This window comes from Castor canadensis, chromosome 3 (genome assembly GCF_047511655.1).
Source record: "Castor canadensis chromosome 3, mCasCan1.hap1v2, whole genome shotgun sequence".
In the NCBI taxonomy this organism is placed as follows: Eukaryota; Metazoa; Chordata; class Mammalia; order Rodentia; family Castoridae; genus Castor; species Castor canadensis.
Window position 1 is genome coordinate 142,162,003 of NC_133388.1, and position 72,089 is coordinate 142,234,091.

The following is a 72,089-nucleotide window of genomic DNA, read 5'->3' on the forward strand; positions in this document are numbered from 1 at the left end:
CTAATAAAGAGGGCATATGTGGCAAATTCAACCATTCAGACTGTTGCCTTCAAATTGATGACAATGGACAAGTGGTAACAAACATTGCCACTAACATTAGAAAAATCACCCATGTCCATGTATAAACTTGGGATGGGTAGAAATCTAACGATTAGCTTGGTGGCTGGTTCTCATGGTTTTTCCCTCTTCTGGGACCCACTGTTGTTATGAGAGCTGCCCTGTGCTTTGGTCCACGCCTCCTTAACCTTCTCATGCATTTCATTTCTTCTAAGCCTAGACTCCATCAAACTCCAAATGTTACTTCGCACCCACTTTTATTACTGTGGACCTTTGGACACCCCCTCATGTTTGGACCCCTGACTCCCCCGGAGCCCCTCTTTACTCCTTCTCAGCAGGAAGTAGCTAATGGATGGGATCTCCACATCCCATCTCCCTAACAGCAGTTACAGGCTCCAACCCATGGGGGGATTTGTAGCAGTCCCATAACATAAGTCAGCCCCATGACATCTTAGGAATGCAGAAGCCCCCGCAACCTGGAGAAGCTGAGGAATGAGCTTGGCCAGATGACCAGGAGGTACTAGAAGCCTACATGCACCAAGAATGGACTTATAGGATTCCACTATGAACTGTTCTTAGGTTAAGGTGAAAGCCATATATATATATATATATATAACCCCCACTCCAGCTCTCAGGGGGCACCTAGTTTTGGGACCCCACTATGTGTCTCTCTGCTCAGCCTTTCTCTATCAATAAAGTTTCTTTCCTGTCTGTAACTCTGGTGCTCCAGCCTCTCATTCCTGAGCGCAAGAACCCTTTAACACGTCTGTGGATTCCCCGTGACATCTTGTGCCTGTGACAAAACCAGAATCCACTGGTTCATAGGAATTACTGACCTCATGAAATCATCATGCAATCTCCTTCTTGAATAAAATGCTTATGAACAGGCTGGAAAGTAATTTCCTTAGTATTGAGCTCAGTATTCAATTGAGGAAATCAGTGGAACACCTTTGGTTTCCTTCCTTTTACAATTATATTATTTCAGAAAGTAACTATCTTATGCATTTTCCCTGTTCCATGTTAATTCTTATCATTGTCACATTTTCCAGAAAGTTTTCCCAACATCTTGGCACCCACAAGAATACTCTCAGGAGTAGGAAGAATTTTCTTTATTGTGACATTCTTATCATTTCTTAATAAAATTTTAGTTGAACTCTAAAAGAAATCATCTAACTGAACTTCAGCTAGACCCTGACTTTCTCTTTCCAGTTATATTGGCCAACTCTTACTTAAGTTCCTGCTATGTTATTTATAAAACAATGTACGTTTTATATGTTAGTGTGTATATTTTGTCTTCAAATGAATCTGAACTCTATGAAGACTTTTCAGGTATGTGGTGTTTCCTCTCAATTTCCTGTATGTTGTGTGAAATCTAGTCCCTGTAACAGAGGTTGCACATGTGCCCCTACACTAAACAGTTCTCAGATTTCTGTGTGGCTTATACATGTTTCAGAGAATAAATTCACTGCAGTGAGGCAAATACCTGGTAATGCATTCTATTTAACATTCTAAAAATACTTGGGGACATATTAAATGAAGTTCTATAGAGCAGCTCTTGTATATTGCCTATTAGAGTAGAGTTTAAAAGCTAATTACATATTCATCCATGCTTAGTTACTGAACCATAGAAACACCTAAATACGCAATTTGTAGTTATCCAGTGTGAAATGGTTATCCTATTAACACTTAATTTGAATCAGAGAAAAAAAAAAGCCTTTCTTCAAACCAAAGATAAAATAGAAGCCAATACTTTTTTGATGGCTAATGGAGCCCAGTGCAGTTACACTAACAAATGTTGCATGTTCTCTACTGAATCTTTTGTTTTCCTGTCCATCTGAAAATTAACCACCAAATTACAGAGGTAACTGTTAGTGATTCACATACCACCTATTTTTATTTTGAATACTACATGTATACATGTTTGTCCTTACGTGTATTTTTATATCTTCAATCTTCATATTGAAACATACATGTTTTCTACCTTTCAGAAACTTGAAATCAACACACTTAAGCATTTTAATTTTCTACCACCAGTTTTGCGGGGAGGACTTACCTGCACTGGGGAGCATTGTCATTTGTAAGACAAAGAATCTCTGTGCTTTCCTTGGATGCCTATTTCTTCAGGCATTTTTGTTCATGTATCAAGGTCTAAATGCAGAGCCCATTTCCTGGTCATTAACAGACCTACCTCACTTTAAATCAGAGATTGTGCAGTACCGCATGCCACACCCTGGCATCAAATGCTTAACTGACAGCCCTAAAACATTCCTCTGTTTTTTCCTAAGATTGGAAGAGAGTAACAAAACTTCCTTTGATGTAGTAGCTGTGAAAAAAAAGGAAAGGAAAACAAGCATAATGAGGTGAAGAACAGACTATTTGGATTAATGCCCAGTTTTGCCATTCATCAGTGTCACCACTAATGTTCCATGGTCTTTAGCAACACACAGCTTTTGAACTTCAGTGACTCATTTTCTCTTAAATGAATACTTTTGCTACATTTTAAAAAATTGAATAGATTTTTTTGTTTGAAAAGTATACTACTACCTTCTCTGTCATTGTTCCTTTGAGCTATCTAGTTTTCTTCATCTATCCCATAGCCTACAAGGCTGAAAAATCAGTGCCCAACTGAAGAAACAATGCTTTCATACAGACACATAGTCCCTCTTAATTGCACCATCTATAGATATTCTCAATTCTGTCAAGACAGGAGAGCTAGTCACTGGGAGAAGTCGTTGAGTGAACACTGAGTGAACAGAGTTTCTACTCCTAGTCCTGTCAAACTGGTATCTACTTCTGATCTATTTCATTCTGAGTATCAAACAGGCAGAATTGAGCAAAGTCAATAAAAATTAGCAAGGTAAAAAAGAAAGTGGCATTGTAACATAAATTTGCAAATAGATCTCTTTCATTCTATAAGGCTATTCTTATCTTCCTCAAAATTCCCCAAATCTTAGATAGTAGAATTAAAAGGCTACATTTTTCATGTCTGACCTGGAAATATGATCATTCCTCAGCATCTGTGGGGAGTTGGTGCCAAAACTCTCAGGATACCAAAAATCCAAGGATCCCCAAGTGCCTTATATAAAATGGCAGTGTTTATATATACATTTTCCTGTATGTTTTAAATCATCTCTAGATTACTTATAATATCCAATAAAATATAAATGCTATTTAAATAGTCATTATACTGTGTTACAAGGAATAATGACCAGGAAAAAAATCTACGCATATTTAGTACAGATGCAATTTTTTTCAAACATTTTCAATCTGGGTTGGTTGGTTTCATGGACAAAGAGCCCACATACATGGAGGGACAACTGTACTAGCCTGATGCAATAATTTAAATAGTGCTTTTGATAAAACATGCCATCTCTCAGATTTCACTTCTCCTTTTCTCCTATGAAGGTTTACTACTGCATAGAGAAAGAGTAAAGTAAATCCTGGAACCAAATATTGTCCTCTGAAATTTTAGTTTCCATAGTGATGTTCTTTGTTCTCCAGGTTGCTGCACACTCTGCTAGGATAATTCTAGCAGCCTTTATAACTCTTGGTCCATGTTTTCTCATCTGAGTTAGAGTCTGGTAATCTGATGCTACAAGCTTTACCTATCTGTACTCAAGACTGCAGGCTTTGTTTTATCCCCTATTCATTCCTGATCCCCAGAAATTCTGAGTAAATCAACATTTTTACATGATGGAAATCCATTCTCAGTCCACTAGTGAATATTTCAAGATACACAACTTCTCAGTCCACTAGTGAATATTTCAAGATACACAACTCTGTATTAATGAAATATAGAAGATCTTCGTATAAGGAAAAGCTTTCAAGTCAATTGTCATATTGCAAAATCTATTTTGAAAGCTTTTCAGCAACAGACATGATGGCACACTCTGGTAATCCCAGCACTCACAAGCTGAAGCAGGATGATCATAAATTTGAGACCAGTCTGAATTGCACAGTCATACCGTCTCTCAAAAAGCCAAAGACTGAGGATTTAGTTCAGTGGTACAGCATGTGCATGGTCCTGGGTTCGATTCCCTGTCTTGAAACAACAAAGAGTTACTTTTCCAATCTCATTAAAACAATTTATTCCTATCTCACCTCCTCAGAAAAATGGATGCCACCAATTGGCTAAAGCAAATGTCACATAAAGCAAATGTCAATTGGCTAAAGCAAATGTAAAAGATAAAATTATATTGATGCTTACTTAAAAATATTAAAACAACTGAGGGATCTAAAAGAAATGCAAACTATGTCATCTTTCTTTTCCAGTTCACTCACAAGTTCACTCAAGAAAGTAAACGGGTGAAGAGAAGGAACTGAATAGTCCCCTGATGCTGAATGAAAGAATATGATAAACAGCAACCATGGGGAGAAGCTCGTGAGTGATTAGGAAGCCATCTATCAAAGAGAATCAGTCATGCACAGCTCCATAATATTTCACTTTAAAAGCTATCTAACATTTCCCACATCCCTGAAGTTTTCTCAAACTATTTGTAAATTCGCTTATCTCTCAATCCGTAGAAACCTACTGCAGATCAAAGAGAATTCTGCCATCTTAGCTTTTAGGAGGTTGGAAGGAGAACTTGATGAGAACCACCTTAATGGGCCTCAAAGGTATTTCCTTTCTCTGTCTGCACCTTTGACCTTTACATTCCTTTAAATGCTATCTCATTTACTGCTTGCAGAGATCATAACTTGAAAAAATGTTATCAATATCATTTTCTTTATTTACTGAACATTTTATATGCTAAATTCTTTTCCTGACTGAATTGTGTCTGTGGCATTAAGGAGCACTGCTGTATTCTTTATCACTTTTATTGCCTTATTTCTTCTATTTCTCTTTCTCAGAAGGTCAAATAAGTGTGGGGTATTGTTTACAATACTTTTAAAAGATCCTGTCAATACATGTTTCAAGTAGAATAACTTTATTATTATGTATGTTGAAGCTACTTCTGTTTACTTCCTATACTAAGCATTAACTCCTGGGGGTAAGGTAATAAAAATACTAAATTGTTTCCCAATCTGTCCTAATCCCTTTGCATACAGCCATTCTTATGGAAATATCACCACAATATTTTTCAGGCAGTGACTTTTACAATAAAAAGTGAATCAGTGAGTATTTAGATTTCTTAACTGGGCATATGAGTTTGTCTTAGAGCCACAGTAGCAAAGTGCCAAAGAGTAGGTAGCTTATATAAGAGAACTTTATTTCCTCATATTTATGGAGTTTGGAAGTCCAAGATCAAAGTGCCACCAGATTCACCCCTTCTGAAGGCCTTGAGAAAAAAAATCTGTCCTCTTTCTCCCAGCTTCTGGTGGTTTGCTGGCAATCTTTGCCATTCTTTGGCTTGTATATCTCCTCCTACATTTTCACATAATGTTCTCCCTGTGTGCTACTTTTGCATCTAAATTTCCCTGTTTTTACAAAAACACAAGTCATGTTAGATTAGTGCTCACTCTAAAGACCTCAACTAGTTTCAACCACCCTGTTTACAAGTAAGTCACATTCTGTAGTGTATGGGTTAGAACTTCAATATATAAATTTGGGAAGAACACAATTCCATCTCCGGAAGATACACAGTAGGTTGATTTAAGCAGTCATTTCAAAGGTTACTTTCAGAAAGGGTTCTTTGCAGCAGATTCTCCCATATCTAAGTATTTTGTGGTATCACAATACTTAACCCAATTCATGAAAGTGAAGTTAAAATTTTATCTGCAAAATAATCAGACACATTACTACCCTCTTTTATTTATACCACTTCTGAGAAACAAAGGTCTGGATGTTTTGTACCTCCAAAATTTATATGCTGAAATCCTAACTACTAAAGTGACAGTATTAGGAGGTTGTACCTTTAGGAAATGATGAGGTCATGAGGGTGGATCTGTCATAATGGACCTGGCATCCTTATAAAAGAGCCTGCAGAGAGCCCCCTGAGTCTTCCCACTGTGTGAAAACACAGCAAGTAGGTAATTGTCTATGCACCAGGAAGTAGACTTTCACCAGACAGCAAATCTATCAGTGTTTTTATTTTTCAATTTGTATTTTTGAATACTATTACCTTAATAATACAAGAGGGGTTTACTATGATAATTCCACACATGCATACAGTGTACTTTGAAAAAGTTCACCCCTTCCATTACTTGGAACTCAATATGGAGGTTCCTCAAAAAACTACAAACAGACCTGTCTTATGACCCACATGCCACTCTTATGCTGATGTTTTGCTTGGGCTTCCCAGCCTGCAGACCCATGTGGAATATATTTCTGTTATCTGTAAGCTACTGGTTTATGATATTTTGTTATAACATCCCAAACAATGTAAGACACAAGCCAAATGCCTTCTTGAGCGATGTTTATTTCATTATTTGTAGACTTCAACTGTCCTCAGAGGTCTTTTTGTGACCAAAGTAATCGGTTACCATGGCCAAAGGGAAGATGATTGTTAGAAGAATATGCCTGAGCCAGCTGATGTGAGACCCACAAGAGCACCTTCCAGCACAAGGCCTGGGATCCAGTGGGTGCTCAATGTTTATTTAATGGTGGAGTTCATTGAATGATGAGTCTGAGCAGTCTGAGTGCACATAAAATGCATTCATGTAGCAGAAGAAAGAGAGATTGCCTCACAGAGAGCAGAGTTAGGAGTGATCTACTGGGAAACTTTGATTTCATCTTGCCCTGATGCAATGCTTGGGGAGCTATTCTATTGTCACTTTGGACTTCTTTAGATACTGTTAAGTCCTATCTCCACATTTTAAAAACAAAGAAAACTGAGAGAAAGAAAAAAACTAGTTGACTTACTATTAGTGTTAAAGCCAGTACTAAAATCTAAGTTTCCCCAAACCCAGTCTCTTGCTCCATTCAGCAAGAGTAGATTTTTTTTTTTTTTTACTCTTCCAGGTAGGTACAATTGTACCACCACAGTAGTATGGTTACCACTTTGGGCTATGCCACTAAACTTTACTGTCCTCCATGTCCTTATTATAAGGATGCCAAAAAATAACTTTTCCGCAAGTTAATTGCGGAAATCTCAGCCATGGAGTTAGTTGTTTTTCTCACAGGTCGTACAGACCTTTTTCCTTAGGTCACCTAGACCACCTACAATAAACCTAAGTACAAAGCATCTTACTAAATGCAACTGCTCAAACGTGTACTGCCAGCTACAGGATTGCGTAACACCTCTCTTCTAACACAGGTGGGGTCTTTGTTTATTGGTAAATTCAATAATATGAATATTATTCACCATTGTTATTAAATCCTCATACATACTAAGTCCTGAATTTAAATTACTTGAAAAGTTAATGAATTAATAGAGGATGGATGAATGGCTTTATTAATGAATGTGGCTGTTTTTGACTTCAATACCAATGTGCTAATTGAATTGTATTTATTGAACTTTTTATTCAATACTCACATTAATTTAGAGGAAATTTTATACCACAAAATGTATTTGAAGACAGTGAATTTTAGAAAAAAAAAGTCCATGTATATAGAGGAGATTAGTAGAGATGTGACAGTTAAGTAGCCAGGCTTTGGTTTTTTCCATATTTTCTGGATGCTTCCTAAACAATAACCTTCTTGTCTGTCTCTGTCTTCATTTAGCCCGGAGTTTGCTTTGCGCATATAAGAACTTCAGACTGATGATTGTGAGCAAGGTTTTGCATTCTGATTCATGTCATTTCTTTCTGCAGTCCTCAAGGATAATGGCATGGCCTCACTTCTTTTTGTTGTCTCCATGGTGACAAGAACTCTGTATCTCCTGTCTGTTTGAGACATGCTATTGACTGGATCTTAAATCTGACATTTTCTCCAGTGAGTAAAGCTTTGATCAATTAGCATGACCCATAACTGCACATTTTCTCTAGCAGATTTCAGCAAATATTTTAATTGATTTATTGATAACTGAGCTCTATTAATAATTCTACAATAATAAAGTTTAAAGGCTTTGACTTCATGCCTTTAAAAAACACAAAAATTCAATGTAATGACTACTAGAGGTTGTTGTAGATGTAATAAGCAATTGTTGGCATATTCTAATTTAGAAAATATTAACCTATCCCCACTCCCCCAATTCCCTGATTACTGGAAAATCCCTTCATTTGCTTTGAAATATGTCAGCTGAAAGCTCTCTGAGGGGGACTGTAAATGCACATTCAAAAAATAAGATACTGAATAGGTAAGATTCCATCTGAATGGAGAGGAGGAGACACGGGTTTAATGGGAAGTATTTGTAGGTGATTGCAGTAGGATTAGAAATGCAAAGACTACCAAAAAGAGACAATGGTACTTAAAAATGGAAAAAAGGAATGAAGGAAACACTGGTAAATGATTTGGAGGAAAGATAGTGAAAACATGAGCCAATTTTACACTTTCCTCAAACATAACCTAGAAACTAACATAGATTTCCCATATGCTACTGAATGATAGTCATTTTAACCTCTAAAACAGTTCTGCAAAGGTTTTTGAAAAATTCCCCTGCACCACTAATGTAGAGAGCAAGCAACTGTTTCACAAAATGTGTCAAAACACTGGCTAAATTTATATGATTTTCATATTCTTCTCTCAAAAGAAACAGAAAATACCAGTATCTATCTCAAATGGTCCTGTAAAACCATAACAATAAAATGAAATTAGTTTGTTATTGTTCCATTAGTCTTGCAGCCCTATTTCTAGCTGATGTACTTAATTATCCTCCCCCCACCCCCGTGTTCATGAATCAGGACGGAAGCAAAATAAGTCTACTCTGTAGTGTAGCAGCAACCACACTCTAATGGATCATGAACATTTCGAAATGTCATGCTTTTATGTGGGTAGAGGAAATGTAGCTTGTGAATAAGAACAGGACTAAATAAAAAATGAATTTTTCCCTTACCTTCAGTTACTAACTCACCTTGGAACTTTAATTAGTAACTAAGGTTAGGCTATTTCATTGACACTGCTTCCTCACCTTATTTTGACACCTAGCATTGCACCAAGGATATGCTTTTCTTATAGTTTTTTCATTCAGGAGACATGATTGAGGCCCTTCCTGATTTTGCTATTTCTTGATCATTACTCCCTCACTGTATAAAGCAAACATTTTGGAAGGACATAGCATCTCTAGAAGTACCACCTCCTTACCTGCAGACCTCTCAATTCTTCTTGTTCAAGGCATAATCTGATACTGACTTACAGATTTCACATCTCCTCCAAATTTTCCCATCATTCTGGGAGAATTCAGTGCAAAGGTAGAACAACCATCCAAGCCTCTGGCCCCTCAGTTACTCAACAGCTTTGTACCCAGTGTCCACTCCACTTCACATAGACACTTGCAGTTCCCTTACCTGTAACCATCCTAACTACAAAACATCTTACTTACTAATCATAAACTTTTAATGTCAGCTTTTAAAAAATTATTTTCCTTTGAAAGGAATATGAAGTCTCAGCGGGCCCCAACCCCCTTGTTGGAGAAACCAGTACCAAACATCCCATGTAGATAAGATAAGCAATGAGGCAGGGCTCAGTTAGGGCATATAGAATGTGAGGAATGCAAGATGTGAGATACGAGCAAGATGTGAGATACGAGCAAGCTGTGAGGTACGAGCAAGATGTGAAGTACGTGCAGGATGTGCTCTGCCTGCTTGTCTAATGTTGATAACAAAAATATGCACGCCACTGCAGTCTATATAAGATTTCCCCCTAAGAGGCTCAGGGTCTTGCTTTCCTAACCGGTCCTGCGTGTCCGTGTGGGAGCTCGACCCTGGCTAGCCAGTCCAATAAACTCTGCTTTGTTGATTGCATTCACGCCTGGCTCTCTGTCTCTCGGGGGAATAGGATTCCGGGTCCTAACATTTGGAGGTCCCACCGAGATTTCATTTTCTCGAGAGACAGAACCTGCCTGCGAGAAAGCAGGGGCGATCCCAAGTCCTAGGCGTTGGGAGGGGATCCCAGACCCTCATTTGGAGGAACTTGAGTGTTCCATTTGGGCCGCGGCGGGGATTCGGCCAATCCCCAGGGAGATTCATTCTGGGAATCTCGCAAGGAGGACCACAGGGTCCTATTGGGAGAGGCTTTCCTCTCATTTGGGCTCGAGCATTTTAGGAACCCTGGCGCCAGGTGAAGAACTAATTGAGCTAGTCGACCGACCACCCGTCAAGTGGACGCCTTTCGGCCTGATATCCCAGTTGGACGGTGAGGAGGTTGAATGGGGTGCGCACCAGTGTGAGAGAAGGACCGGTCCGAGCGAGTGCTGGAGAGTGTTGTGTGTGTGTGGAATTATTGTTGCCTTTACCCTTTTTGTTCTATCTCTCTTGGTGTTTGAGTCTCCTTCCACAATGGGACAGGGACAAACAACCCCAAAGTCTCTGATCCTTTCTCACTTTCCAGAAGTTAAAGAAAGGGCCTTAAATGCGGGTCTGGTCATCAAGAAAGGTAAGTTCGACACCTTTTGTTCTGCAGAGTGGCCCACCTTTGGAGTCGGGTGGCCCATTCAAGGTTCCCTCTCCCTAGACCTGATCACTAAGGTTAAAGCAGTCATTTTTCAGCCAGACAATCGAGGCCATCCAGACCAAGTTTCTTACATTTTGGTTTGGGAGGATCTGGTGAGGAACCCTCCCCCTTGGTTAACAGTTTTTCTGACCCACCCCTCCAGTTCGGCCCCCGGGGCTAAAACCCCAGTCACGCCCGCCTTGGTCATAAAGGAGGAGGAAAAACTTCCTCTTCCCACCTTGACCGGTCCTCAAATTAGGGCATCTCCTTCACCATCTCCGGTCTTACCAGAGAGTTCCCCCCTTTACCCATCCCTCGCAGGGGCAGAGGAAGATCGGCCGCCTCCATACGTGACTCCCCCTGGCCAAGCCAGTGCCCCGGAGGAGGAAATTTCCTCATCCTCCTCAACAGGACTGGCAGCAGGAGGAGGAATGGGTCGAAGACTTCGCCCCCGAGGGATCTGGGAAAGGGAGGGGGAAGACGGGCCCCCCTCATCAACACAGGGGGAGGAAACTGTCCCTACACTTCCAGTCCGGATGGTGGGCCAAGGGGGACCGGGAGGAGGGCAACAGTTTCAGTACTGGCCCTTCTCCTCCAGTGATCTATATAACTGGAGGACGCAGAACCCGCCCTTTTCTGAAGACCCCAAGTGTCTCATAGATCTCCTGGAGTCCATCATGCATACACACCGCCCCACTTGGGATGACTGTCATCAGCTGCTCAATACTCTTTTTACGACGGAGGAACGAGAGCGCATCCTCAACGAAGCGAGGAAGAATGTCTTGGGGGATAATGGGAGACCCACAACTCTCCAACCGGCCATAGACGAGGCTTTTCCCCTACGCCGGCCTGATTGGGATTTCGGGACCGCAGAAGGTAGGGAGCGTCTTCGGATCTACCGCCAGACTCTGATGGCCGGTCTCCGAGCGGCCGCTAGAAGGCCCACCAATTTTGCAAAAGTAAAAGCAGTCATTCAAGGGGAAAACGAAAGCCCAGCCGGTTTCTTAGAGCGCCTCTATGAGGCATACCGTCAGTACACCCCGATTGACCCTGAGGCGGACCTCCACCGGTCTGCTGTGGTACTCTCATTCATTAATCAGGCAGCCCCAGACATTAGGAGAAAACTCAATAAACAGGAAAACTTAGGGGAGATGACTATAAGGGAAATGCTACAGGTAGCAGAAAAGGTCTTTACCGCTAGGGAAACTCCAGAAGAAAGGGAGGAAAGACAGAGAAAGGAAGACAGGGAAGCCCAGGAGAAATTGAGAAAGGAGGACCGGGAGTTCCAGGCTAAGGAAAACCGAAAGCAACAGAGAGAAATGGCTCGTATTTTCCTAGCGGGTGTCCGGGACCAACCCAGAGGAGGGGGCCACGCCAGGACCCCGGATAAGGAACACTGTTTTTACTGTAAGGAAACGGGGCATTGGAAGAGAGAATGTCCTAAGTTAAAGGGAAGAAGAGGGTTTGGAAGGAGACCGGGGGAAAACAGGGAAAGGGAACGAGCAGTAGAGCAGGCCAGAGTCCTACTAGCCGGAGAAGAGGACTGAAGGAGACGGGGCTCAGACCCCCTCCCCGAGTCCTGGGTAACAATGCATGTGGAGGGGAAGCCGATGGGGTTCATGGTGGATACCGGCGCCCAATATTCGGTTTTAAACAAGGCACATGGACCTTTGAACAAGGCACGAACAAGTGTTGTTCAGGGGGCCACCGGTACGCAGTTATGTACATGGACTACCAAAAGAAAGGTGAACTTAGGAAAACACCAGGTCACACACTCCTTCTTGGTCGTCCCTGAGAGCCCCGCTCCCCTGCTCGGACGGGACCTACTCACCAAAATAGGGGCCCATATCCATTTTGAACCAGATGGAATAATTGTGACTGATCGAGAAGGGAGCCCGATTCATGTCTTGTCCCTATCATTGGCTGACGAGCATCGTCTGTTTGAGAGTCAACAGGAACCAGGAGGGGACATGACTCATTGGGTAAAAAGATTTCCCACGGCCTGGGCGGAGACTGCGGGAACCGGCCTCGCCAAACACCTCCCGCCCGTAGTTATACAATTGAAGGCTTCTGCTCTCCCCATTCGGGTGAAACAGTATCCTATGCCTGAGGAGGCCCGAAGAGGCATAGCCCCTCATATCCACAGGCTAATAAAGGAAGGAGTACTGCGACCTTGTCAGTCTGCCTGGAATACTCCTCTGCTCCCCGTCCGAAAGCCGGGAAGCGGGGACTATAGGCCTGTGCAAGACCTACGAAAGGTAAACGAGCGGACGGAGGACATTCATCCCACCGTTCCAAATCCCTATACCTTGCTCAGCCACCTACCCCCCTCGCAAGTATGGTATACAACCCTTGATTTGAAAGATGCTTTCTTCAGCATTCCATTGTCAGAAATTAGTCAGCCGCTATTTGCTTTCGAATGGCAAGAAGATGGGGGCCAATCCGGACAGCTCACTTGGACCAGACTGCCGCAAGGATTTAAAAACTCTCCCACCCTGTTTAATGAGGCCCTGAGCCAGGACCTGGAACCTTTTCGTCGGAGCCACCCACGAGTCACTCTATTACAGTATGTTGATGACTTACTGTTAGCGGCAGAAACCCGAGAGGAGTGCATCAAGGCTACTGAACACCTGCTAACGGAATTAGGTGAGCTGGGGTATCGGGCAAGTGCCAAGAAAACTCACATCTGTAAAAGGTCAGTGACGTATTTGGGTTATCGGATTGCAGATGGGGCAAGGTGGCTGACTGATGCCATGAAACAGACTATTCTGGCTATCCCATCCCCGACATCCACTAGGGGGGTGAGAGAATTCCTGGGCTCCGCGGGGTTCTGTAGACTCTGGATTCCAGGATTTGCGGAAATAGCCAGACCCCTATATGAGGCCACCAAAGAAGCTCCAGATTGGAGTTGGGGAGAGAGAGAACAACAGGCCTTTGATCAGCTAAAAGACGCTCTTTTGCAGGCCCCTGCCTTAGCCTTGCCAGATCCTACAAGACCATTCACTCTGTTTGTAGATGAGAAAAAGGGGGTAGCCAAAGGAGTCTTGACCCAACAGCTAGGTCCCTGGAAGAGACCAGTGGCATACTTTTCCAAGAAATTAGACGCAGTAGCGGCAGGATGGCCCCCCTGCCTCCGCATCATAGCGGCCATTGCCGTGCTGGTGAGAGAAGCCGATAAACTAACCTTTGGACAGGCCCTCTGGGTAACGGCCCCTCACCCGGTGGAGGGAATCCTTAAACAACCCCCTGGGAAATGGATGACGAATGCCAGGCTCACCCACTACCAGGGGCTCTTGTTGGATTCCCCTCGGATCACATTCACAGATCCCGTAATCCTGAACCCTGCCACCTTGTTGCCTAACCCGGAACTGCAGACACCTGTCCATAACTGCAAAGAATTCCTCTCCGAAGTTACACAGGTACGGGCTGACCTAAAGGATACCCCCCTGTCCGGCTGCAAATTAAACTGGTACACGGATGGAAGCAGTTTTTTCCAAGATGGAGCCCAAAGGGCAGGGGCAGCTGTAGTCGACCAAGAAGGAAGTACGGTATGGAGCAGCGCCCTCCCACCCGGAACATCAGCCCAAAAAGCGGAATTAATTGCCTTGGCAGAGGCCCTGGAGAGGGCAAAAGGAAAGCGAGTCAATATCTACACCGATAGCCGCTATGCTTTCGGTACCATCCATGTCCACGGGGCCATCTATCGCGAAAGAGGATTCCGCACAGCAGAAGGAAAACATCTAAAGAACCTAGCCGAAGTCCAGCGTCTATTAATGGCAGTGGAAAAACCGAAGGCAGTGGCAGTGATGTATGTCCCAGGCCACCAGTCTGCCAAGACGCCGGAAGCTGTCGGTAACAACAGAGCAGATCAAGAAGCAAAGAGAGTAGCAATGGTGAGTCCTCCCATGGAGACAGGGCAACCTTCCACGGTTGCGGCGATAGACGTGCCGGTCCCAGAGCTCCCTCCGCTACCCCCCCGACCAGAATACTCCACAGAGGATTTCACTTGGATGAGAGCCCACTCCCCCTTTAGAGAAGGGGAAGACGGATGGAAAAGCGACTTGGAAGGCAAGTTAATTCTGCCTGAAAAACTCGGACGATTCCTGTTGGCTAACTTACATAAGTCCACCCATTTGGGGCGGAGAAAATTACTAGACTTGTTGACATCTGCGCAGCTCCGATTTCCGAACCAGACCATAGCAGTCCGCCAAATTGTGGAAGATTGTGCCAGCTGCACAATCATGAAACCAGGACGAAGGGAGGGGCACCATACAGGTACTCGGGAACGGGGGAGGGCTCCGGGAAGAAGTTGGGAAGTGGATTTTACTGAGGTAAAACCGGGAAAGTTTGGGTACAAATATTTGCTGGTATTCATAGATACCTTTTCAGGCTGGGTGGAGGCTTTTCCTACAAAGAAGGAGACGAGTCAGGTAGTGGCAAAGGCTTTGCTAGAGGAAATCATACCCAGATATGGGGTGCCCGAGGCAATTGGGTCAGATAACGGTCCGGCTTTTGTTAGTAAGGTCCTGCAGGGACTAGCCCAGACTATGGGGGCCAATTGGAAGCTACATTGTGAATATAACCCCCAGAGCTCAGGGCAAGTAGAAAGGATGAATAGGACACTAAAGGAGACTTTAGCCAAATTGGCCCTGGAGACTGGCGGTGATTGGGTGACGCTCCTTCCCTTGGCCATCTTCCGAGTCCGGAACTCCCCCTATGTCCATGGGCTAACTCCCTTTGAGATCCTGTATGGGGCTCCACCCCCCATCATTCAGAGGACCTTAAGCCCAGAACTAGGTGATCTGGCCCCAAATTACCTGACCATGTTGCAGGCTTTAGCTAAAGTGCAACAACGGATTTGGCCCTTAATTCAAGCATACCACGCTGTTAAGAGGGACCCGGCTCCAGAACATGGCATAGTCCCGGGTGACATGGTATGGGTTAAAAGGCATCAGTCCAAAACCCTAGAGCCTAGATGGAAAGGACCTTATGTTGTACTGTTTACTACCCCTACCGCCCTCAAGGTTGATGGCATCGGACCTTGGATCCACCACTCCCACGTGCGTCGAGCCAATCATCAAAAACAAGAAGGGGTCAAGGAGTGGACTGTACGGCGGCACCCAGACAACCCATTAAAGCTAAAGCTTTTGTGGCCCCGGGAACATGCAGAGCCTTCAGGAGCAGCCACGGATGGGGTGGCTGATCGCTCTGATCTTGCTCAATGCCCAGAGCGGGAGCCTCGCAGAAACCAACCCTCACCAGCCCTATAAGCAAACCTGGATACTCACCGATGGGGAGACTCATACCACCCTCAACGAGACTACTCGCACTGCCCCCATAGGAACTTGGTGGCCGGAGCTTCAGTTCTGCTTCAGAGACATCAATCCTGCCTACAAGTCTACTGCCCCGGAGTCAGCCCGACGTTATGGGTTTTATGCCTGCCCCGGCCACAAAAAGAACCAGGAATGTGGGGGGATACAATACTCCTTCTGTAGGTCATGGGCATGTGTCACATCCAATGATAGTGAATGGAAATGGGGGATATCAAAATCAGACCTAGTCAAATTTGCCTTTGTAAATGGGATATTAAGGGGGCACAGAATTCCAATACCCACCCATAAATGCCAGCCCACGGATCTAGATAGAATCAAGGTCACTTTCACTGAAACTGGCAAGAAGGACACCCCTGGGTGGATACAAGGTAAGGTATGGGGACTGGTATTTTATAAATATGGTGGACATGCTGGCTCGACCATAGTGGTCAGATTAAAAATTGAGCCCATAGGGCCACCGTCCACAGCAGTAGGCCCCAATAAGGTACTTAGGCCGCCCAATGTAAAGCCATCTCCCCAACCTTCCACAACTCACCACCTTCCCTCAACCATAGCTTGGGCTAATGTTACAACTTCAAGACCATCAGAAACCAGCCCTCCCCTGGTGAGGCCCAGTCTCATGACCGCATCTAAAGACCCCCTCTGGGAGCTAGTGGGTGCTGCCTTCCTGACGTTAAACCACACCAACCCTAACATGACTAACTCCTGTTGGTTATGTTATGATGTGAGGCCCCCATTCTATGAGGCAATAGGGCTAAACACCACTCACGATACCTCATCTGAGGAAAACCCTAGTCAATGTTCCTGGGGAGACCGTAAGAGAGGTCTGACCATACAGCAGGTAAACGGCCAAGGAACCTGCTTAGGAAAAGTGCCAAAGAACAGACGGGACTTATGTACTGTTATTAACGCCAGTTCTACCTGGGGAAATGCTATTAAATGGGTAATTCCAAAGGACAATGGGTGGTGGCTATGCTCGCGGTCCGGACTCACCCCATGCCTATCAACTAAGGTGTTTAACAGCTCTAAAGAATTCTGTGTTATAGTGGTTGTGCTGCCCCGCATCCTCTATCATTCGGAGGAAAGTCTATATTCATACTGGAATATAGGAACAGGTGAGAGAAAGAAGAGAGAGCCTATTTCTACACTAACCATTGCTACCCTACTTAGCCTAGGGGTGGCTGGGGCAGGGACCGGCATAGCCTCCCTGGCTACTCAACATAAAGGGATGTCTTCGCTGCGCGCAGCCATAGATGAAGATATAGAGAGAATAGAAACCTCCATTAGCCACCTAGAAAAATCCCTCACTTCCCTGTCTGAGGTAGTACTTCAAAACCGACGAGGTCTGGACTTGTTGTTCCTCCAAAAAGGGGGACTATGCGTTGCTCTAGGGGAAGAATGTTGTTTTTACGCTGACCATACCGGAGTTGTTCGTGACTCCATGTCTAAACTCCGAAAGAGCCTGGAACAAAGAAAACGAGAAAAAGAGGCAGGGGAAAGCTGGTTCGAGTCTTGGTTTAACCAGTCCCCATGGTTGGCTACCCTTTTATCTGCACTGGCAGGGCCAATAATAATCATCCTACTGCTTGTTACCATAGGACCCTGGATTCTAAACCGACTTATGACTTTTGTCAAAAGTCGAATTAATACTATCCAACTTCTGGTCCTCCGCCAACAATATCAGGCTCTTCATCCTCTCGAGGATGATTCCTCAATTTAGGCCATAAGAAAGGGGGGAATGAAAGGAATATGAGGTCTCAGCGGGCCCCAACCCCCTTGTTGGAGAAACCAGTACCAAACATCCCATGTAGATAAGATAAGCAATGAGGCAGGGCTCAGTTAGGGCATATAGAATGTGAGGAATGCAAGATGTGAGATACGAGCAAGATGTGAGATATGAGCAAGATGTGAAGTACGTGCAGGATGTGCTCTGCCTGCTTGTCTAATGTTGATAACAAAAATATGCACGCCACTGCAGTCTATATAAGATTTCCCCCTAAGAGGCTCAGGGTCTTGCTTTCCTAACCGGTCCTGCGTGTCCGTGTGGGAGCTCGACCCTGGCTAGCCAGTCCAATAAACTCTGCTTTGTTGATTGCATTCACGCCTGGCTCTCTGTCTCTCGGGGGAATAGGATTCCGGGTCCTAACACACAGAAAATAAGAAACCAGTATTTTTTTATGTGGCTCTAAAAAGGCACATGAAAAGAGTTTTTATTTTTAAAATATAAAACAAATAAAAACAAGAGATAAAACTAAAGGGAAGAAAAACAAGCAAAATATTTCTGTAGTGATTCAAAAGAATACATTTCATGGTAGATAAAGGTTGTAAAGAAAGCAGATATCAAGTACACTCTAGGAATAATAAGAAAAATCAAAATTTAAGATGAGCAATTGTCAGAAATAAATTTTGAAAAAGAATGAGTCAGTTAATTAATATTCTTTAATCTCACAGATGTCAGGGATGATATATTTTGAATATCTTGCAGCAGTGCTTATGTACTTCCAATTTTTGTATATCAATGTGTGAATTAGGAGGCAATGAAACGTATTTAGTTGCAAGGAATAAATAAAGAACTATTTTCTTTGGACAGTATATTCTTAGAATACACTGGAATATCTTTATTAACACAAGATAAGGAACCAAAATAATGGTAAGTTGAGTCCTGAAAGCTACCCTGGAAGGATGCTATAGAGGTAAGGAGGGTGACAGGGAAGGAGACATGAGAATGCAAGATAAGAGTGGTTAAAGTGGGAACCAGTAGGAAAACCATTAAACTGTTTTTACCTAGTGGTGGCTTGAATTTAGATTCAAGAAAATTCTGGAAAGTTTTGTTTCAACTTTTCTATGTTTTACTTTGAAAAAGTATGTTCTTTTTATTACTCTGAGGCTGCCTGAATAAGGCCTGGAGGCAATGATGCAATGAGAGAACAGCTGTCTGGTAATACATAACCCCAAACAAAAACAAACCTGGTTTCTAGCATTAACCAACTTACTTGGAATATATTTAGCACCAAAGGTGATTTCCAGTTACCAATATGATAGTAAATACAGTGTTTAGGAAAGAAGCATGGAATTGGCTCTTGCCAGCTGTAGTATTCTATTGTCTGCAATTTTAATGGTCTTGCTTTCTGATACAGAATGTATTTTCTCTCATTTTGTGGACTTCTTGAAACTCCAGAGTGGTCACCACCACTCTAGCAGTGGTAAGAGTAGGATGTGTAATCAGATAAGTGTAAAAGCCTATTACATGTTTAAAGGATTAAAGTAAGAAAATCTTTGCTACACTTCTGTATCCAATGCCTCCGGGAGGCAGACTTCAAAGTGGAGTTCCAGGTGAAAGGGGAAAATATCTCTACTACAAATTGCTATGATGAATAGGTAAGGTGAACCTTCACACAATAAAGCATACTGCACACCTGACTTCTGTAGAGAAAGAAGGTGAGGTAGGGAGGAGGAGATGGATACAAAGGACCTCAACATAGCTTTGAGAATTTTGACTAGGTTCCCTATAAGGAATCTATAGCAAAGATGAATTATTAAGATAGCCCTTGCATGGCTGAAATTGCCCATCTCTGGTACCCACTCTGGGGTCAGTCATGGCTTTTAGAGATGGGAGCTCACTTTGCAGATCTTTGTAACAGGATCTCTTTGTAAGGACATCTGATTGACATTCTTCTATTGCTGACAAATTTCCCTTCTCTGTGATGCAAAAATTCTAAACTCCATGGGGCTGGGATTATTATCTGCTTTGTTCACTGATATATTGACAACACTTAGAATAATAAGTGGGTATATAGTGAGTGCTTCATAAATATTTATTGCATTAATTAGTCATAGCTCATATTGGTAAAGCCCTAGTCATTCACTCATACAGATATTTATAAACAATTATTGAGCACTACTGTGCATTGAGTCATTGCATTCTAAAGAGTAGAAGTGTTCACTTTGCTTGCGAAATTATTTTATAATTCCTTAACAGAACAGTGACTTCATGCTTTAGTGTAATTTTGTTTAAAGTCTGTAACAGATTTATGAGAATATTTTATAGAATGACAAAGGAGAAATTAGGAAAGGTTTCATACTGAATGTAATTTTAACTGGTATTTAACTCTTTACTAATTTTATGAGACTTAAATGGATGGATATCATTTTTTCTGAAATGAAAGAAAAGCCTCATGTTTAAATGTTGTACAAATGACCATAAGCCCAGCCAACCAAGTTTATGGAGAAGAACTAAGAGAATGCTCTAAGTTACTCATTAAAATACATGCTTAATCCAGAAAGGGAGTCTTTTGGATTCTTATAGTATCCTTTTCTACTCTTGCTACCAATTCATTTAAAGCTTTATTTGTTGGAGTTACCCCTTAATCAGCCGGTCAAGGGAATAGACTTATGTGTCTCTAAATCATGGTGTCAAAAGTAGGGAGAAATAAAATTGTGGTATGTCATGCTGCATGTGTTTTTTCTGAATGATAAGGGAACTCTCTGTGATTCTGCCTGTGCCCATATTCCTCACTGCTACCTGTTCCCAGATGTCAAGGTATTTTGTGATGATGACAAGAAGCTTAGCATTTATCTGAACCCAGCAGTGCAGTACAGCATCTCAAGATTTTCTGCAGGATATAGAGGATTCTAATTAATAGAGAAAGTGATGTTATGGGAATATAGGTATTGGCATTTTCCTTTTCAGTTTATAATTGTGTTCATTCGTTTGTTCAAGCAATATTCAGTGTGACACTCCTAGATTGGGGAAAGTAGAATGCTGGAGAACATAAGGTGTTAGGACCCGGAATCCTATTCCCCCGAGAGACAGAGAGCCAGGCGTGAATGCAATCAACAAAGCAGAGTTTATTGGACTGGCTAGCCAGGGTCGAGCTCCCACACGGACACGCAGGACCGGTTAGGAAAGCAAGACCCTGAGCCTCTTAGGGGGAAATCTTATATAGACTGCAGTGGCGTGCATATTTTTGTTATCAACATTAGACAAGCAGGCAGAGCACATCCTGCACGTACTTCACATCTTGCTCGTACCTCACAGCTTGCTCGTATCTCACATCTTGCTCGTATCTCACATCTTGCATTCCTCACATTCTATATGCCCTAACTGAGCCCTGCCTCATTGCTTATCTTATCTACATGGGATGTTTGGTACTGGTTTCTCCAACAAGGGGGTTGGGGCCCGCTGAGACCTCATATTCCTTTCATTCCCCCCTTTCTTATGGCCTAAATTGAGGAATCATCCTCGAGAGGATGAAGAGCCTGATATTGTTGGCGGAGGACCAGAAGTTGGATAGTATTAATTCGACTTTTGACAAAAGTCATAAGTCGGTTTAGAATCCAGGGTCCTATGGTAACAAGTAATAGGATGATTATTATTGGCCCTGCCAGTGCAGATAAAAGGGTAGCCAACCATGGGGACTGGTTAAACCAAGACTCGAACCAGCTTTCCCCTGCCTCTTTTTCTCGTTTTCTTTGTTCCAGGCTCTTTCGGAGTTTAGACATGGAGTCACGAACAACTCCGGTATGGTCAGCGTAAAAACAACATTCTTCCCCTAGAGCAACGCATAGTCCCCCTTTTTGGAGGAACAACAAGTCCAGACCTCGTCGGTTTTGAAGTACTACCTCAGACAGGGAAGTGAGGGATTTTTCTAGGTGGCTAATGGAGGTTTCTATTCTCTCTATATCTTCATCTATGGCTGCGCGCAGCGAAGACATCCCTTTATGTTGAGTAGCCAGGGAGGCTATGCCGGTCCCTGCCCCAGCCACCCCTAGGCTAAGTAGGGTAGCAATGGTTAGTGTAGAAATAGGCTCTCTCTTCTTTCTCTCACCTGTTCCTATATTCCAGTATGAATATAGACTTTCCTCCGAATGATAGAGGATGCGGGGCAGCACAACCACTATAACACAGAATTCTTTAGAGCTGTTAAACACCTTAGTTGATAGGCATGGGGTGAGTCCGGACCGCGAGCATAGCCACCACCCATTGTCCTTTGGAATTACCCATTTAATAGCATTTCCCCAGGTAGAACTGGCGTTAATAACAGTACATAAGTCCCGTCTGTTCTTTGGCACTTTTCCTAAGCAGGTTCCTTGGCCGTTTACCTGCTGTATGGTCAGACCTCTCTTACGGTCTCCCCAGGAACATTGACTAGGGTTTTCCTCAGATGAGGTATCGTGAGTGGTGTTTAGCCCTATTGCCTCATAGAATGGGGGCCTCACATCATAACATAACCAACAGGAGTTAGTCATGTTAGGGTTGGTGTGGTTTAACGTCAGGAAGGCAGCACCCACTAGCTCCCAGAGGGAGTCTTTAGATGCGGTCATGAGACTGGGCCTCACCAGGGGAGGGCTGGTTTCTGATGGTCTTGGAGTTGTAACATTAGCCCAAGCTATGGTAGAGGGAAGGTGGTGAGTTGTGGAAGGTTGGGGAGATGGCTTTACATTGGGCGGCCTAAGTACCTTATTGGGGCCTACTGCTGTGGACGGTGGCCCTATGGGCTCAATTTTTAATCTGACCACTATGGTCGAGCCAGCATGTCCACCATATTTATAAAATACAAGTCCCCATACCTTACCTTGTATCCACCCAGGGGTGTCCTTCTTGCCAGTTTCAGTGAAAGTGACCTTGATTCTATCTAGATCCGTGGGCTGGCATTTATGGGTGGGTATTGGAATTCTGTGCCCCCTTAATATCCCATTTACAAAGGCAAATTTGACTAGGTCTGATTTTGATATCCCCCATTTCCATTCACTATCATTGGATGTGACACATGCCCATGACCTACAGAAGGAGTATTGTATCCCCCCACATTCCTGGTTCTTTTTGTGGCCGGGGCAGGCATAAAACCCATAACGTCGGGCTGACTCCGGGGCAGTAGACTTGTAGGCAGGATTGATGTCTCTGAAGCAGAACTGAAGCTCCGGCCACCAAGTTCCTATGGGGGCAGTGCGAGTAGTCTCGTTGAGGGTGGTATGAGTCTCCCCATCGGTGAGTATCCAGGTTTGCTTATAGGGCTGGTGAGGGTTGGTTTCTGCGAGGCTCCCGCTCTGGGCATTGAGCAAGATCAGAGCGATCAGCCACCCCATCCGTGGCTGCTCCTGAAGGCTCTGCATGTTCCCGGGGCCACAAAAGCTTTAGCTTTAATGGGTTGTCTGGGTGCCGCCGTACAGTCCACTCCTTGACCCCTTCTTGTTTTTGATGATTGGCTCGACGCACGTGGGAGTGGTGGATCCAAGGTCCGATGCCATCAACCTTGAGGGCGGTAGGGGTAGTAAACAGTACAACATAAGGTCCTTTCCATCTAGGCTCTAGGGTTTTGGACTGATGCCTTTTAACCCATACCATGTCACCCGGGACTATGCCATGTTCCGGAGCCGGGTCCCTCTTAACAGCGTGGTATGCTTGAATTAAGGGCCAAATCCGTTGTTGCACTTTAGCTAAAGCCTGCAACATGGTCAGGTAATTTGGGGCCAGATCACCTAGTTCTGGGCTTAAGGTCCTCTGAATGATGGGGGGTGGAGCCCCATACAGGATCTCAAAGGGAGTTAGCCCATGGACATAGGGGGAGTTCCGGACTCGGAAGATGGCCAAGGGAAGGAGCGTCACCCAATCACCGCCAGTCTCCAGGGCCAATTTGGCTAAAGTCTCCTTTAGTGTCCTATTCATCCTTTCTACTTGCCCTGAGCTCTGGGGGTTATATTCACAATGTAGCTTCCAATTGGCCCCCATAGTCTGGGCTAGTCCCTGCAGGACCTTACTAACAAAAGCCGGACCGTTATCTGACCCAATTGCCTCGGGCACCCCATATCTGGGTATGATTTCCTCTAGCAAAGCCTTTGCCACTACCTGACTCGTCTCCTTCTTTGTAGGAAAAGCCTCCACCCAGCCTGAAAAGGTATCTATGAATACCAGCAAATATTTGTACCCAAACTTTCCCGGTTTTACCTCAGTAAAATCCACTTCCCAACTTCTTCCCGGAGCCCTCCCCCGTTCCCGAGTACCTGTATGGTGCCCCTCCCTTCGTCCTGGTTTCATGATTGTGCAGCTGGCACAATCTTCCACAATTTGGCGGACTGCTATGGTCTGGTTCGGAAATCGGAGCTGCGCAGATGTCAACAAGTCTAGTAATTTTCTCCGCCCCAAATGGGTGGACTTATGTAAGTTAGCCAACAGGAATCGTCCGAGTTTTTCAGGCAGAATTAACTTGCCTTCCAAGTCGCTTTTCCATCCGTCTTCCCCTTCTCTAAAGGGGGAGTGGGCTCTCATCCAAGTGAAATCCTCTGTGGAGTATTCTGGTCGGGGGGGTAGCGGAGGGAGCTCTGGGACCGGCACGTCTATCGCCGCAACCGTGGAAGGTTGCCCTGTCTCCATGGGAGGACTCACCATTGCTACTCTCTTTGCTTCTTGATCTGCTCTGTTGTTACCGACAGCTTCCGGCGTCTTGGCAGACTGGTGGCCTGGGACATACATCACTGCCACTGCCTTCGGTTTTTCCACTGCCATTAATAGACGCTGGACTTCGGCTAGGTTCTTTAGATGTTTTCCTTCTGCTGTGCGGAATCCTCTTTCGCGATAGATGGCCCCGTGGACATGGATGGTACCGAAAGCATAGCGGCTATCGGTGTAGATATTGACTCGCTTTCCTTTTGCCCTCTCCAGGGCCTCTGCCAAGGCAATTAATTCCGCTTTTTGGGCTGATGTTCCGGGTGGGAGGGCGCTGCTCCATACCGTATTTCCTTCTTGGTCGACTACAGCTGCCCCTGCCCTTCGGGCTCCATCTTGGAAAAAACTGCTTCCATCCGTGTACCAGTTTAATTTGCAGCCGGACAGGGGGGTATCCTTTAGGTCAGCCCGTACCTGTGTAACTTCGGAGAGGAATTCTTTGCAGTTATGGACAGGTGTCTGCAGTTCCGGGTTAGGCAACAAGGTGGCAGGGTTCAGGATTACGGGATCTGTGAATGTGATCCGAGGGGAATCCAACAAGAGCCCCTGGTAGTGGGTGAGCCTGGCATTCGTCATCCATTTCCCAGGGGGTTGTTTAAGGATTCCCTCCACCGGGTGAGGGGCCGTTACCCAGAGGGCCTGTCCAAAGGTTAGTTTATCGGCTTCTCTCACCAGCACGGCAATGGCCGCTATGATGCGGAGGCAGGGGGGCCATCCTGCCGCTACTGCGTCTAATTTCTTGGAAAAGTATGCCACTGGTCTCTTCCAGGGACCTAGCTGTTGGGTCAAGACTCCTTTGGCTACCCCCTTTTTCTCATCTACAAACAGAGTGAATGGTCTTGTAGGATCTGGCAAGGCTAAGGCAGGGGCCTGCAAAAGAGCGTCTTTTAGCTGATCAAAGGCCTGTTGTTCTCTCTCTCCCCAACTCCAATCTGGAGCTTCTTTGGTGGCCTCATATAGGGGTCTGGCTATTTCCGCAAATCCTGGAATCCAGAGTCTACAGAACCCCGCGGAGCCCAGGAATTCTCTCACCCCCCTAGTGGATGTCGGGGATGGGATAGCCAGAATAGTCTGTTTCATGGCATCAGTCAGCCACCTTGCCCCATCTGCAATCCGATAACCCAAATACGTCACTGACCTTTTACAGATGTGAGTTTTCTTGGCACTTGCCCGATACCCCAGCTCACCTAATTCCGTTAGCAGGTGTTCAGTAGCCTTGATGCACTCCTCTCGGGTTTCTGCCGCTAACAGTAAGTCATCAACATACTGTAATAGAGTGACTCGTGGGTGGCTCCGACGAAAAGGTTCCAGGTCCTGGCTCAGGGCCTCATTAAACAGGGTGGGAGAGTTTTTAAATCCTTGCGGCAGTCTGGTCCAAGTGAGCTGTCCGGATTGGCCCCCATCTTCTTGCCATTCGAAAGCAAATAGCGGCTGACTAATTTCTGACAATGGAATGCTGAAGAAAGCATCTTTCAAATCAAGGGTTGTATACCATACTTGCGAGGGGGGTAGGTGGCTGAGCAAGGTATAGGGATTTGGAACGGTGGGATGAATGTCCTCCGTCCGCTCGTTTACCTTTCGTAGGTCTTGCACAGGCCTATAGTCCCCGCTTCCCGGCTTTCGGACGGGGAGCAGAGGAGTATTCCAGGCAGACTGACAAGGTCGCAGTACTCCTTCCTTTATTAGCCTGTGGATATGAGGGGCTATGCCTCTTCGGGCCTCCTCAGGCATAGGATACTGTTTCACCCGAATGGGGAGAGCAGAAGCCTTCAATTGTATAACTACGGGCGGGAGGTGTTTGGCGAGGCCGGTTCCCGCAGTCTCCGCCCAGGCCGTGGGAAATCTTTTTACCCAATGAGTCATGTCCCCTCCTGGTTCCTGTTGACTCTCAAACAGACGATGCTCGTCAGCCAATGATAGGGACAAGACATGAATCGGGCTCCCTTCTCGATCAGTCACAATTATTCCATCTGGTTCAAAATGGATATGGGCCCCTATTTTGGTGAGTAGGTCCCGTCCGAGCAGGGGAGCGGGGCTCTCAGGGACGACCAAGAAGGAGTGTGTGACCTGGTGTTTTCCTAAGTTCACCTTTCTTTTGGTAGTCCATGTACATAACTGCGTACCGGTGGCCCCCTGAACAACACTTGTTCGTGCCTTGTTCAAAGGTCCATGTGCCTTGTTTAAAACCGAATATTGGGCGCCGGTATCCACCATGAACCCCATCGGCTTCCCCTCCACATGCATTGTTACCCAGGACTCGGGGAGGGGGTCTGAGCCCCGTCTCCTTCAGTCCTCTTCTCCGGCTAGTAGGACTCTGGCCTGCTCTACTGCTCGTTCCCTTTCCCTGTTTTCCCCCGGTCTCCTTCCAAACCCTCTTCTTCCCTTTAACTTAGGACATTCTCTCTTCCAATGCCCCGTTTCCTTACAGTAAAAACAGTGTTCCTTATCCGGGGTCCTGGCGTGGCCCCCTCCTCTGGGTTGGTCCCGGACACCCGCTAGGAAAATACGAGCCATTTCTCTCTGTTGCTTTCGGTTTTCCTTAGCCTGGAACTCCCGGTCCTCCTTTCTCAATTTCTCCTGGGCTTCCCTGTCTTCCTTTCTCTGTCTTTCCTCCCTTTCTTCTGGAGTTTCCCTAGCGGTAAAGACCTTTTCTGCTACCTGTAGCATTTCCCTTATAGTCATCTCCCCTAAGTTTTCCTGTTTATTGAGTTTTCTCCTAATGTCTGGGGCTGCCTGATTAATGAATGAGAGTACCACAGCAGACCGGTGGAGGTCCGCCTCAGGGTCAATCGGGGTGTACTGACGGTATGCCTCATAGAGGCGCTCTAAGAAACCGGCTGGGCTTTCGTTTTCCCCTTGAATGACTGCTTTTACTTTTGCAAAATTGGTGGGCCTTCTAGCGGCCGCTCGGAGACCGGCCATCAGAGTCTGGCGGTAGATCCGAAGACGCTCCCTACCTTCTGCGGTCCCGAAATCCCAATCAGGCCGGCGTAGGGGAAAAGCCTCGTCTATGGCCGGTTGGAGAGTTGTGGGTCTCCCATTATCCCCCAAGACATTCTTCCTCGCTTCGTTGAGGATGCGCTCTCGTTCCTCCGTCGTAAAAAGAGTATTGAGCAGCTGATGACAGTCATCCCAAGTGGGGCGGTGTGTATGCATGATGGACTCCAGGAGATCTATGAGACACTTGGGGTCTTCAGAAAAGGGCGGGTTCTGCGTCCTCCAGTTATATAGATCACTGGAGGAGAAGGGCCAGTACTGAAACTGTTGCCCTCCTCCCGGTCCCCCTTGGCCCACCATCCGGACTGGAAGTGTAGGGACAGTTTCCTCCCCCTGTGTTGATGAGGGGGGCCCGTCTTCCCCCTCCCTTTCCCGGATCCCTCGGGGGCGAAGTCTTCGACCCATTCCTCCTCCTGCTGCCAGTCCTGTTGAGGAGGATGAGGAAATTTCCTCCTCCGGGGCACTGGCTTGGCCAGGGGGAGTCACGTATGGAGGCGGCCGATCTTCCTCTGCCCCTGCGAGGGATGGGTAAAGGGGGGAACTCTCTGGTAAGACCGGAGATGGTGAAGGAGATGCCCTAATTTGAGGACCGGTCAAGGTGGGAAGAGGAAGTTTTTCCTCCTCCTTTATGACCAAGGCGGGCGTGACTGGGGTTTTAGCCCCGGGGGCCGAACTGGAGGGGTGGGTCAGAAAAACTGTTAACCAAGGGGGAGGGTTCCTCACCAGATCCTCCCAAACCAAAATGTAAGAAACTTGGTCTGGATGGCCTCGATTGTCTGGCTGAAAAATGACTGCTTTAACCTTAGTGATCAGGTCTAGGGAGAGGGAACCTTGAATGGGCCACCCGACTCCAAAGGTGGGCCACTCTGCAGAACAAAAGGTGTCGAACTTACCTTTCTTGATGACCAGACCCGCATTTAAGGCCCTTTCTTTAACTTCTGGAAAGTGAGAAAGGATCAGAGACTTTGGGGTTGTTTGTCCCTGTCCCATTGTGGAAGGAGACTCAAACACCAAGAGAGATAGAACAAAAAGGGTAAAGGCAACAATAATTCCACACACACACAACACTCTCCAGCACTCGCTCGGACCGGTCCTTCTCTCACACTGGTGCGCACCCCATTCAACCTCCTCACCGTCCAACTGGGATATCAGGCCGAAAGGCGTCCACTTGACGGGTGGTCGGTCGACTAGCTCAATTAGTTCTTCACCTGGCGCCAGGGTTCCTAAAATGCTCGAGCCCAAATGAGAGGAAAGCCTCTCCCAATAGGACCCTGTGGTCCTCCTTGCGAGATTCCCAGAATGAATCTCCCTGGGGATTGGCCGAATCCCCGCCGCGGCCCAAATGGAACACTCAAGTTCCTCCAAATGAGGGTCTGGGATCCCCTCCCAACGCCTAGGACTTGGGATCGCCCCTGCTTTCTCGCAGGCAGGTTCTGTCTCTCGAGAAAATGAAATCTCGGTGGGACCTCCAAATGTTAGGACCCGGAATCCTATTCCCCCGAGAGACAGAGAGCCAGGCGTGAATGCAATCAACAAAGCAGAGTTTATTGGACTGGCTAGCCAGGGTCGAGCTCCCACACGGACACGCAGGACCGGTTAGGAAAGCAAGACCCTGAGCCTCTTAGGGGGAAATCTTATATAGACTGCAGTGGCGTGCATATTTTTGTTATCAACATTAGACAAGCAGGCAGAGCACATCCTGCACGTACTTCACATCTTGCTCGTATCTCACATCTTGCTCGTATCTCACATCTTGCATTCCTCACATTCTATATGCCCTAACTGAGCCCTGCCTCATTGCTTATCTTATCTACATGGGATGTTAGGTACTGGTTTCTCCAACAAGGGGGTTGGGGCCCGCTGAGACCTCATATTCCTTTCACTGTGGTCCTAATAAAATAATCAGAGGAATGATAATAATAAAAGTAATATATTTATCCCATGACCTTTATGAATGCATTTTTGGCAAGATATTTGTCAACATCCTCAAGAAAACAAAAGAACTCATTCCTTACCTTTTAGTGGTTACTGAGAAAATAATGACATTTTGAGACCACATTTTCCACAAGCTCTCTGACTAAACCTAAAATTTTTAATGTGCTCATTTAGAAGCCAAACAAAACATTAAACAAAGGAAAAGCAAATGTGTTGCTCAAATCCCATTCCTGCATTTGCATTCTCATGGCAGATCTCATTCACTGTCATCATCCTTTCCACTAAGCTCAGAAAAAGTCTGCAATCCTTCTCTTCATGAATAGAATTTTCCATAAATTTAAAATGTCTTCTTACTAAAGTCTTTACTTTTAAAATGTGCTACATAATTTGTGTTTAATATTCTGGTATGCTTGAAATTCCTCTTGAATTAAAAGATGCAGTAGAGGCTGAAATATTTTTCCATTTCTCTAAGTTCCTGGAGACACTAATGTTTCTTGTGTTTTATAGATGTCACATAAACGTCCTTGCTGGTTTTCCTCTAGTTCTATTTTAATATTAAACTTCATATATAGACTTTAACTGAAATAGATTTGAAATGTTAGTTAAAGATGTTTCATGTGCTCCAGCTGTTTACAAACACTTAAATATTCCTAAAGTATTAATATCAAGAGACAAAGAAGGCAGTTTCCCAATTATTTCTTCAACTTAAGTGCTATAAAAACATCTGGTTAGTACACAGTTTTAACAAATGATAGATTTGATGGGTTTTTGTTTTACTCTTGTGCAAATCTTTGAGTTTGTTTTTTTTGTTTTGGTGGTACTCAGGGCCTCACGTTTGCTAGGCAAGTGCTCTACCATTTGAGCCATTCTACCAGCCCCCAAATGATAGCTTTGGCTTCATATGTGAGGAAAAATTCCTATTATTTGAAAAAGCTACAAAAGAATTTCACCAACAGTTAATATCTGACATACCTAATAATCCAAGAATTTAACAGCACCATTTCTGGCTAACTGATGGCTTACTTTATACCATAGGAACATAGAAATTGCAAATATTTTCTCCTAAGCTTCTGTGCTTGGCAGAATGAGTCTCACAAAGATGTCTTCACCTTAATCCTCAGAACCTGAGAATATATTGCTTTCAATGGCAATAGGATTCCACAGACATGATGGTGGATTCCGTCATGGGGAGACTGTCCTTGCCTGTCCAAACTGGTCCAATGCAATCACAAGAATTTTTATAAGTGTAAGAGAAATGCAACTGAGTTACAGAGAGATGTGAAAATGCTGCACTGCTGGCTTTGAAGATAAAGGAAGAGACCATGAGCAAAGGAAGGCAGGTGGCCTCCAGAAGGAAGGAAAATTCATTTTCCCAAAAAGCTTTCAGAAGGAATACAGACAACACCTGAAGTTTTTTCCCAGGCTGGCCTAGCACCACAATCCTCCCAATTTCAGCCCCCTGCCTAGTTTAAAATGACAGGTGGGTACCGTCATGCCCAGCTATTGGTTGATAGGGTCTCACAAACTTTTAGCTGGAGCTGGCCTCTAACCATGATATTCCCAAACTCAGGTTCCCAGATGAGAATTGCAGACATGAGGCTTGGCATTGGGCTCATATCTGAGTATACTGACAGACTTCTCCAGCTGCCATTCTAGCATCATCTTCTGACACTGCTTGCTACACAACCTGCATTCATTTAAGGCACAAACCACCATTGATACTTGCTGGACATGTTTGCTCAGTGAAGCATAGTGAGGACAGAGCATGGTTAATGGCTTTTGAAGCTTCCCTTTACCATTTACTACCTTTGTGAATTTTAATTTTTGCTAAATTACATAACTGCTCTGTGCTTCAGCCTTCATTATGTCAATTGGGAATAATAAAAGTACCAACCTTATAGGATTTTATGAGCAGTAAATGAGTGTGTGTGTGTGTGTGTGTGTGTGTGTGCATGTATGTTAGAACAGAGCCTGACATATGTGCAACATACATGTTATTGTTTTAATATTATTATTTGTGCTTCTATGCCATCAAACTTATTCCTTTTTGCTCAGCTCAAGTCCTCTGCCTCTTGAATCATAGTCATATTTCAGAATCCAGCCCATTTCACTCCTCCACTCACCCAAGAAGAGTGAACCATTGCATCTTATGTGCTTTCATAACATTTCATATACAAATGCATCAGAGTGTTTTCCTCTTGATAATGTAATTATTAGTTTATGTATCCATCTCCCACACTAATTGTAAGCTTTCCTGTGGCAGGAAAGGACTCTTATTCATCTTTTGTTCCCCCAGCACCTACTTCATAATTCTCAATAAATGCTGAGCTATTAAATCAGAAGATGGATGAATAATTTGTGAGTTAGACCAGTTTAATAATTCAATTCCACAATATTACACACCAATGGCCAGACTCTGTACTATGCCTTGAAGGTACATAGATGAGTAAAAAGCAGTTGCTACTCACAAGGGTCATGCTATAGAATGACCAACCACGCCATGAATGAACAATCACTGCTTGAGGGATTTTTAGAAGAAATGATTGTGTTGTACTACTTGAAATACAATGTGGTTTCAATATAGTGATTGGCTGTACATGTTACTCAGCTTCTCCTTCAAATTGATAGAATATTTTAAAAGCACAAATAGAGAAAAATACCCAGAAGTCTCCCCAGATGCCCTGCCCACATCAGTTCACAAGCCCACACCCTTTGCTCTTCCTGGTTGTCCAGACTCCCAATGTCTGTGCTGTGATGAGAAGGAGCTGGAAGACAGGTTGAGCTGTACAGGAATGCTTGCATGCTGGAGCAGGTGCTGATATGCTGAATGGAAACAAAGTTTCCCATCAGCTACCTGGGTTTTAGAATAGAAACTATTTCAAATGTGATGAGATCTTTATTTATTTCAAAAGCAAAAGCAACCCAGCCTATCTAGGTAAGTCTGTCCAGAAGCAAATCCCCAGCCAAAAGTGTGGAGGGGGGGCAGTGCAGAGAGGGTGTTGTTTTCATCATTTTGTTTTATTTTTTGTGGTACTGGGGTTTGAACTCAGGACATTGCTAGACAAGTGCTCTACCACTTGAGTCACACCACTAACCTCCCAAAGTGTTTTTAAGTGATGACAAGGAGTATAACAGACAAGGATTGCAGTCCAGGCTGGCCTGGGCAAAAAATGAGATCCTGTCTCTAAAATAACTACAGCAAAAAGGACTGGGGGTGTGGCTCAAGTGATAGAGAGCCTGCTTAACAAGTTTGAAGTCCTAAATTCAAATACAGTACCACCAAAAAAAAAATAGAGCTCAAATATGGAGCCAAAATAAAGAGTGCATCAAATGGGTGATGGCTTGAAGCAATTACATAAGGGGACAGTGAGCAGTCATCAGGTGCTAGTAAATTATTAGAAAAGTAATGATATGGACAAAGCTTGTTGGCCAATATTCCTCTCACAAAAACTTGTGAATATGAAAGAAAACTGCTTAGCACTTGGGGCTGGGTATGATACCCAAGAGGAGTGCATTCAAGCAACAGCAGATGGCTCCTAACTGCTTTTTATCAATGAGATAAAATTAATATAAGTTAAAGTACATGCATCTCATCTGTTTACTTGGATACATCTTGACAATGGCAGACACCTGTGAAATCTTCCACAACAAAACAAGATATGGAATATCTCTGTGATCTAGAAAATTCCATGTACCTCTTCTAGTTAATTCCCTTTCCCACGCAATACCTGTTCTTTCAAAATGGATTAGTTCTGCTGTATTTGGGTTTCATATAAAAATATATTTATACAATGTGAGGATTTTGGTCTAATTTTTTTTACCAAGCTGTTTCTGGGATTTGTCTACACTGTTGCATGTAGGTTATTTGTTCCTTTTTATTGTTGATAAAAATAAAATATTTTTTTTGTTTTTATCATATTCTACTGTATGATGGCATGACAACTTGTTTATTCATTGTCATGCTGATAGACATGAGAGTTTCTTTGAGCTAGGGAGCATTACAAACAAGACTTATAAATATTTTTGTACAGTATTTCTGTATGATTTCTTTAATTTTTTTTGGCACTACTGGGGCTTGAACTCAGGGCCTTGTGCTCACTAATCAGGTGCTCTACCACTTGAGCCACATCTCCAGCCTGTATGTTCTGATTTGAACTTGGTTTGTCCCCCTCAACTCATGAAAGCGTTTAATCTGCAAAGTCACGTGTTAATGGTGTAAGTGGTTATCAGAGGAACAATCTGACTATGATTTTTAGAAGTGGGACCTTTGGCTAGCGATCAGGATAAGGTTATTGAGGTGCAGCCCCCATGATTGGATTCTGGTGGTTTTTTTAAGAAGAAGTAGAGGCCAAACACACAATACTCTGCCAGCAAGAAGGCCTTCACCAGAAGAAGCCCATAGACTTTCCACAATAGAATCATAAGCCAAAATAAACCTCTTCTTTAGAAAGTGGCTTGCCTCTGGTATTTCATTATAATAATGAAAAACAAACTGATACACATGGTGGTAGCTTGTTTGTTGAGATGGGAATTATTGTTTATTTTTATCAACAATAAAAAGGAACAAATAATCTACATGCAACAAATGTGAGATGCGATACCAACTATGTGGGAGGTGTAAGTACAAGAATGGTGGTCCGTGCTGGCCTGGGCAAAAATCATGAGACCTCTATCCATAAAAAATAACCAAAGCAAAAAGAGTTGGGGGCATGGTTCAAGTAGTAAAGAGCCTGCCTAGAAATCTTGAAGCCCTGAGTTCAACCCTAGTAACACCAAAAATAAACATATTAAATCAAAATATACTACCCCCCTTTTTTCTAATTCCCTCTTAAAAAAGGTCAATCTGGTTATTAGTCACTTTCTTTTGATAGAACAAGTTATGTATGTTTGGGGCTACAGCTGAATTTTGAACAGTAATTAGAGGAAACTGAGTGCTTCCTGCTCCCTCTATCTCATGAGATGTTCCATCTCATATCTAAATAATCAAAAGAAATGTTGTTGGTTTGGAGAAGTGTCAAATTAGTAACCTGACACAGACACCAAAATTTCTTAGTCTGGCTTAATTATACTGGAATTATAAGCATGGATTTTCTTTTAAAGATTCTAAAAAGTGGCATAATCAAATTTGTATTCATGGAAGGAAGTTTTGCACAATGTGGGAGGTGCACTAGGAATTGGGAAATAATTCAAAAGGCTATTGTAACTGTCTAGATGGAAAATAAAATCAGAATCTGTGGGAATTGTTGGAATTGAATTCAAGACACACACTGATTGTAGCAGAAAACTGTTTTGTATCTTACAGTCTGTTTGTTTCTCTCTCTTTCTAGTGGTGGTACTAGGGATTGAACTCAGGGCTTCACACTTGCTAAGCAAGTGCTCTGCCACTTGGCCATGAACTCAGTCCTCTGTTTCTTTTTCATTACATTTACAGCATACATAGACACACAATAGGTTCTATATTATGGATCCATTCTAAACAAAATATGCAGAACAGCAAGTGAGCTGAGGCATCCCCTACCTGCAAGCCCTGTGCCCTTCACACACTGCTGCATGTACGCTCTCAATGCGTTACAGCTTTCTACTTTGTTTCTGCTCATACCGGTTCTAATGGTAGCTTTCCCGACATACTAACTTGGCTTAGGCGCTCCAGTGCTAGGTCTGGAAAACACAGAGGACACAAATATCCAACTGAAATGACATATGAAAAAGATGTGAGTATCATACTTTGACCCAGATCTTAATGGAAACTGACTTCATTGTGTTTATCAGCCATTTTCATAAAAAACAGTCAATGACTGCTTTGGAGATGAACTTTTTGTATCAGCTTCAGAAAAAGATCAGAAGTCTATTATCTTTCATACCAGAAAGTCCTGGAAGAGCTTATCTTTATCCTTTCCTTGCTGTGACAAGCTTTGTCATTTTGCTGCCTGGAATGTCAAACCCTGAGTTCTATCACTGACTGACATAAAACTGGTTGGTCATAGTTTAGGTCACATTTGTGCAATGCACAGTCCCACTGTTTATTTAGTGGCATTGCCCACAACTCTAGAAGATCTGAAAAGACAAAAGGAAATTAGTTGAATTAAGATAGTCATTTCTCACATTTTTTCTACCTTATAACTAACATATTTCTAGAAACCTCATTATCCACATTTATCCTATAATTAACTTCATCAATTCACTGTGTAGCTGGCTTGCTGTTCACACTGTCTCCACGATTTTCCTTGAATAATCATTTTCTGAGTGTTCTCAAAATTGAAAATAAATCCTGAATCAATTTCCCATTATATAAAATTCAGGGATGTTAAATATTCAGCACTTGTTGAACAGAACTGCAGACCTTGATTAATTATCTATGAAATGTATTTACAAAAAGGCTACAAGATTTGGTGGCTTGTATAAACAAGGGTTGTTTGACGTTTGTGCATCACTGTCTAATTGGAACCATCAACCTCTGGAATTCTGGCATAAGAGCTGTGGTTAGGTCTGTTGTGAGGATGACTTCACTTGGAAGGTAACAAGTCGTCAGGGGAAATGCATGCTACCCTGGCTCTGTAGTGCTCTCATTGATTTTGAAACCATTTATCTAGGAGCTGTGAGTGCTAACTGCAGTGCATCGGAGCCGACAGGGAAGGCAGGCTTTCTATGTATTATATATCAGATGAATTGCCAGTTTTGGATGGCTAGTCCAGCCAGCTCTGAGATGTGCAGCCACACACAATGGAAAGCAATGCATGAGGGCTCTAGCTGGAAAAAAAAAAGATCCTTCTGCAATATAAAATTTGATACTGGATTCTCCATGTTGCCATATTTTTCATTAAATTGAAACTCCAGGCTTGAAACAAAAATTGGTGGCATGATGTTAGGATGCTTATTTAGGGAGAAGACTGAAAACAAATTATAAAATCAGAGCCTCTCATCCAATTAGGTGGGAAGAGGGGAAAAAGCCTTTACTAGGAAAAGAAATAGAGGCAGACGCACACTGTTTTTTTCCTGTAACTAGGTCACTTTACTATGTGAGCGTCCATGAATTCAAATAGCACCTTCAGAATTTTAACAACCCCGCCATGCTTTGCAACAAACTACACTAAAATCTTGAAAGGTTATTCAAAAAATGGTAATATGTCAGTTATTTTCTGATAATAAGATGACTTGTTTTATATTTTTCTTCAAATTGTCTTCACAAAAAATAATGATTAGTGGCTTACTTTGAAGGCATTTTAGGGCTCAAACACCTAAGCATAAGAAATAGTATTTATTTTTAACAAGTACTAAATTTAGCAAATACAGTTTCCTTTATAAAAGTCATTTGTTTTTATAAAATATTATCATGGATGGTTGATATTAATTAATCAGAGGCCAAAATAATAGAGCTAGGGTAAGTCAATTTTCAAAAATCTTTTTGATAATATTTCTCTGTGAGTCAGGACATAACTCAATTTCCTGAAATATTAGACTCCACGTGTCCAAAAGTCCTGGAGTCTGCCAAAATGCTACCAAACACCTGGTACGTGGATTCTAACAAAGTTTTAAACATAAAATCTACACATTTTAGAAAATACAAAAAGTATCAAAACCTGTTGAAGTCACTCAAGAAGGGGAATGGGTAGGAAGGAGAATAATGGAGGGGATGAACCAATCAGGGATATAATATATGTATATGTGGCAATGTCACAATGAAACCCCCTGTATAACTGTCATAAACTAATAAAAATGTTTCATTTTAATAAATAAAGAGCAGTAAGGTAAAACAGATCCTGTCCAGGGGTGGGTACTAGTCAGAGCGGGCAGGGCATAAGGAAATGGTGAAAGATGGCTAAAATGGTGGAAAATTTTGTATGCATGTATGGACAATAAAACCTATTCAGATTGTTCTAAGAAGGAGTGAGGGGAAATAAAGGAGAAAGATGGAGGGGGTGAATTTAATTAAGATACATTGTAAGCACTTATGTAAATTTCACAACGTACCCCTTTGTATAACTATAATATGATAATATTATAGTTAGGATTGTATATATATATATTATATTTGCATTTTATGTCTATAGAGATAATAAAAATATTATTGTGAAGAGTTCAACCAGATGTGGTGTCACATCTGTAATCCCAGCTACTCAAGAAGCAGAGAGCGGAGGATTGCAGTTCCAGGCCAGCCCAGAAAAAGTTAGCCTGAGACCCTACCTCAAAAACAAATAAGAAGACAAGAAGACTAGAGTGTGGTTCAAGTGGTAGGGTGCTTGCCTAGCAAGAACAAGACCCTGAATTGAATCTCCAGTACTGCAAAAAATACATAAATGCATCATAAAACAAAGAGTTCATATGCGCCATTTTTATTATTGCATGATTGCTCAATTAGGAGCCCTTGCTTTACAGTTAATGGACATCCAGAGTTCCCACTGCACTCCTATAGTATGAAGATGAGCATTGTTGAACATCAGCTACATTGCAGCATGTTAGGAAAAAAACAGATCTGGAATCAACCCAACACAAGCTCAAATTTTGTCTACTTCTTTGAAGTAGTATTGTGGTAGCAAAACTTTGTGTCAGTGTGACAAAATACCTCATATAAACAACTTAAAGTGAGGAATGATTTATTTTAGCTCCTGATTTCAGAGGTTTCGGTCCATCATGGCCAGCTGTATTGTTTCTTGGTTGGACCTGTGATGAGGCAGAACCTCGTGGCAGAGAGGCTACTGGCCTCATCAGGGCTAGGAAGCCAAGAAATGGAATGTCTGAGCCAAGTGGCTCACTCTTCCTCTTCATTCCATCTGTCCGCTTCCCACCCTAGTTAATCCTTGCTGAAAACACCTTCACAGACACACTCAGAAGTATGCTTTATTAATCTCTTAGGTGATTCTAAATCCAGTCAAACTGACCATCAAAATTAACCATCACAATTACTTTTTTTTTCAATGTGTATAGTATATACCTTCTCAGGCTATTGTGACAGGTAGCTAAGATGATATGTTTAGAACATCTCCCATAATTTCTGATACATGTGATTGTGATTAAAGTACTTATATTTTGCTATTTTCATCATCTTATCATGAGATCTTAGGGTAGATTCTGTGTAGTAGCATTACTGAAAGACAGCTTTAGAAATTTATAATTCATATAATTTATATTTGCTATATCCTTACCACATTTTTTTGGCAGTACTGGGAATTGGGAACTCAAGCCCTCATGCTTGCTAAGTAAGTACTCTACTCCTTGAGCCGTGTCCCTAGTCTTTTTACTAATTTGTTTTTCAGATAGGGTCTCATGGTTTTTGGGAAAACCTTGCTCCTTAAGAGCTTTTTTCATTAATTGGATCTGTAGGATCGGTTTCACTTCACATTTTTACCTGGTGTGTGTGTGTGTGTTTGTGTGTGTGTGTGTGTGTGTGTGTGTGTGTGTATAAATGTTGATCTTTCTTAATGGATTTTATTTTACATTTAGTTTAACAATGTTTTACAATATTTTGGCCACAAAGAAGTAGAAAAGTTAGGCCACATAATATTGTGACAGAAAGTACTAATGTCCCTGTCAAGGCTGTTTTCTCCAATAGCTAAGAGTGGTACAAAAAAGACACCAGTATGAAGAAGATACAAAGTGTGAAACAGAGATGGATGGAGAAATGAAAAACAGGACCAAAGGATGTGTGAAGAGAAAGAAGTTGCATTTTATTTTAGGACAAAGTCAAATACATGAGTCCCTTTTTATTTCGATTCTTATATATAATTTGGGAAACAATAAGATTTAAAGCATTCATTTTGACTTGAATCTTACTATTTTAGTATGGTGTATTTCTTCAAAAAAACTTTTAGAATTGGACATAGTGTCACATGTCTGTAATCCCAGCAACTGGGAGCCTGAGACAGAAGGATGGAGAATCTGAGCCCAACTTGAGCTACATAGTGAGACCCTGTCCCACACAAAGCCAAAAATTTATGGATTATTCCCCATTCTATTCTATTTTTGGCTATATAAATTTATTTTGTATATAAATTCCATAGTAATTTAGCTGGCATGCATTCAAATTTGATTTTATTAATGACTCTTATGCTTTTAAACATGTAAAATTATCTCATTTTCAAAGTAAAACAGCAAGTATAATTTTTGCTTATAGTGACTTAAAGAGAATTTCAGGGCTTCTGTTTTCCTTTTATATTCACCTGCCCACAATTTCTCACTCTCCAGCAATATTAGTAGTTTTTTGTAATGTCATTTATGAGTTATAAATGGGTATCTTTAAAAAACATTCTAACATACAGACTCTCCTTCATATAATGTTTATGTATTTAATTTTGAAGTCAAATTTCACTACTATTTAAGTAATTTTGTTGACTTTTAGGGAGCTTACATTTTTATCATAAGTACCTTTTATCTATAATTCTCAGAGTCTAGAATTCTTAGATTGCTTTTTACTCTCATTTTTGGATTCTAAATTTTGATTCTATTATCATACTTAAGATGACTTTTTAGGACATTTAGCACAATTCCTAATATTTATGATTGTGATTAAGTCATTTATTGCTATTATCATTTTGACCATCTTCACCTTAAAGTCCTAGATATAGTTTCTAATGCTGAAAGACATTACAGTAGATGAAATGCCTTAAAAACATCTATTTGAGGATAACCTGGTAGAAGATCTGATTCACTTCAATAAACCTCACAAACAATACTGTTATACATTTCATACACAAAAATTAATTTGGCTATGCAAAGATATTATGACACATATTGTGGATGGTACATTGTATTTTACTGTTTTCTGGAAGCTAACTTGGGGAAAGAGATTTAAAATTAGTATAAATTAAACTCATCTTTACTTGGATGCTTTTATAGTATTTTAAATTATTTTCTGAATATACCACATAGGAAAGCTTTTTCATAAATTTTTATAGCCATGTCATTTTCAGTTCAGAAAAAATTGTTATTTTATTTATATTTTGCTTATAAGTTCTATCATCCTTTAATGTATAGATTACCTTTTCTCATTTTGTCTTTATTTATTCTCATATTCATTTGAACTTTTTTTGTCTGTGCTATAGAGGTATATTGTACTTAAACTTTTACTTCATGAAGTGGCATTTAATACTTTTGATTTATTGTACATGATATGTTATTCACTCACAAACAAATTTTGCTAATATTTTCTGCATTCTAATGAATTGCTACTATTCGTACAGTTATTATTTATATCATTTTGTTTCAAGCTAAGTGTTCTTGTTTTACTTGCAATAAATGTATTTCAGAGAGGCATGATCCCTTTGACACTAGAACAATGATTCTTGTCTCTTATGTTGTTGTCCCAATAGATTTATTTGCAGTCTACTATTTCCCTCTAGTCCCACACTTTATTGCTTTATTTAAAAAGATGGTTCTATTTAATTAAGGTGTTGTCATATGGGCAACATTAGAGACTCTGAAAATTGTCCTGGGGTTCACCATTGTTTATAGAGAGCTACACAAATTTTTTGATTAAACAACTCAATTCAGGACATTGCAACATAGGACCAGAAATGCAGTACTGCAGAGGAATACTGGGATTGCAAACTAAAGCCATGTCTCAACATTAACTCTTGTTAGATGGTTTTAATCAAAGATCAGCAAGCTACCTACAAGCTAAATATGGCCCACCATCTGCATTTTTTACTGAAGGGGTAACACAGTCATACTTATTTATATATATTATCTAGGACAGACTGCAAGCTATAATAGCAGAAATGAGTACTTGCAACAGAGGCATGTGTCCATAAGGGCTGAAAAACATAAAATATTTACTACCAGCAAAATTTTACTGACACATAATCTAAAATCCCTGTTCCCAATATAAACAGGAGGGCTAAGAAAATCTGACTCCTTTCTCACTTTTACTGTCATCCATAAATTATATGATCTCTTTTCAGTAAGCAACCAGAATAGCCTTGGGCATCAAAAATATCAATTTGTACCTTATCATAAAGATATCCTTGTTAGAGTTGCCAAATAAAGCATAGATTCTGAGTTAAATTTTACTTTCTTTTTTTTAATTTTACTTTCAATATAAGTGTTTCATGAGATATTTGCTTACCTGAAATTCAGATTAACTCAGTATCCTATATTTTTCTTTGCTACATCTGTTAACCCTATTCTTGATGTATACCCCAAGGACATATGCAGATAAAATAAAACACCAGGTCCTATTATAATAAGAAAACCAAAAAAGACCATGGATAGAGAAAGTCTTTATAAGCTAGTATTTTTAGATTTTTAGACTCAACTAAGAGAAGCCCCAAATCAAATTGAATTAAACAAATATAAAACATATTGTTTTACAACACAGCATCCAGAGTCAGGAAGATTCTCTACATCAGGACTCTAGCTATCCATTCCCTCTTTCTGTTGACCTGCATTGTGCTGTCTGCTAGATTGACATTCAAGATATAGAATATAGCTGCAGAACTTCTAAGTGTTATAATCATAGCCACACAACTTCCAGAGTTAGCAATAAAACTATCATGTTCTATGTCTTTTGAAGAGGTGAGCCACCATTTTTCAGTTATGCAGCAAAATCCTACTGAAGTTTCATTGCCTAGATTTGATCAAGGAAATGAGAGTACAAGATTTTCTTGTGTTAAGGATATTGAGAAGTCAGCCATGATGATTATTATAGTCTACCTCTTCAATAAATATCTGTACATATTTTAGAAATGCTAACATCCATATAAACATATTCATATCCTTTCTAAAGAAAGAGCAAATTTTCTTCTGTATTTAGATCTATGTGCAAAGTCTGTTGACTTAGATGCAGTCTTCTCTATCAGGTCTAGATATGGATCCCAGAAACCTATAACTAAAAGATAAAGGATGCACCACTAAAAGAAAAACCAATACAAATAAGCAAAAGGAACAAGGTAACAATAACAAAACTTCCACATGAAATAAAGGGAGAATGAGAAATTAAACATAAGAATCTTAAGCCCAAATATATACATATATATTCTGTGGGAGAGGTAAGAAAAGATTCCATGCCCCAGGAAGAACCATCCTGGCAACATTGTTCTGTCCTGTGCATGTAAAACCTTAGATTTTCCTTTGTGATCATGCTTCAGATTAGTACTGTAAAGACAGGTTTTGTAGGTAAAAGTTTTAGCAAACAATTTCAAGTTGTTGAAATTTTGATGGCCAGAGTATTTCCATAGATCAATATAGTTGTCACAGCAATTTATTAAACCTAGGGTGTTTTGCTTGCAATCCACAGCAAAACATCTTGATTTAAAATGTAATTTCTGAATACAAAAGTATCTGATCCTGGCCATACACTTCTGTGTCCTTCCCTTCCCTCTTGACCACAGATCAGAGGCTCTCTTGAAGTAATCTCAGACAATTGCCTTCAGTGGGAGGTGTCATAAAAAAAATTGATCTTTTCCCCAAGACTGGCTCATTTCCAAGAAGAGACTAGACTAACTGGAAACACTTGAATGAATCCCCAATAGTATAGCCTGCTAAATCTCTGCCTCTCTGTTGCTAACTAGAATAACTTGAGACAGACGTAGAGTATTTGGCTGTTCTAACCACCTGAGCTGGAGATAGAGTATTTGACTATAAATCAAAGAGACATGACTTCTTCAGAGTCATGTTTCTTTCATTATGAGTTGTTCAGATCACTTTCAACCAAATCTTGCTCTTCTTCTAGAAACTTACCAACAGCATCAGGAAGTATCAAATCATTCTAACATCCCAGATGTTCTCTGTAGTTTTCCTAACACTGGCATCTGTGTAGGAATTGATTTAAGTCCTAATGTACAACAAGCAACAGTTTAAAGGAATGTTGGCAACTGCTTCACCATAGTCACACACTTTTTGGTCCTACAATCATAGGTTATTATAGAGTAGGGAATTCTCCCTACCCACCACTATTCTCTGCACTCAACAAATATACTTTTTATAGTAGTTCTTTGCAGCACTCATTTTGCTATGTTCTGTATTACTTTCAAGCTCTATAACTGGGAAAAATAATTTTTTATATATAAACCATCCACTGTATGGTATTTGTTTTAGCAGCCTGAACTGACTGCGAACTTAGGATGATTTCAGTAGCAAGTAATGTAAAATAATAATTTGAACTGACTTAACTAACAAAATACATTTATCTCACATAACCAAAAGTCCAGGGTTAGCACAATGCCAAGCCTGGATATCAGCATAGCAGCTCCTCTTCTGTCATATTCTTGATAACATGATCTCTTGAGGATGGGAGCACTACATTCAGGCTATGCCAATAGTTCCAGGCATTTCTTATAGAAACTACAATGTTCTCCTAAGTAAGAAATTAGCTCATGTTTTTTTTTCTGTTTCTTCAACAAAGGCAAGGTAGAGAGAGATCCAAGATGGTGGTTAGGGTAGGGAATCAGAAATCCTAAGATCCATAACTCCAGAAACCACCTTGAAATGTTGGAGCTATATGTGGGTAATTCTGATTGCTTCTAGCCAAAATATTAACTGCCATCACATTAGGTGCACATAAAATTAAAGACTCTTAAATCAGCCTTTAATTGTACCTAACAGCCATGAAAATCCCACATAGCACAGCCAGCAATGTGTGTCCAGCCCTGGGAAAAAAGCCCATGGCAATTCCTTTCTTCCTTCTTTTTTTTTCTCCCAACAAGCAGGAGATAGAGTATCAATTCAGATCAAACTCTCTGAAATCCTGAATCCCTAGCCCAGTGGTGCCACACTAAGAAAAGCGGCATCATTTTCTCCCATGGCTGGCGCCAAAGCTGCTTGCATGAATCTGCAAAATGAACAAGTGAGCATCATGCACCACGCACATCTTCCCTACTCACCCCCAGGGAACATAATGTAGTACAGCCCCTGGGCAGACTGAATCCTCTGCAACAAAATTGAACAGCATAAACAGCAAACTGTAATCTAATACTGACAGTGGAGGTGGGGGTGGAATACTGAACCTGCCCTGGAGAACTGGGTGGGGTAAGGAGCCAAATTCTCAGTGCCAAACTCTCAGTAAATGAACACAGGTAAAGCAACAAAGGCTGATAGCTGGGCAACAAGCCAACCTCCCAGAGGAGCCAAACTAGCACCAAGCAGAGGTCAGGAGAGTCACAAAGGCTGAGAGTTGGGGTGGGCCAACAGGGCAACCTCCCAAAGCAGGGCAAGTGGTGTATCCTGGAGCTGATCTTGTGGGACACAGGACAGCATTCAAAACTGAATTGTCCCACCTTTCTGGGAGAAGAGCTGACCAAACAGAGTTGCAGCTGAAGGGCAACACAACTGCCACTTGGTGAAAACAACAACAGTTCTGATCATCCTGCATGAACCGGCAGAATTACTTAACTTCCCAATTGCAACTAACCCTGTGTACAGAAGGAACAAATACTACTCACAAGCTAGTCAGCTGATGAGAACACATCAGAGCTCCCACTTGTACACCAATACCAGAATTGGACACCTAAGGAATAACTTTAGAACTTTTACCAAAAGACTGAACTTTTTGTTGTTTCTTTACCTGGTGTTTTCTGTTGTGTTTCCTTTTTTTCTGTATTATTAACTTCACCATCACTATTTTCTTATCCCTATTCTTACCCCTCACTTTCCCTCCTTTTCCTGTGCTACAGTCCATTGTTCTCCCTTCCCAAATACTCTTTCTGCCCCTTCTTATCCACTTTCTCTCTCTCTCTTCACCTCCCACTATTAGTTCCCCCCAACCTGTCACCACACTACCCCTCCTTCCTACACACTCATCACCAGCTGACTAGCCTACTATACTAACTATACACAACCGCAGACCCTGCCATACCTAACAAAAGCACCCTCCACTACAACAACAGAAATACACCCAAACACGCACAAGGACCACAAAACCCAAAAGCCTCCATACCTCTTTCAATACACACCAACCCCTTTTCACACCACCCCTTTTAGTGCCACCTTTACCAATTTCCCAAATTTCTATATCTAACCTAATAACCATTATCACCCCAACTCCCACTGTTTATAGATATTATCACAAAGGGTTTTCTATATAATATGTAAACAACTGGTCTGGCATTGAACCTGTGAATTCGTTATTGCTAAATTACACATCCAGTTCAGGGACAGATAGAACACATCAACCTAGCTAACAACCAAGTAAGTCACAACACAAAGAGTAAATCAAGGGAAAGAAAACAGGCAATCAAAACAACCAACTAGCCTAGCAAGAATATAGTGGCAAAGCACAAAGTGCAGCAATGGGAAGAAGAAGAAGGGATGGAAACCATGCTTCTCAAAAAAAAAAAAAAATCAATACAGTATTCAGTAGGAAATGAAGAAAATGGATACAAAATATGACCCAGTTCCTGACCCCAGCAAAACAATGATAAATGTTACTAAGTAGCCCAGTGATACCCATACACACACATAAAAAAAAAAAACCCAATGAAGAAATCACTGAGAAATTCATGGAGAAGATACTAGACATGGTTAACCAGAATGTACAAGATGCACTCAAGAAATCTCAGGACACCACAAATAAGGAACATGAGAAGACACAGAAACAAATAAATGAACTCAGAAAGGACTTTAATGAACACCAAAGCAAAACAAAGAACACTATACAAAAAGAAATATATGAATTAAAAGACAGCAACACAAAATATAAAAGAGGATTTGAACAAAACTATGGAAAACCTCAGAAAAATAAATCAAAAAGAAATCCTGGAAATAAAAAGTCCCTTTATTGAACAAAAAACATGGTGGAAGGCCACTCCAGCAGACTAGAACAAGTAGAAGACAGAATCTCAGAGCACAAAGATAAAATAGAAATTAAAGAAAAAACAAGAAATCTTAGTCAAACAACTCAAGAGCTGTGAAAGGAATATGTGAAACCTCAGCAAGTCCATCAAAAGGCCAAACCTGAGAGTCATGGGCATTGAAGAAGAAGAGATCCAAGCACAAGGGATACATAATATAGTCAATAAAATAATAACATAAAATTTCCCAAATCTTGAGAAACTTTTACCCATTCAGGTACAGGAAGCACTCAGGGCACCAAACAGCCTGGACCAAAATAGAACCTCCCTATGGCATGTTATCATTAAAATAATAAGCACAAAGAACAGAGAAAGAAAACTGAAGTCTATAAGAGAGAAAAAACAAATAACATATAAAGGTAAACCCATCAAAATAACAGCAGATTTCTCAATGGAAACTTTAAAAGTAAGAAGAGCATAGAATGAGGTATTTTGGGCACTGAAAGAAAATAATTTCAGCCCTAAAATACTCTACCTACCAAAGCTATCATTCAAAATTAATGTAGCAATAAAAACCTTTCATGATAAATAGAAACTAAAATAATATATAACCATGAAGCCTCCACTACAAAAGATTCTACAAGGAATTCTGCACATAGAACATGAAAGCAAACAAAACCCTGAGAGGATGGGAAGTATCAAACCACAGGAAAAAAAAAAGACAAGTAATCAGAGAGCAGCATTGATTCAACTGCATATAATCAAATCCTTAAACAACAAAAACAACTAAATGGCAGGAATCACCACATACCTATCAATATTAACATCAAATATCAATGGACTCAACTCCCCCATCAAAAGATACCATTTGGCAAACTGGATTAAAAAGGAAGATCTGACAATCTGTTATTTACAAGAGATCCATCTTATCAACAGTAATAAATACTGGCTTAGGGTGAAAGGCTGGAAGAAGATTTACCAAGCCAATGCTTCCTGAAAACAGGCAGAAGAAATACTTATCAGACAAAGTAGACTTCAAACTTACATTGGTCAAATGAGATAAAGAAGGACACTTCATACTAATAAAAGGGGCAATACATCAAAACAAAATAATAATAATCAACCTATGTGCACCCAATATCAGTTCACCCAATTGCATCAAGCATACACTACAGAACTTAAATGCACATATAGACTCCAACACAAGGGTAGTAGTAGACTTTAATACCCCCCTATCACCAATAGATAGGTCATCCAAACAAAAAACCAACAAAGAAATCCTAAAACTAAATCACACCATAGATCAAATGGACCTAAGTGATGTCTACAGAATATTTCAACCAATTTCTGCACAATGTACATCCTTCTCAACAGCCCTTGGAACTTTCTCCAAAATAAATCACATCTTAGGGCAAAAAGCAAGCCTCAGCAAATACAAGAAAATAGAAATAACTCCCTGAATTCTATTCGGTCACAATGTGTTAAAAGTAGAACTTAACAACAAGACAACAGTAGAAAACATGCAAACAATTGGAAGCTAAACAACACATTGCTCAATGATCATTGGGTCATTAATAAAATAAAAGAGGAAATTAAAAGATTCCTGGAAGTTAATGAAAATGAAAACATGACCAACCAGAACCCATGCGACACAGCAAAGGCAGTCCTAAGAGGAAAATTTGTAGCCATGAGTGCATAAAGTAAAAGGACAGAAAGAGCTCATGTAAATAACCTAATGCTACATCTCAAACTCCTAGAAAAATAAGAACAAGCAAAACTCAAAACCAGCAAAAGGAGAGAAATTTTTTTAAATGGCCAAAATTAATGTACTAGAGACCAAAAAACCATACAAAGAATCAACTAAACAAAAAGCTGGTTGTTTGAAAAAATAAACAAATTGACAAGCATCTGGCAAATCTGACTAAAATGAAGAGGGAAAAGACCCAAATAAGTAAAATCAGAAACAAAAAAGGCAAGAAAATAGCAAACATGAAGGAAATCCAGGGAATCATCAGAGACTACTTTGAGAACCAATATTCCAATAAATTGGAAAATCTTGAAAAAACAGACAAATTTCTAGGTATATTTTATTCATTTATTCATATGTGCATACATTGTTTGGGCCGTTTCTCTCCCCTATCTCCTGCTCCCTCCTTCTCCCCCCAACACTCCCTTGCTTCCAGGCACAATTTGTCCTGCCTTTATCTCTAATTTGTTGAAGAGAGAGTATAAACAATAAGAAAGACAAAGCGTTTTTGCTAGTTGAGATAAGGATAGCTATACAGGGAGATTCCTAGCATTGCTTCCATGTACATAAGTGTTACATTCTAAATTGATTCATCTCTAACTCACCTTTTTGCTAGCTCCTGATCCTCTTCTCATATTGACCTCTGTTGCTTTAAACTTTCTGTATTAGTTCCTCTGCAGTGAGGACATCAAATACTAACATGTTTTGGGTTTCTTACCTATCCCCATACCTCCCGTGTGTGCTCTCATGTTATCATGTGACTCAAGTTCAACCACACTGCTATATTTGCCCTAGATCTAAAGTCCACATATGAGGGAGAACATACAATTTTTGGTCTTCTGAGCCTGGCTAACCTCTCTCAGAATGTTCTCCAGTTCCATCCATTTACTTACAAATGATTTCATTCTTCTTCATGGCTGAGTAGAATTCTGTTGTGTATAAATACCACATTTTCTTAATCCATTCATCAGTAGTGGGGCATCTTGGCTGCTTCCATAACTTGGTTATTGTGAATAGGGTTGCGATAAACACGGGTGTGCAAGTGCCTCTGGAGTAACTTGTGTTGCATTCTTTTGGATATATCCCCAGGAGTGGAAATGCTGGATCATAAAGCACCACCAGCAGTGTATGATGGTTCCTTTTTCCCCCACATCCTCGCCAACTCCTGTTGTTAGTGGTGTTTTTAGTGATGGCTATTCTAACAAGGGTGAAGTGGAATCTCAGTGTGGTTTTGATTTGCATTTCCTTTATGGCTAAAGATGGTGAGCATTTTTTCATGTGTTTTTTGGCTGTTTGAATTTCTCCTTTTGAGAAAGTTCTGTTTAGTTCAGTTGCCAATTTCTTTATTGGTTCATTGATTTGGGGAGAGTTTAGTTTTTTGAGTTCCCTGTATATTCTGGTTATCAGTCTTTTGTCTGATGTATAGCTGGCAAATGTTTTCTCCCATTCTGTGTGTGGTCTCTTCAGTTTAAAGAACTTCTTTTGTTGTGCAAGAAGCTTTTTAGTTTTTTAGTTTTATGAAGTCCCGTTTGTCCATACTTTCTCTTAGTTGCTGAGCTGCTGGGGTTCTACTGAGGAAGTTCTTGCCTATACCTATTGCATTCAGAGTGTTTCCTGCTCTTTCTTGTACCAACTTTAGAGTTTAGGGTCTGTTATTAAGGTCTTTGATCCATTTTGAGTTGATACTAGTACAGGGTGATAAACATGGATCTAGTTTCAGTTTTTTGGAGATGGTTAACCACTTTTCCCAACAACATTTGTTGAAGAGGCTGTCTTTTCTCTATTGTATATTTTTAGCGCCTTTGTCAAAAATAAGGTGTGCATAGTTGTGTGGATTCGTATCTGGGTCCTCTATTCTGTTCCACTGGTCTTCATGTCTGTTTTTGTGCCAGTGCCATGCTGTTTTTGTTGCTATCACTTTGTAATATACAAATTTCTAGGTATTTACGACCATCCAAAACTATCCAAGAGGAGATTAGCCATCTAAACAGATCTATAACATGTAATGAAATTGAAGCGCCAATAAAGAGTCTCCTAAAAAAGAAATTCCAGGACTTGATGAATGCTCTGCTGAATTTTTCCAGGCCTTTAAAGAAGAACTAGTACCTATACTCCTTAAACTTTTCCATGAAATAGAAAGGGAAGGAATACACCTAACTCATTCTTTAAAGCCAGCATTACACTCATCCCCAAACCAGACAAGGATACATTAAAAAAGGAGAACTACAGGCCAATCTTCTTAATGAACACGGTTGCAAAAATCATCAATAAAATAATGGCAAACTGAATCCAACAACATATCAGAAAGATCATTCACCACGACCAAGTTGGCTTTATCCCACAGATGCAGAGATGGTTCAACATGTGCAAATCAATAAATGTAATACAGCACATTAATAGAAGCAAAGACAAAAACCACTTGATCATCTCAAAAGATGCAGAAAAAGCCTTTGATAAGATTCAATACCATTTCATGATAAAAGAAAATAAAAGGAATGCAAATAGGTAAAGAGTCAAAGTATCCCTATTTGCAGGTGACATGATTCTAGATCTTAAAGACCCCAAAACTCCTAGACACCATGGTAGATTTCAGCAGAGAATCCATCAAGTCCTGAACTTTTCTTTTTTGGGAAATTCTTTATTGGTGCTTATCAGCAATGTAGTAGGATACAACATCAACTTACAAAAATTAGTAGACTTTCTATACACCAACAATGAACAAATTGAGAAAGAATACAGGAAAAAAATTCCATTTACAATAGCCTCAAAAAAAAATCAAATACCTAGGAATAAACTCAACAGAGGATGTAAATAACCTCTACAAGGAGAACTACTAACTACTGAAGAAAGAGATCGAAGAAGACTACAGAAGGTAGAACATTCTCCCATGCTCATGGATTAGCAGAATCAACATAGTAAAAATGGCTATACTACCAAAAGCAATCTACATGTTCAACACAATTTGAATCAAAAGCCCAATGACGTTCATTGCAGAGATTGAAAAGTCTACCCTAAAGTTCATTTGGAAACACAAAAGACTGTGAATAGCCAAGGCAATACTGAGCAAAAGAGCAATGCTGGAGGTATCACAATGCCTGACTTTATATTACAGAGCCATAGCAATAAAAACCACATGGTACTGGCACAAAAACAGATATGAAGACCAGTAGAACAATACAGAGGACCCAGATATGAATTCACACAGCTACATCCACCTTATTTTTGACAAAAGCACCAAAAACACACAATGGAGAAAAGACAGCCTCTTCAACAAATGTTGCTGGGAAAAGTAGTTATCTGCCTGAGAAAACTGAAACTAGATCTATGGTTGTCACTGTACTAGTATCAACTCAAAGTGGATTAAGGACCTTAATATCAGACCCCAAACCTTGCAGTTAGTACAGGAAAGAGCAGGGAATACCCTGAAAGCAATAGGTATAGCAAGGACTTCCTCAGTAGAACTCTAGAGGCCCAGCAACTAAGAGAAAGGATGAACAAATGGGACTACATGAAATTAAAAAGCTTCTACACAACAAAAGAAATGGTCTATAAATTGAAGAGACCACTCACAGAGTGGGAGAAAAATCTTTGCTAGCTATACATCAGACAAAGGACTGATAACCAGAATATACAGGGAGCTCAAAAAACTAAACTCCCTAAAAATCAGTGAACCAAGAAAGAAGTGGGCAACTGAACTAAACAAAACTTTTTCAGAGGAAGAAGTCCAAATGGCCAAAAAACATATGAAAAAATGCCCATCATCCCTGGCCGTAAATCAAAACCACACTAAAATTCCACTTCACTCCTGTTAAAATAGCTAGCATTCAGAACACCACCAACAACAAATGATGGCGAGGATGTGGGGGAAAAAGGAACCCTCATACACTGCTGGTAGGAATGTAAGCTAGTACAACCACTGTGGAAAACAATATGGAGGCTCCTCCAAAAACTAAACATAGACCTGCCAGATGATCCAGAAATACCACTCCTAGGGATCTACCCCAAGAAATGTAATTCAGTCTACAACAAAGGCACATGCACACCCACGTTTATTGTAGCACTATTCACAGTAGCCAAGCTATGGAAACAGCCAAGATGCCCCACTACTGACAAATGGATTAAGAAAATATGATATTTATACAAAACGGAATTTTGTTCAACCACAAAAAGAATGAAATTTTGTCATTCACAAGCAAATGGATGGAACTGGAGAACATCATCTTAAGTGAAGTTAGCCAGGCTCAGAAGCCAAAAATCACATGTTCTCCCTCATATGTGGATTATAGACCTAAAACAAATGCAGTAATATTATTACACATGGGTCACACACTAAGGGAAGAACACACATGGGAGGAATAGGGCAAGGGAAGGAAACCTAAAACTTGAATGTGGTTAATGTGAACACTGTAGAGGAGTGAATATAGTAATCTTAAACTGGCAGAGGCCACTATGGGAAGGGGACCTGGAAGCAGTGAAGAGGTCTGGTAGAGATAAACCAATGTGGGTTGCAATACACATGTGCTTGGAAGCAACACTAGGAATCTCTCTGCATAGCTATCTTTATCACAGACTAGCTAAAAATGCTTTGTCTTTCTAATTATCTCTTATGTTTTCTCTTCAACAAAATTGGCGAACAAGAGGGCAGAACAGGTTCCACCCAGAAGCCAGGAATAGGGGGAGGGAAGATGGCCCAAACAATATATACACATGTGAGTAAATGTAAAAATGATCAAGTAAAAAGAAAATAACCAGAGGGAAAAAAAGGAAAAAGAAAAACAATGGCAAGCAAAGTACACAGAAGCACCATAGCAGCCTTTCTTTCTTGTCTCACTGGTCAGGATTTGTCACTCATCTATACCTGAATCCGTCTTTAGAAGGATCACTGATCATATCGGGTGAGTAGCCCAGCAGTATATCAGTACACTAAAATGTGACTTAGTGGCAGATCCTTTGTAAAGGTCCTTTGTAAAGGCAGAACATGAAGGTTATGATGTCTTTCTGCATCTCCATTTCAGCATTCAGGATTGTTAACTTCTTATCAACTTTGGAATGTGCTAATTTCCTATACCTTATTAATTGCAGAAACACATTATTATTTTAGATGAATTTCTGGCCCAATTACGTAGAAGTTAGGGATGGAAACAGGAATTAGTATGTGCTCATATCCTCTCTTACACACAAGTCATCTCAAATTCAAAAGAAAAGATCTTATTTGTAAGCACAGTTTTGGGTAGCAAGGAAAGTCAATAAAATATTTTTTAAATATTCACAAATCTGTCTTTTGGGATTTAAGAAAAAGAAAGGAATATTAAACTTCAAAAGTTGTAATTTCCAATTGTAAAGAAAGAACACAGGGGGACCCTTAAGGGACTTTTTAATCTATCAAAGCAATCATTTTCTCTGGTAAGCAATATCCGCTACAGTGAGGTATGTGAGTCGTGTCCCTCAAGTTTTATTCTGAAACTTTTCTAGCAGGCAGCCGGCTTCCACATACTGCATATTACTAAGAAGCACTAAAGCCCTCTGTGCTTGACAGAACAAAAACAATGCCCCCATATTGCAAGGTGGCACACCAAATATCTGTGTGTGTCATAAAGGCCTTTGGAGTGTGTAGGATTATATGTGCCCAAAGGGAGCCACCTCTTAAGCTGGCAATGAGCTTCCTTTGAGAAGGAATGCCAATTTCACATTCCACACATCTAAAGTACCTTTATATGACAGCACATAAAGCAAATGCGCAAACCACAGTGTGTGTAGTGGTAGCAGACAGGTATGTTTTGTGAAAAGACTGTTAAAGATGTACCTGAAGATACGGTCCCTTACCTTCAGCTTTGTCTGTTCAAAAAACCCCTTTCTGAGTGTAACTCAGACCTTAAACAAATTGATCATAACACATATCACAAGCATTTTGTGAGTGCACCATATGGTGACAAGTACAGTGTGAGGCACTAGGAATGAGACATAACAGAGAAAAGAAGCCATTTGGCCCACAACTCACAATCTAGTAAGGAAAAAAAAACATGTTGAGAAATAATTGTATTGGAAGAGGGAAGAGGACAGGTGCTGTCACAGAGCTCTGCAGGGGACATTGGGCACTGGGGAGGAAGTAGTCAGGCACTGCTCCACTCGGGTGTGGGGAGCTCATCTAAGCTGAGTCTGGAAGGACTTTGTTACTTCCTGTCACAGGATTCATACCCTGCATGAATGTGCCCATGTTTGTGTCTGTCTGAACAAAAGTGGTATCAACCTGAAGACTGAGAATATAGCTCACTCATCAGTTTTACAGGCAGGGCTTGTTTCAGTGTCAGACCCCTACAAGGCATCTTCTGAATATGTGAATAGTGAATGTCAGTCTTGAATCCCAACTCTATTTTTGGTCAATTTGAATTCAACACATTTAATGTGAAAACAACCTTCTACCTCAAATTAAGCCCTCTCTCTGATTTGCTAATTTCCATCAATAACTTAGTTGCTGTCTACATCACTCCATCTCAAAAATCCCTGCATTCTCTTTGATTCCTTCATCTTCTTCATTGTCTAGATCCAATTACCAAAGGCATTCTATTGACTGTCCTTTAAGGTTTCTTTCTTATTCCCATAGCAGAGCCCTACTTGAGCTCACTTCCAATATCATAATTGTTTCGCTAGATTTCCAGTTTCTCTCCATCTTACATTTCTTTTCCCTGCGTTCCATTCTGAAACTCACTGGTGTTTAAGGCCCTCTACTTTTGACTCTAATCTATTTTCCACCTACCCAAACAAAATGAAAACGTATTCCTAGAAAATACCTTTTATGCAAATAATATATCTTTTCCTCATAACAAAAGATAAAAGGACTAAAATACTATTAGCCTTGGTATATTATCTGTTGCTGTAAACTTAGCAACTTAAAACAACTGTTATTATTTCATAGACTCTTTGCATCAGGAACTCAGATAAGGCTTTACTGAGTTCTCTGCTTCAAGGCCTCACAAACTGCAAATCAAGGTTTCAGCTGGGCCAGGGTCTCACCTGAAGCTCAGCGTTCTTCTTTAAGATGTGAAGAGAACACTGTGGTTGCAGTAGTTAGAAGAATTCAATTTCTTGAAACCCAGGTGCTAAAGCCCTCAACTTAGAGGCTTCACAGCCCCTGCCATGTGGCTCTCTCCAGAGAGTCATAACATAGCAGTTGGCTTCTTCCAGGAAAGCAGGAGAAGAACATAAGCTTTGTGGAGTTAGTGTATGTGTGAAATACATATTTTTATGTAATATATAACTACTACTGTTTTATAAAATATGTACATTTTATATACATAATTCACTATAATTATGTGATTATAGAATTAGCATCTCATCACCTTTATAGTTAACAAAGCCAGAGAAAGGGCTGGGAATGTAGCTCAGGAGCCTATGCCTAGCATGAATAAGGCCTGAGTTTGATCCCTAACACTGCAAAAATAAAAATAAAAAAGAGTGACATCATTATTTTCTCTTTTCCATTGGTTCAAAATAAGTCACATGTTATCATAGACTCAAGAGAAGGAGATTACACAAAGGTCTGGTAAGAAATTGTCTGACTCCATTTTGGTGTTTGATTACAGACCACTTCTTTGTTTCACCCTCTTCTCTTCCCTTTGAAAGCCTGTGTGTTCTTTCCTTTGAAGCCAGAGGGAAGTTCACTCCACACAAGGCTGGCTGTGTGCAGGAAATCCAACCCCAGACCCACCCCTAAGCCAAGCCAAGTCTCCTTTCCCTGCTCTCATCACCCATTTTGGGCCAACTTTGGAAGCCTGTCTTTATAAGTAGTCAGACTTTTCACACCCTCTTAGTCTATGTGTGGCTTCAACTATCTTGACATCTAAACCAAATTTAGAGAAGGGTCTATTCTGTTTCTTCAGAATGTTTAAAAAGACATGCATAACAGGTAGTGGGCATCACTGGCAGTACCATGGAATCTGTTTGCTACACAGAATTAATGCTGCCACAGTAAAGAATAATACATACTCTCTCAGCTTAAAGCCATTTCAGCCTGACTTTTATAGGAAGCATAGGATCCAGGTTGACAAAAAATTCTGTCTTGCTACTATGTAAAAATGCTGGATATCTATTGATGTAAGACTAACACATTTCTAAGATTTCATTTTTACAAGAATATAGTTTTGAACAGGGGGATTCATTGTGACAGTTCCGAATAGCCTTACATTGTACATTAGCTAGATTGCCCCGTCATCACTACCCCCAAAACCTTCTCTGTCCCACTTAAACCAGTTGCAAGAGATTCCATTGTTCCATTCCATGTATGTATATGAAGTCCATCAAACTATATTCCTCACCTGCCTCTCCTTCATTTACCCTTCTGCCTCCCACAAGTACCCCCACACACTGTACTTTCATTATTAATTCCAAAGTGAAAGTTTCTCCATGTATCACTGTGAGTATACTTTACTTTGGTTATGTTTTTTAGACATTGGTTGGCAAAAATCACAAACTTGTCTATAAGTACAATAGACAAAAATATTATGTAAAATAAATGCAGTGTTACTGTGTCCCCCATCTGTACCAAGACCTAGGAAAAATTCAAACAGATTCTTATCAGTTCCACCATGATTGGAAAGCAGGGCAGATTTTTCACCTCCCTCTTTTTTCCTCCCATATACCCTTAGAGAGAAGGAACAAAGGACAAAAACAAAGAAAAGGTAGATATTAATATTTTACGTTATAACTCTGCCTCCCAAAATAGATTTCTTTGCTTTAAGTTAAATGTTCTTCCTAAAGCAACACCACAAGTATTTTGAATATTCCAGCTGTATGGGAAGCTTGTTTTGAGCAGGGGCTATGTTTTATTTTCTTTATAATTATAGTGCCCAAAATGACATCTGGCACTTAAAGAACTTATTGAATGTGGATTTAATAAAAATTTATATATTATACTTAATAGCAAGTACTTAGTTTAAACAGAAGAAAGGTTCTTATTTATGCTAACATATCATTACCCATTATCCTTTGATTTGTAAAATAGATTCACTGTATAAATATTTAAAATGCATTTATTTTCTCAGAAACATTTAAAAGTGTTCCCTTGGTAGAATGTAAAAATTTTAGTAGATTAATTTATCTTTTGGTGAGTAATTGGCTAACATGGCATGTTGACTATGGCTCTGTCATCCAACATTCAGCTTTCCTTTTTGCAAAGTTGTATCAATTACCTATTGCCACATAACAACACACCTTCAGACTCAGTATCAAGCTAACAGTTATTTATTATTAGATCTCATAAGTCACGTCTTGGTGTCTTGACTAGGTGTGGTGTCTTGTTGATCTTGACTAGGCTTGCTATGTTTAGCAAGTTAGTTTTATTCCTCATGTCTCTCACCCATCACCCAAGGCCTTAAGGTCCAGCCCAAGCATATCCTTCTTATGGTGATGACGGTCTATAAAGAGTAGTTTCTTTTTAACACTATTTACATTTCAGATTGAATACGTTTTTAGAGAGTTAATCTGTCTTTCACAGGGTGTTTAGCAGCATCCTGGGCCTCTACCCCAATGTTTTTCAGTAGAATCCCACGTGTTCCAACCCAAAATATCCCAGCTAGAGGCAAAATTTCCCTTTGTTGTGCCATTTGTCTGGTTGCCTTCCTCTTGAATACAAGTGGAAATGTACAAAATTTATGGGTCTTGTTCTGAAAGCTGGCATACTATCACTTCTATCTCATTCTGGTGGCCAAAGCAAGTTACAAAGAGAACCTCAAGTCAAAAAGAAAGATGACCACTTTGCTAACAGCAAAGTTACATGGGAAGGTACGTAGATCCAGGGAGGTAAGAAGTGTTGAGCTCTTAAATCAGGAATTCACCTGAGCAGTTATGAATTCAGGAACTTTACTCTAGCATAGACTATTTCCTAAGGCTATACTTTTTAAATTTCAGATATTAGAATGAACATCTAGGACTTACAGCCTGGACTACGATTCTTTCCTTTTTGGTTTAATTATTTGTGATACCTTATATGTATAATAAGTATTGCATAAATAAAATAAGATTGACACCCTTATGCATTAGGTTTTTCAGTGTGACAACACACACATAGTAATCTAATCTAAAAACTCTTCATATTGTGATATCAATTTCTATAAATTATAGTAATGTTAATGTCTTATTCAAAAAGGTATATTCACATAACTATGGTATACATTCAGAGCAACAAGGAAGAGCCTACCTTCTTTTAGAACAACACAAATGCAACAAGTATGCTCTATAATCAGAACTGTATACATGCTATACCTCAAATGATGGAACTTATGACCTAAATATTTTCAATTTAGAAAAGAAAACAGATTGTAGAATTAGTTATTGTTTTAGAAGAGAAATAATTATGTTTTAGGGGAAAGAACACATTGAAACCGATTCTGTTTCATATGTTTGGATAACCCTGAGTAAATTCATTCAATCTGTTTGAGGTGTATTATTTTGAGTCACCAAGCATATTAGAGTGAATCATATTAAAATTTCTAATACTTAATTTTTTTAACCTTCAAACATGATAATTTCATATAGTTCAATGATACCAGCCTCACAATACTTTTAAAGGGTTTAAAGGGTTAAAAGAGTCAATATGAGTTGATTTTGAACCAAACTGAAATATACACAGTGGTAAATAATCAAAGAAATATAGAAATCTGTGATGGTGATACAATCTCTAAAGTAAAGGAGAAAAATTTCCAGGAAGCATCTGCTCCTTTTTAATAGCTTTGATCAAATTCCAAATTATAAAAATGAGATCACATAGAAATTAGAGAGCTGCTAAAAACAGTTGGAGGTTGTGAGGAGAGGGAGAAGATAAAAGAGTAGAGGCAAAAATAGTTCCTTTAAAAATAGAACAAAGAAGGACACAAAAGAAATTTTAAAAGAAACCTGGCTCTATTATTCTGAAATATTCCTGTTAAGGAGAAAGGAGTGGGGATTCTATTATTGTTTTCTACCTCTAAAGCAATCAAACCTTACCTTGGAAGCAAAGCACAGATTAAAGTTTTTCTTTTGAAGCTGGGCAAAAAAAAAAAAAAAAAACTGAGTCATGCTTTGGGGTAAGTTTCCTAAAAAGAGGTTTTGAAAAGAATATTAAGGAGACAGAACGAGTACAAGTGTTTACTGAATTCCTTCTTAATTATAAGAGAAAATGACTCAGTTGTGAGTCAGTCAGCCACTGTGTTATGTTATTATGCTCACTTTAAAAAACAGTAAAAATAAGCAATATCTTTCTTTAAACAAAAAAAACCTAAACACTGTAATGCTTAGATTAGTGACTCAAAAAGCCCACTTAATCATCAGAATTACTTGGAATCATATCTTAAAATAAAAAATATAGAAGAGATCCACCACCCCAGTTGACAAAATTAGAATCTGGGCTCAAGGTTGAAGAATTTGATATTTCCTAAAGCTCCACCACATGTTTTGATCATTTAAGTCTAAAAACCTCACCCTAAACTTAGTTCTTATTGTTGGTTTTCATTTACTTCCTTGATCTTATTTCTATATACCAAAGGCCAAGACTTTTTTTTTCAGATTCTTATGCCTATTCTCACTTTGTTCAAGTGTTCTCAGAAATTCTCATATTAATAACTAACTACTTTACTCAAAAAAAAAAGTTGGTTTCAAAATGTGCTGAAAAGAGCCACTTGTGATGGAGAAAAATATTTAAATATTCAAAACAAGATCAATTGTGTTTATATTTATTTATATTTTGTGTCTAAAATGCACAGATGTCCTGAGCACTATACAATGCTAAAAGAATCAGTAATGGTAATAAGGGTATTAATTTTATTCTGGTTGAAGGATTGAAGAGAATACTTACGATGTCACTACATGAGACACTGGACCCCTCCCAAGGTTCATTCATTTCCAAGCCCTGTGTATCCCTCACAGTGTGCTCCAGTGGATGAATTTACAAAGCAAGCATAGAAATGCCTGATTTTGAAAGAGTCTCAGTAAGGATGCTAAGCAAAAGCCTTTAATTTACAAAGATGAATTATTAAATTTGGGAGAAAAAGAAAAGTTCCAGTAGAAAAAGTCTTCTGGATTTAAGCCACTAATGCTTTCCTTTCTAATTAATCCCAGATCAGGCTGGATAGGAAAGATTAGATCTTGCTTGAGGCCAAGGAAAAAATGTCAATTTAAGACACAGCAATTTCACTTCTAGGGATTTATGTCAAGAAAATAATCAAAGGTGATATCAAAATTACAGGTAAAGAATGTTCATCCAGAAGTTAAAATAGAAAAATAGAATTGGAAATAATCTAAAATACCAAAAAAGGATAAAAATGGGATAAATTACAGTATATCCAGTCAATAGGACACATACAGTTACTAAAAATGACAAAAGAAATTTCAATGAAAAGTAAGTATTTTCTATAAAATATCAAGTGAAAAGAATAAATACAAAAGTGTATTTAATATTATGATCTTTTCACCTAAATATAAAAATATTAGTAAACAATACCCAAATAAGTAGATTAAATATATACACATACAAAAAGATCAGAATGAAATGTAACTTAAAATGTAGCAGTTATTAGTCCAACATGGTGGATTATTTCTGGATGATGGATTTTTTTCTTTTCTTTTTACAAATTCTTTTCCAATTCTTTGGTAGCAAACATTTATTACATTTATAATCAGCAATAAAAATGAGAAAACATAAAAAGATGAATGAATCCCCCATTACTTTTTTTAACAGTTGGGCAGATGGAATGGGTTTTATAACTACATACCTCCATTGAACTTTTCCTAAGGTACAGTGTCATTTCACTTCTACTTTCCAAATTCTTTATCTTTCTTGAAGATTGTTTATCTTGAGCCAACAGAATTGGCCTAGGGTGTTAAGAATATAAAAATGACAGCTTTGCATTTCCCATTTCCTAATGTCAGCTTTGAGCACTTTCAGGGTAAGGTACCTTCAGGAAAGATAAATGGTTACATTAAAGAAACCATGCCTCAGAGAGGTAGTACAGATGGAGATGCATCCATGGGAGCCATTGACTAAAGATAGTGGTTGAGACAAGAAGCAGGTGAAATCAGCCAAAGAGAGCCTGAAACACAAGGGGAGCAGTGAGAACCAATTACCAGTGCCCAGAGAGGGCAGAGAAAAGAAAAGAAAATAGTGAAGATCATATTATGAAATTGATACAGTGCAAGGCAAAACAGGTGGGAAACATACAATGAAACCTGAAAAGAAGCCAAAAATGGCTTCATATAAGATGGAAATGTGACAAAATGAACAAAGCAGAGAGAAGGACACTGAAGCTAAAGTAAGCGACATAAATAGAAATAAAGAAAGCAGGTCTTCTTTGGAGATGGCGACTTTGAGAATGGAAAAATATATTTGAAATCAAATCATAAAAGATGTTGAATTATAGGTTAAAAAGTTAAGATCTTGTTCTGTAGAATGGAAAAGCTGGGGTCTTTAGTGAATCTTAAAAGCCTAGATTTGATGAGAGAGAGAGAGTGAGAGAAAGAGAGAGAGAGAAATAGTCTCCTCGATTTTAAAGCTTCCTTTTCTATATTAAGAATAAAGATTATTCTTAATTATTCTTCTATGAAAAGAGTCTTACTATTGTAAGTAATACACTATACACTCTACAGAGAAGATAAATGCCCATTTGGTATGACAGGAGTTGAGGAGAGGCATTTCTATGAAGATATGTTATGGGTTTGTATAAGGAGGAGGAAGCATGAATGAAACACCAACAGAGATTTCAAACAAGTTTAAGGGGTAACCATGAACACCTTGGCAGGCCCTCTGCTCCCCTAATTCTTCCAATACAGCACAAAGGGGTAGTATACAACTGGGGCAGCATATCCCAGCTTACTGCCTATGTATAGGTGTCAAGACGAAGACTGCATGCCACCAGGTGGGGTGTAGAGGTATTGAGGACTAATGAATGCCATGAGGCCAAAAGTAAGGAGACCAGAGAGTGGGAACATCAAAACCAAAAGGCTGAGTCAAAGACCACAGATTTAAGCAATTGAGTGTTCAGCACAGTCTAGAATGACAAGGCGGTGGTCCTCATCTCAGCAGACCCCCGTGTGAGATGCACAGGACAAAGAACCATACAGGCATTCTGTACCTCTGAGGTCAGTCAGCACAGGCCCAAAAGACAGCAAGAGGACAAGAGACCTCCATCCTACCACCATAATGACAGGTGAGCCTCCACCCTGACCTGGTTTCAATCTTGGGAAAGAGAAAGAAATATGAAATTATAAAGGACATAAAACAATCTTTAAAAAAAGAATTCAATTAACTAAATGTTTATTGTGAAGAGAAACCTTTAAATAAAACTGATTTCTTTGTAAATGGAAAAGTTAACATTTGCCTGCTTTGGGCAGAAAAGACTTAAAACAAGGTAAGATCAGTCATAGAAAATAAGAATGTTACAATTCCAACAGTTTTGATGTGAGATGATGATGATCTGGATCAGATGAGAGTCAAAGGGAAATACATTTATCACAGAAAAATTGTCTTGAAAATCAAGGAAATGAAACTTGGAATTAGAAAGTCTAATTTTGGAAAAATGTTTTTCTACTAATTTACATCAGTTTTAGAATGCTCACACTCTTTTGACTATATGACTTTTTAAAAGTTCTCTATAGATTCTTAAAAAGGATGAAACAATTTTATGTAAAACATTTAGAATAACCTATATAATATAATAAGCACTCAAAATTAAGCTACAATTATAATAGCTTCTTGTTCCTATATTGATATGATTTAGTCAAAACATTGGGCATAGGGGAAGGAAAACTAAGGCCCTCTATATAGGTATGCAGCCTATTTCTCAGTTTTATAACGAATAGAAAAGAGTAGGGTAAGTGCCATCACCAAGGAGTGATATCGCATTAATATTCCAAGGGGAGTAGCCTGAACAATGAGGCCAGTAAATGAAACCAAGCAATCTTCATGATAAAAGATTGTGTATATGAAATATCTTAACTGTAGTCATTTGCAAGTGGAAATCACTGGAAGAAAATAGAAAGCTTTTGAAGAGCTTGTTTTGCCAACGAAATCTCAGACTGGTTGCAATATTATATGATGTTTTAAGTCTCCCAAACTGTATCCATTAGAAAGATAAGGAACCCCAGGAAAAAACATCTTCCCCTAAACCCACCTCAGAAGAAGCAATAGAAGAAATGAACAAGCAGAAAATTCTCCCTTCCCCCAACACACACAGACCACAAAATCAGAAGCCAATGAAAACAAAGAACAAAGGAGATTCACCAGGGAGAAGAACCAGGTGCTACCCATGTAGATTCACCAGGGAGAAGAACCAGGTGCTACCTGCCGTCATCTTTTCTGAGCCCAGTTGCTGTGCTGTTGGTTGCTAATTTGGCTCACATCTGTGCCCTTCTCCAGAGAATTGCCTTCTGCAAATTAAAGTTACCTGAGTTAGAGACATCTAGGCAGTTACACAAAACCCTTTAGTTAAGCGGTAGCTAGAAACTACTAAAGACCCACTGACACAAGAAAGTGTAGAAACATCACGCTCTTGCTTGCTCCCGCAGTTCCTTGGTGCCGTCAGGCTCCCAAATTCCCTGTGGAATGAAATTGAGGCTACTGTTCATCTAAACTCATTTCTTTGCCTTACTTCCTGGCTGCACCTCCTACTTCCCTCACTTCCTTAAAGGTTTCGCTTGAGGAGTCTGTCAATAATTTGTAGGAGGCAGAGACAGGAAGAGGATCTTAAGTCAGAGGCCAGCCCTGGCAAAGTTAGTAAGACTTTATTTGAAACATAAAATACAAACAAATGGGCTAGGGGTGGGGCTCACGTGGTTCCTTGCTTGCCTAGTGTGTAGAGTTTCTGAGTTCAACTCCCAGTACCACAAAGGAAGGAAGAAAGGAGCAGAAGAAGAAGGAAGGAAGGGAGGGAGGGAGGCAAAACATCATCTCTTCTATGCTTCTAGTGAAACAGACTTGAGATATTACCAAGGAGCCTAAATCACTGCTACAAAATGCTTGCTTTGACTGCCCTGAGGGTTTGGATATTTGCTGAGAAACAGTAATTGCTATGTATTTTCCATTATCCCCCTTTCTAAACTGAAATTATAACTGGAGTTATAAAAGAATCTTAGGATTCTTAATCTATGTTATATATAGATATGTAGGAAGTGAATAACTTGCCGTTATGGGTCACCAGACCATAAGAAGCCTCACATGAAACACTGCCTTGTGATGAAGGTAAACATTCTTTCTATCAGAAAACAACATATGATGGTGTTAGGTAACCAAAGTAAGTGTAGGGTGGAAGACTTTGCTGCTGCCTACGTGTCATACTCAGGGTTCTTTAGAGGAACAAAATGAATAGCATGTATACATAATTATAAGAGGGGTTTATTACATTTGCTGGATAGTTTCATGGCGGCCACACGCAGGCTAGAGAACCAGGGAAACCAGTAGCTGTTCATTCCAAGAAGCTGGAAGTCTCAGAACAAGAGAGATCAACAAGGCAGCTAAGTCCAAGCTACTTTCCAGTAGCTTTTGAGCTGCACTCAAAAGCTGAAGAATATAATCTCATGTCAGCTGACAATAGCAAAGAAAAAATAGTAATAATGTACCTGCTCAAGAAGAATGGAGCATGCACCCACATGTGAGCTTCTCCTTCATCTACTTTGTGTTCCATCCTCCATCCAGTCCTCCCACCCACTGCACATTACCACCTATATTCCCGGGGCATCTTCCTCCCTCAACATCCTGAACCACACACATTCCAGTCACTAGTAACACCACACACACATCCAGACATGTGCTTTGCCAGTTTCATAGGTGTCTCTCTCCAGTCAAGCTAACAACCAAGATTAACCGTCACATTACTCCTATTTCCTTTCAAGCTGAACTCTGATTCCATGTGAAATGGGAATTACACCACCTGTAATTACATTCCCTACTCCACAGCAGACAAGGGTCACAACACAGTCTAGCTCTGGACAATATAGAAGCAGAATCACAGGACAAGCTTCAGAAGACTTTAGGTTGCAGGAGACACAGTCAATGGGAGCCTTTACCCCATTTCTGAGCTGATGGAAGTAGAACAACCATCTTTGACAAGAGGCCCATTATGAAATGAAAGCCACATGCTAAAAGTGTCATAAAAATTGTAGAGTCATGTCACCAACCTTTATTTATTGAAGTCACTGTAAGTTAGATTTCTTGTTCATCAAATACAATCTTAATTCATAAGATATATCAAAAAAATGGTCAAAGGATGTAGAAATTCATAAAAGAAATAAAAACTTCAAAGATCTGTACAACATTTTAAAGTTTTATTTTAGGGTAAGAAACTGGGAATGCTGAAAAGCATGAAAAAGTACACAGTATCAGAAAAGCTATCGTAAAGAAACCATTCATGCCCTGTTAGGATGATTCACTGACAGAACCTTTCTCAGGGAAGGTTTGGTGATTGAATCTATATGCTTTCCAGATTTCTGGTGCAAGAAAACAATCTAAATAAATGCATTTTCCCCTACCTCAAAACTCCACAAAATAGTTGTGAAATCCATTATTCACAGAAGAATTGCCTAAATTAAAATTTCACATATTTTTCCTCACATGTGGAAATAAAATTTAAATAAAATTTTAAAATAATATAACATGAGTGTAAAAGGGGGCTGTTTGTGGGGGAAAACAAGCAGAAGGGGAAGGAAAGGCTGATATGAGGCGAATAGGATTGAAGTGCATTGTGTGTACGTACAAAGTAAAGATATTAAACAAGGGAGTCAAGATTTCAGCTGCATGATGCAGCAAGTTCTAGGGCTTTAATGTATAGCATAGTAAGTGTAACTGTAATACTATACTGTGTACTTGGATTTGCTGAGGGAATAGACCTCATGGTCTTAATTCCAAACAAAGAGAATTATGTGAGATAACTGAAGTGTTAATTTGATTGTGGTGATCATTTTATAGTCTACATCAAATTATCACATTGTGTGCCTGAAATGCAATTTTTTGTCAATTATACCTCAATAAAACTGGGGGGAAACTGTAAAAGAAAAAAGTGGGAGTAGGAAAGCGTAATTGAGGATATAAATTTTATCCAAGTACAATATGGAATTACCCCAATAAAGCCCTTTTGTACAATTAATATACACTAATAAAAATCTAAAGGGATATACAGAAAAGCCATTAGAATTCATAAGCTGATTATAAAGGCATTATTGATGATAGTCAAAAACTAAAAGAATTATACTAACAGTAAAACAGACAATTACATTATAGCACTTTCCTGCAATGTAATTACCTAACAAGGAGAATAAATCAACAAATGTTAAAATGTGATCAACTCTCACAGACACAATGCCCAGCAAAAGGATCCAAACACTGAGTACTCACTGTAGGACTCTGTTAACATTCATTCAAAAACAAGCACAACCAACACATGGTGTATGAACTAAGGAGACTGGAGGGGGTTCTGGAGGAGACACTGGCGTTGGGGTCTCTTACAGAGTTGCTGCCATTCTGCATCTTCATCTTGACACATGCATGGGTTCACTTCATGAACATTCAGTGAGTTGAAAGATCTGCCTAAAATGTTTCCTTAAAAACACACTGTAGCAAAGGAATATTGAAAAGACATAATGTAAAACACCGTAGAATGGAGTGGAGGTCATCAGACACCAAGAAAATTCAACAACTCAGCATGAAGAGACCTTAGATAGCTGCCCTGCTGACAGCTCAGCTGAGCTCCAGCCAGCAGCCAGCACCAATCACCATCTTATGCGTGAGTCGTTTTTATCATCCAGACCAGCTGAGCCTTTAGATGGACCTGCAAGTGAGCACTTCCTCACCAAGTCTTTCTAAAAATCCTAATTCACAAAATCATGAGAAAATGTAAAAGGCTGTTTTAAGGACCCTTAAGTTTTGGAGTGATTTGTTAAATAACCAAAATAATTGAAAAGGAAATGTATTCAAGGTCCCATTATTAGGAGTCCAATAAAGATAGAAGAAAGAAAACTGAAGGTGAAATTATTTTTTTAAGCAACAGTAATATGCCAGGCATGGTGGCACTCACTTGTAATCCTAGGGGTTCAGGAGATGGAGATCAGGAGGACTGTGGTTCAAGGCTAGCTGGGCAAAAAGTTACTGACACCCCCATCTCAACAAACAAGCCAGACATGGTGGTACACATCTAGAATCCCAGCTACACAAAGGCATATGTAAGAGTATTGAGATCCCAGGCCAGCCATGGGTAAAGGGCATGAGACCCTATCTGAAAAATAACTAAAGTTATATAGGGCTAGGGACATTGCTATGTAGAGTACCTGCCTAGCAAGTGCAAGACCTTCAATTCAAACCCCTATACTACCAAAGAAAAAAAAGAATATAAGAAATTTCCTCAGTGCTCAAGGAAAGCAATAGCTTCTGTTAAATAGAATGTAAGCAAGGTAAATGAAAATGTCAAGAGAGGCTCTTTTAGATATATAATTGTCAAAATTCAGAACATCAATATTTCCACCCCTGGGCCCATAAGGGATCAGCGGGATCCATCAAGCAGTTCCTGCCATCACCCTCTGCTGAGCTGAGACCAGTCTGCTGTTAAAATCCCCTGTGCTGTGGATGCACACACTGGTTAGTCTATGCTGGCTTCCCATTACAGTCTACCTCAACATTTTTTGACATAGAAAAGGGGACACAAAACATGATAGAGAAAAAAAGAAAATTACAGAAGAGTCTGTGAACAGTTGTTAGAGAGTTTGCAAAAGAAAAATCAGAAGCTAGATGTGGTGTTTCACATCTGTAATCCCAGCCACGCAGAAAGTGGAGGTAGGAGGATTACAGTACAGCAAAGCGTATGACCCTAACTGAAAAACAAACTAAAGCAAAAAGTTCTGGAGGCATGCCTCAAGTGGCAGAGTATTCATCTAACAAGTGTGAGTCTCTGAGTTCAAACCCCAGTACAACCAAAAAATAGAAAGAAAGAAGGAAAAAAGAGAGCAAGAGGGAGGGAGAAAGGAGAGATGGAGGAAGGAAGAGAGAGAGAGAAAGAGAGAATGAAAAAAAAGGAAAAGAAAAGCTAGCATATTAGTTAATCTAATACAGAGCAAATAGCCAGTGATGAAAGAAAAGTAGTGATTAGGTATGCCACAATTTTCCAGACTAGAATTGACAATAAGCATAGTGACAAGAGGCAAGAAACCTTGGATTTAATATGCTGTATGTGTGTGTGTGTATGTGTGTGTGTGTGTAAGTAAAAAAAAATTCATGGGAATTTGAATCTCTCATTTGTACAACAAAAGGGCTATACTAATAAGCCTTCATGAGTGAGATTCGTGATCCTGTGATTGTGACGTCACAAAACTTTCCCCAATCCTGTCAGTATCAATGGTGGAGCTCAAGGGGTGGCATATCTTGATCAATGGAACCAGCTAACATAGCTTGAAGCATAATTACCTATGTACCTACTCAGATGAGGTAGAATTAAAAGCTAAAATAATTACTTGGGCGAATCAAGTAACTTCCTGTAACTCTTTGTTAGAAAAATAGATTAGTAAGCTTAATTCTTTCACCCCATTCAGTCATATACTGATATTCTCAAATTATTTTATAATATGAAAATGCAACTTATCTTCATAACTTGTCACCACCTTGAGTCAAACATTAACTTGTTAATAAAGCAGTGACACTCCTATTCTGTCACTTGTGCCATTGAGTATTCTCTTGACAAAAAATTTCTAGCATATACTCTAATTTAAGTAAATGAAGGAAAACTAACCAGAAATTAAGTGTTTAAAAAAGCAATCACAGATCAAGAGTTGTGATTTAAATACTGTATGCTGTTTAAAGTTTGTGAGCTGTATCAAAGTTTGAGTATTGACCTTCAAACCTATCTTCTTAATCACTTATTGCAGAAGCTATCCCAACCAACCACTGAATTAATTTGTCCTGTAATTAACACTTCTAATTTCTTTTGCAAAACTTAAGTACAGACGCTCACTGAACACTCTCTGATCCTAACCTATCGTTTTATATGCTAGAATACTCCTCTTGCCATTGAGTTGCGTGCTTAGTGAGATTTTATAATCAGCCTCAAACCATTTCATTTCTGATCCATAGTCAGACACGTTATACATTCCACCACTGGCCCACATAAACCATTTCATTTCTGTTACTTGGTTAAAATTAAATTTAATTAAAATATTTGAATTATGATCACATCATTCAAGGAAATGTTTCATAAACACAAAATGTGAGTATAAAAGTGAAAGCGATAATCTAGAAGGACCCCAGCTCTGAGGCTGTATGTGCCCAATTTTCAAAGAAATCATAATTGGATAAGTATTTGTGTCCCACCAGAATTCATATATTGGAATCCTAACCCCTAAGGTGACAGTATTAAGAGGTGAAGCTTTAAGAAGTGATTAGGCCATGAGAGTGGAGCCCTCATGAATGTAGTTAGTGCCTTTATATGAAAGAAGCCCAAAAGAACTCCTTGGTCCATTCCACCATGTGAGGAAATAGTGATAAGACATCATCTATGAACCAGAATGCAAGTCATCACCAGACACCAAATCGGCCAGTGGCTGGATCTTGGACTTCCCAATGTCCAGAACTATGCAAAATAAATATTGGTTGTTTATGAGACATCCAGTCCTCTATACTGTTATAGGAGCCTAAATAGACTAAGACTCTGGGTATTAGATGTGAATTATGTGATTCAAAGATAGCATAGAACTGCAATACTGAATTCATTCATGCTCAAAGGAAATGTCTATCAAAAACAAAAACAACAAAAATAAATTTTTAAAAGAAAATGCAGAAAAATAAATTTATGCTTTGAATTTTAATTTAGAGATAAAGGATTTATTTTAAATATGTGTCATCTGTCAAGATGAACTGTCAAGATTTCTAGGTTATGGTGCATAGCAAATAATTCCAAGTTTTAGTTACTTAATATAACAACTTTATCACACACTATATATCTATTAAAATATGCCTAAAAACAGAATACTATGAATATTTATCTCTAAGCAATACCTGCATTGATTTTAGCCAACTGCAAAGTTAGAGTGAATACAACCTACACAAGTCTATCCTACTATTGATACCAATAATAAATTTGGGGGGAGGGAGTATAGCAAGAAGTTGTTCCACAACCACCCTTAGGTTCAGAAATTCACTAGAAAGATTCATAGAACTCACTAAAAACTGTTTTACTCACAAATATGGTTTTTGACCATAAGATTTGAATCAGGTTCACCTAGGTTTGAATCCGCCAAGAAGACGACACATGAAACAGTCTAAGAAAGCTATTAAACAACAATCTTTTTTCCTCTCCCCATGGAATCATAGAAGTGTTACTTTCATAGCACTATTCATGACAGTTCAGAGTAATTTCAACCATGGAAACTTACCCAAGCTTTTGGAGTCCAGAATTTTAGTTAAGACTCTATCAGTTACTGTCCACATGGCTGTCCCTTAGAATCCAGCCCCTCCCAGAAGTCAAACTAATACAGTTACTCTTTAGTCCCTTTCCCCAAACAACTAAACACACTCTTATCAGGCCAGACATCTCAGGGGACTAGAGATCACCTTTCAGTAGCTAAAGGTAAAGGTCATACCTTTCTTGGTACTTAATTTTTATTTCATGTTTTAGTGCCTTTTTTTAATTGACCAAATGCATGAGCCAGTTTCATCAGATAAGAGAATTCCTGCTAACTCATCCAATTAATCTTAAGTGCCAGCTGCATACCAATTATCTCAATCATATATTTTGAACACAGAACAAGTACAGAACACACTTCTCTAGGTCAGATGGCAGTGAGTTGTTTGATAGAGAAGAGCAACTTCTTCACAATAAGGGAAACTTTCCCAAATAGCTTCCAATCAATTTGGTGACTGTCTTAATATTAAAAGCTATTATCTTTCTTGCAACTCACACCTCAAGATTTCAACTCAGAAAGCACATTTCAGATAAATTAAAGTCATTCCTGAGCAAGAGTTGTTTCAAAAATAATGCATTAAAAGAGGAGAAACTTTCAAATGGAGCATTGCATGAATCCAAAGAAAAAATTAGATACCATAAAAATTATCTTTGATGGTAACTCATCATTTAAAATATGAGTGATTACATATAGAAAAATTGAGACCTTGCTGCAATTCAAATAGAAGCCTTGATAAGAGCATAGCCAGATTATCCACATCAATGCATATATCTGTTATTTCCATAAAGATTCATAGGACTGAGGCACTTGGAGAAGGCTTCATACACCATGTAAGATGTATATAGATTTCAAAAAAGATTTGTAATTAAACGTGAAGAAAGGAAGAGGAAAAAAATACAATTATGACTCAAGACAAAAAGGCAAGTTGTATCTGATTATCTGTAAGAAATGTAATAAATCTATTTAGATAAAAGGGAGAATCCTGGCTAGGGTAGAAAGAGAAATAGTAGTTAGGATCATAGACAGAAGCAGGTTAACAGAAAATCTAGATTTTATCTGTAAACTAAAAAAAGTCCTGAATATTTGGTAGGTTAAATGATGCAGATAAAACTTTCTTTAAAATATTAGTTATGAAAAGAGATTGATTGAAAGGAAAAAAATACTACAAACTAAAAGATCATATGCCTTTCTCTTGAAAATGGTATTAACTTCCACTCCATATTTTGTCTTGCATAGATAATCTGTAGCATATTTTAATTGCAAAGACTTAAAGCCTTGGATTTTTAAAAAATTTAAATTTATTTTCCTTCACCAAATGATTTCCATCAGAAGTCTCCATTACAGTGTTGAAAAAATATTTAATCTCAATTAGTGTTTACTCAGTCATTTCAAGTATAAAAGTCTTCCAAATCAGGATTCTTTTGCTTTCTTCATGTCCACAGAACTGCACCATGATCCAAGGCAGCCTGATACATCAGCATGTCATGACTAACCCTGCACCCGCTCTGTTCCTAATAAGATGCAATCTTTGTTCATTGGTATCTCTCCTTTCTGCCTTATGCTGCTGATGTCCTGGCCTCTTTATGGAGCTGGGCTGATAAGGTCCATACCCTACATTTATTGATGGCATATCGTGATGCATCTCCCAGTCTGCAGAACTTTCTCAGCCACTTTTATAGTCTTCTTAGAGTAACAGGAAACTTCTGTATACCCTCATGTGCCACTCTTAGACCAAGATGACCCATGTTGAGGGAAAGAGGGGTTGGGATAGAAAGTATTTTCTCTGCCCTTGTCTGTTGAGATTCCCTGTCCTCCTCCACCAAGATAGTGTACAGATTTTTGCATAAGGCTATACCCTAGTAGGTGAAATACATATTTACTCTGTTCACAAATATCCTAAAACCCATTGAGGATTTCTATCTCCATATTTGTCACCTGGACTGATCTCCTAGCTGTTTATTTTACTATTCTCCCAAGGCCGTCAAATATTATT